The following is a 72,089-nucleotide window of genomic DNA, read 5'->3' as shown; positions in this document are numbered from 1 at the left end:
ATCTTCTTGCCATTTTAAAAGAGCTCTGGGACCACATGAGCCTGGATGAGGCATGAAAGAGCAAACAATAAAAAGGAAAACCAAGTCACTGTATGTAGGTGGTTAAATAAAATTAAATGTGATGGGATTCACCTGACCAAGAGAGGCAAGAGGGTCTTGGCCAACAAGCTGGCCAGACTTATAAGGAGAGCTTTAAACTAAGTTTAGTGGGGGAAGGGGACTGAGTTTTGAGCAACAGAGAAGAGCCAGGGGCTGCTGATGTATTAGCAAACCAACAGGGAAACACCTGTGAAATGCCTCAAAGGAATTAGGGTATGTTCCTCCAAAAAGGTGTCATGGTCAACAGCCCAGCTGAAGTGCCTCTATACCAATGCACACAGCAGGGGTAACAAGCAGGAGGAGTTGGAAGCCATTGTGCAGCTAGAAAGCTACAAACTAATAGCTATTGCTGAAACACGGTGGGATGAATCACGTGAATGGAGCGCTGCAATCAATGGCTATAAACTGTTCAAGAGGGACAGGCAAGGAAGGACAGAAAGGTGGAGGGGTTGCCCTCTACGTAAAAGAATGGTTCGATTGCACAGAGCTGTCTTTGAAAAACAGCAATGAACAGGTTGAGAGATTATGGGTGAAAATTAGAGATCAAGCCAACAAAGGAAACCTCATGATTGGTGTTTACTACAGGCCGTCTGATCAAGGGGAGGATGTCGAAGAAGCATTCTTAATTCAACTACAGGAAGCATCACACTTGCAGGTTCTGATCCTGCTGGGGGACTTCAGTCTCCCTGACATCTGCTGGAAAAGCAGCACAGCAAGCTGTAAGCAGTCCAGGAGACTCTTGGAGTGCCACAAGGATAATTTCTTAATCCAGGTGATAGACAGCCTGACCAGAGGAGAAGCATTACTGGACCTGTTGCTCACCAACGCAGAGGAACTTATTGGAGAGGTCAAGATTGGTGGCAGCCTGGGCTGCAGTGATCGTGCCCTGGTGGGATTCACAGTCTTGAGGGATATGGACCAGGTGAAGAGTAGAGTCAGGACCCTGAATTTTAGGAGAGCAAACTTTCACTTCTTTAAGGAATTAATGGATGGGACCTGCTGGGAAACTGCCCTCAGGGATAAGGGAGCAGAACATAGCTGGCAGCTCTTTAAGGGCATTATTCTTAGAGCACAAGAGCTCTCAATTCCCATGTGTAAGACATCAGGCAAGGCAGGCAGGAGACCAGCATGGCTGAGTAAGGACCTCCTGGTCAAACTAAAGTGTAAGAAGGAAATGCACAGGCAATGGAAGCAGGGACATGTATCCTGGGAAGAATATAGGGATGCTGCCCAGATGTGTAGGGATGGGATCAGGAAAGCTAAGGCACAGTTGGAGCTGAATTTGGCAAGGGATGTGAAGAATAATAAAAAGGGCTTCTACAGGCATGTTGGTCAGAAAAGGAAGATTAAACAAAATGTCCACACACACACTTGCCAAGCCAATCTCCATCATATCTGAACAGTCATGGTAATCCAGCAAAGTTCCCAGTGACTGGAAAAAGGGAAACATCACGTCCATTTTTTAGAAAAGGGTAATAAAGGGGAACTTTAGTTCCCTGGGAACTACCAAGCAGTCAGCCTCACCTCAGACCATGGAATAGATCCTCCTGAAAGTTATGTCAAAACATATGGAAGACAGGGAAGTGATTAGAGACAGCCAACAAGGCTTCACCAAGGGCAAATCGTGCCTGACTCATCTAGTGGCCTTCTATGATGGAGTGACTGCATCGGTGGACAAGGGAAGAGCTATGGATGTCATCTACCTGGACTTCTCAGGGTCCGTGGACTTATGTATGTCCAGTTTGCTTAAATATTCCGTGACCTGATCCTCTTCCACCAACGGTACATCTTCCTTGCTCCAAGATATGATATTTCATACCATATGACATCATGCTGAGCAATAAAAGCTGGGGGAAAGAAGGAAGAAGCAGGAGGCATTCAGGGTTATGGCATTTCATAGAATCATAGAACAGCCTAGGTTGGAAGGGATCTCGAAAGATCATCTCGTCAAAACTGTCATGGGAAAGGGAGCCTAGATGAGATTATCTAGCACCTCGTCCAATCACATCTTGAAAACCTCCAGAGATGGGGACTCTACCATGTCCCTGGGGAGGTTGCTCCAGTGAATGATTCGTCTCACTGTAAAAAATTTCTTTCTTATGTCAAGATGAACCCTCTCCCGGTGCAACTGGTACCTGTTGCCCCTTGTCTTCTCCATGTGGCTCCTTGTGAAGACAGAGCCTCCATCCTCTTTGTAGCCACCCTTTAAGCACTGGAATACTGTGATGAGGTCCCCCCTGAGCCTTCTCTTCTCCAGGGAGAAAAAAACTAGCTCCTTCAGCCTTTCCTCATAGGGCAGGTTCTCCAGCCCTTTGATCATCTTCGCGGCCCTCCTTTGGACCCTCTCCAGTCTGTCTGCATCTTACTTGAATTGTGGGGACCAGAACTGGACACAGTACTCCAGGTGCGGCCTGACAAGGGCCGAGCAGAGCAGGATGATCATGTCTCTATTTCTGCTAGTAAAGCCCCTGCGGATGCAGCCCGGGATGCGATTTGCCTTTGTTGCTGCAGCGGCGCACTGCTGACTCATGTTCAGCTTGTCGTCCACCGGGACCCCCAGGTCCCTTTCAGCAAGGCTGCTCCCCAGCCACACAGATCCTAGCCTGTACTGGGCTCTTTGGTTATTCTGACCCAGGTGCAGGACTTTGCACTTGTCTTTGTTAAACTTCATACTGTTCTTGCTAGCCCACTCTTCCAGCCTGTCCAGGTCTCTCTCTAAGATGGCTCTCCCTTCTGACGTGTCCACCATACCACCCAGTTTAGTGTCATCAGCAAACTTGGTGAGGGTGCTTTCAATCCCATCATCCAGATCATTCATGAAGATGTTGAACAGCATGGGGCCCAGTATTGCTCTCTGGGGGACCCCACTTGTGACAGGCTGCCAGCCTGAGTAAAAACCATTGATCACCACCCTCTGAGTGTGGCCTGTTAGCCAATTCCTACCCACCTCGCAGACCACCCATCCAGTCTGTATCTTGCCAGTTTGTCCAGGAGAAGGCTGTGGGAAACAGTGTCAAATGCTTTGCTGAAGTCCAGGTAAACAACATCCACTGCTCTCCCCATGTCAACAGAAAACATTATTTTGTTGTAGAAGGTGATCAGGTTAAGTCTGGCATGATTTGTCTTTGGTAAATCCGGGCTGGCTTTTCCCAGTCACCTGCTTCATTTGGCTTGTGATAGTTTCTAGGAGGACTTGTTCCATTACTTTCTCAGGGACCGAAGTAAGACTAATGGGCCTGTAGTTTCCCTGGGCCTTCTTTTGGGCCCTTCTTGTAGATGGGTATGACATTTGCCCTCTTCCAGTCATCAGGGATATCCCCTGATCTCCATGACTTTTCAAAGATTATAGACAGTGGCCTTGGGCAACAATGTCAGCCACTTCTCTTAACACCCTGGAATGGATTCCATCTGGGCCCATAGATTTATGTGGGTTGAGCCCTTGCAAGAGGCCGCAGACCAGCCCTTCCTTCACTACTGGTGGGTCAACACATGTGTTGCTGTAGCTACTTGATCCTGTGATCTGGGGTCCAGCTACGCCGGTAAAGACAGAGGCAAAGAAGGTATTGAGAACCTCAGTATTATTAGTGACTATTTTCCCTGCCCTGTTTAGCAATGGGCCTCTGTCTTCCCTGTGCTTCTGCTTACTGCTCACGTACCTGAAGAACTCTTTCTTGTTGTACTTGACATCTTTGGCCAATTTCAGTTCTAGCTGAGCCTTAGCCTTCCTGTCTCCATCTCTGCATGCCCTAGCAAGGTTCTTGTAGTCCTTGATGGCTATTTGGACGCCTTTCCATAGCTGGTATGCTTCTTTATTTGCTTTTAAGCACACCCAAAAGCTCTTTGTTAAGCTAGGGTGGTCTCTTGTTCTGCCTTCTTCCTTTCTCTTTGTAGGGGATGGAGATGTTCTTGTGCTTCCAGGAGGCTATTCTTGAATAACTCCCAGCACTCGCAAGCTCCTTTGCCCTCCATGGATGCTTCCCATGGAATCCCTCGCAGCTGGGCTCTGAGCATCTTGAATTTGGCTCTTCTAAAATCCAGGATCTTTGGCCTACTACTGGTCTTCAGCGTGTGCAGCAGGATCTTAAACTCCACAATGTTGTGGTCGCTGCATCCAAGGCTACCACTGGTAGTTATATTGTCAAGTAAGTCTTCTCGGTTTGTGAGCAGTAAATCTAGCAATGCACCATTCCTAGTCGGCATGTCCAACATCTGTAGCAGGAAGCAGTCCTCAATGTATTCCAGGAACCTGATGGACAACTTGTGTACTGCTGCGTTGTTTTCCCAACAAATGTCTGGGTAATTGAAGTCTCCCATGAGGGCCAGGTTCCGTTGGCCTGAGACTTCCCTGAGCAACTGAAGTAAGGTTTCATCAGCCTCATCATCCTGATTGGGAGGTCAGTAACAGATACCTACCATAAGATCCCCCTTGGTAACGATCCCTCTAATCTTGATCCAAAGACATTTGACAGAACTTTCATGGTCTCCATAGCTGACCTCCATAGACTCAAATTTCTCTTTTACGTAAAGTGCAACTCCACCTCCTGTTCTTCCCTTCCTTTCTTTACAAAAGTTTGTAGCCATCTATTGTGGTCTTCCAGTCAAGTGAGTTTTCCCACCAAGTTTCTGTGATTCCTATGACATCATAACTCTCAAGCTGGGCACAGAGCTCCAGTTCCTCCCATTTGTTGCCCAGACTATGTGCATTGCTATACGTGCACTTGAGGTGGCTGGACTTAGGGTTCTCGCCTTTGGAGAGGGTTAGGGAGCATTCCTTACTACTCTGTTAGGTGCGCTCATCCAACCTGCTGCTTATGAATATGCAGGTGTCACAGTTTTGGATGCTCCCCTCCCCCCCCCCCCAAGTTCGTTAGTTTAAAGCACGATTCACTAAGTCAGCCAATCTGCTAGCAAAGATTCTCCTGCCTCTTTTAGATAGGTGGATCCCATTTATCCCCAATAGGCTGTATTCACCAAAGAATGCCCCGTGATCATAGAAACCAAAGCCCTGGCGACGACACCAGCCACACAGACAGATATTGATCTACATGATGCATTGACTTCTGCCTGCACCTCTATCCCTGACTGGCAAGACAGAGGAGAAGATCACTTGGGCCCCCAGGGCTCTGAAGTCCTGCTTGATCTTGCCCAGCTATGCTTTACCATGTCATTGGTGCCCACGTGGAAAACAAGTAGGGGATAGTAGCCTGTGCTTTTAACCAGTTGTCGCAGTCTCTCTGGGACATCCCAGATCTTGGCTCCTGGCAAGCAGCAAACTTCCCTTGACTGTATATCAGGCCGGCAGATGGGTGCCTCAGCGCCTCTCAGCAGAGAGTCACCCACTACTAGCACTCACTGCTTCCTTTTGCGGCTTTTAGTATATCTTTTGCAGCTTTTAGTATGTGCTGCTGGTGCAGTTTCTCCCTGTGAATCTTGCTCATTGGCTTCGTCCACTGCCAAGACTTCATATTTGTTGCTGGTTGGTACATATGAGGAAGGGGAGTGAAGTGACATCCTGTTCCCACGGGTCACCAGAGACCACGGTGCCTCCTTCTCCAACATGCCATCTGTTCACTGTTAAAGCTCTTTGTCTGGTAGTCCTTGGAGGTCAGTGTCACGGGGACCTAGTATTTCTTCTTGCAAAGTCTCAAACAATACTCTCATCTATTTCTTGTTCACCCTCCCTAATACAGCATAGCCTGCTAACTTCCTCCTGCAGCTCCTCCAGCCACTTCCTGAGTGACTCCACCTGAGCACACCTTGTACAGGTGCAGCTTGCACCCTCCTCCACCTAGGAGGCAGAGGGTGCAGTCTTCATAGCCCTCCATCTGGACAGCAGCTTCCCTAATAGGAAGCCCTGTCTGGGTGGCTGCCTCCACTCATCCCAGGCTAGCCTGGCTAGGTAGCTGATTCCTGACTGCTGCAGAGCACAACCCTTGCCTAGTCTCTACCACCATGCTTCTGACAACCTCAAAGCACTGCCTAATAAGCCCTTCTAATTCCCTGGAGACCTCAAGCTGCTGGGTAGGCTTGCACAGCCACCAGCTAGCTGGGGCAACCGTCAGGGCTGCAGCCTAAGCCGGAAGGTGAGCAGAGCAGGCAGCAGCTCGATAACTGGCAGAGTGTGCAGCCCTTTCCACACACCCTGCTGAGCAAGCTGCCAACACCACTCCCTGTTCACTAGCGCTCCCTAGGGGCCGGTTATATGCAGCTTCTCGCGGTTTGAACTGGCCATGGGGACAAGCCGGCACCACCCAACTCTCACCCACCCCTCTCCTGAGACCTGTCGCCTGCAGGCTAGTTTCTTCCCCACAGACAGCCCAAGAGTGTCAGGAGCCCAGAAACCCTCTCAGACACTTCCCCTCCTGCCCCCGGGTACCTTGCAAGCCTCACACTCCTCTCAGCATGCGCGGCAGCTGCTGCTGTTGCTGATGCCTTCTGCTTCCCACCATTTGTCTTCCCAAGTAACCATTACGTGTGATAAAGTCCTGCTTTCCTGGAAATGGCTAAACATCCGCCTGCTGATAGGAAGTAGTGAATTAATTCCTTATTTTGCTTTGCTTGCGTGTGCAGCTGTCGTGGTTTAACCCCAGCCAGCAACTAAGCACCACCCAGCCGCTCGCTCACTGCCCCCACCCCAGTGGGATGGGGGAGAGAATTGGAAGGGTGAAAGTCAGAAAACTCGTGAGTTGAGATAAGAACAGTTTAATAATTGAAGTAAAATGAAATAGAATAGTAGTAGCAGTAGTAATAATAATAATATAATACAATAATAATATACAAAGCAAGTGATACACTCTACAATTGCTCGCCATCCTCCGACCAATGCCCAGCCCGTTCCCGAGCAGCGATCGCTGCCCCCCGACCAACTCCCCCCAGCTTATATACTGAGCATGACGCCATATGGTATGGCATAGCCCTTTGGCCAGGCTGGGCCAGCTGTCCTGGCTGTGCCCCCTCCCAGCTGCTTGTGCACTGGGCAGAGCATGGGAAGCTGAAAAGTCCTTGACCAGTGTGAGCACTGCTCAGCAACAACTAAAACATCAGTGTGTTATCAACATTATTCTCATCCTAAATCCAAACCACAGCACTATACCAGCTACTAGGAAGAAAAAATCAACTCTATCCCAGCTGAAACCAGGACAGCAGCTTTGTTTTACTTATTAAACTGTCTTTATCTCAACTCACAAGTTTTCTTACTTTTGCCCTTCTGATTCTCTCCCCCATCCCACTGTGGGGGGAGCGAGCAAGCAGATATTAATGACCCACTCATATCACATTGAGTACTTTGGGTAGAAGTAAAATCCCTTATGCAGCATTTCCTGAGGAGATGGGAGGGGCAGAAATGCTTTTTCCACATGTGGAATTAATAAGCAGTGTCACTACCACTTGGCACAGTCTCAACTGCCTCCTCTTTTCAAGTCATGATCTTAAAACAGCACCATTAGCTAGCTGTAAGGAAGATGACTGATGTTGCAGAGGTTAATGATTCCCCAAGTTTTCTGTGAAGTTGCCTCTGCAGAAAGCTGAATTTGATATTAAGTCCCAACTTTTTATGTTGGACAGGGGTACCTTAGCATTGCCCAACACACTATCTTTCTATTACAAATGGAAGGCATCCAGAGTTTTAGGACAGACCATATATATGGCTTAGCTTGGAGCTAGGTTCATATATGGTGGGCTCAAACTATTACTCATGGTTTCCTTTCTAACCAGACTTTCCTTAGGGTGACTCCCTGGCCCACTAGTTACAACTCCTCAGAATTAAAAACTGCAAGCTTTAGCCCACAATTAATAAACTCTCCCTCAAAGCTAGCACTAGCTGCTTTTGTGTGGTTTTGAGGCTGCTTTATACCCTGATGGCACTGCGAAGCCCCACACATTTTCTGGGACCTGACTGAATCAGCAGTGGCGCTTTGCCCAACCCCGTGGACTGGGGTCAGAGGGTCAGACGAGGGAGGGCAGGAATTCAGAGGTTAGCCGGAAAAGAGTCTGTCATTCACCCAGTCCTCTCCTCTGGTTGATTTCTGGCTCTCTGGAGGAAGGCACTGGGTCTCCCTGGCCTTGCAGGGCACTCTGCAGGAGATGGTGCTGGCAGCACCTTTCCCTTTCTGTGCCTTCACCCCATGAGCACCAGTGACTTGCTTGCAGATGTGGCAGCAGTACAGACCAAGACCCCAGCAGCCACGGGAAGTGTCCGCACTGTGAAAAGGCCAGAGGAAATGAAAGAACCAGCAGACAGGGCTAGTGTGTAGGTCTAGTTTTCTGGCTCTTGTGGCTCCTTCTCAAGTATTTTTCTTCCTGATAAGGGACTCAGTTCTGCCCCTCCTCCCCACCTCCCTTTTCCCCATTGGAATAAATCTCTGGGAGAGTTTCCACTTGCCAAGCTTCAGGAAGAGAAGGAGCCAGTCTAATATAGCTTGAGCTTCTGAAGACCAGTTTTCTATTTATGTCTCTTCAGTTGTTCCATGGCTTACGGCCCCTCATACTTCTCAGTAAATTATATTTATATGGTACTTATATGATGCAGCAAGTTTGTAAAAAGCCACAGCTGCATAAACAGAGTCTGTTAGGATCAACTGACTGAATTCAACCAAGCTCTTCAGCCTACTTTTAAATCAGATTATACTTATTTATACAGACTATTGTTCATGTGGCATAAAGCAAAACTTACCTTAGTGTGTTTTACATTTAATATACAGATAAATATATGGACATTCCTGGGTAAAACTACACACATATAGCTTTATACCTACATAGATACTGAATAGCCTGAATGGAGCATTCAGAAAAACATCAGCTGAAAGCCACACTGAAAAATGCACATAGTAATAGGGTACATGTGCAGGCCAGGGTACGAAGACATTTGCACATGGAAATATCTGACTTGCACACACAGAGACAAACACGTTTGCAAATGAAGGTGATCAGTCCTGCACAAGCTTTCTATAGCTCTCATAGGGCTTCCCTTTTATATTAACTGAGCGTAACCTATAAATATCAGGATCTAACTTTTATATTATAGAATCATAGAATCATTTAGGTTGGAAAAGACCTTTAAGATCATCAAGTCCAACCATTAACCTAGCACCGCCAAGTCCACCACTAAACCATGTCCCTAAGCACCACATCTACCCGTCTTTTAAATACCTCCAGGGATGGGGACTCAGCCACCTCCCTGGGCAGCCTGTTCCAATGCTTGACAGCCCTTTCAGTGAAGAAGTTTTTCCTAATATGCAATCTAAAGCTCCCCTGGTGCAACTTGAGGCCATTTCCTCTCATCCTATCCCTTGCTACTTGGGAGAAGAGACCGACCCCCACCTCGCTACAGCCTCCTTTCAGGTAGTTGTAGAGAGCGATAAGGTCTCCCCTCAGCCTCCTTTTCTCCAGGCTAAACAACCCCAGCTCCCTCAGCCGCTCCTCATAAGACTTTTGTGCTCTAGACCCTTCACCAGCTTCGTTGCCCTTCTTTGGACACGCTCCAGCACCTCCATGTCCTTCTTGTAGTGAGGGGCCCAAAACCGAACACAGGATTCGTGGTGCGGCCTCACCAGTGCCCAGTACAGGGGCACTGTCACCTCCCTGGTCCTGCTGGCCACGCTATTCCTGATGCAAGCCAGGATGCTGTTGGCCTTCTTGGCCACCTGGGCACACTGCTGGCTCATATTCAGCCGGCTGTCGACCAGCACCCCCAGGCCCTTTTCCGCCAGGCAGCTCTCCAGCCACTCCTCCCCAAGCCTATAGCGTTGCATGGGGGTGTTGTGACCCAAGTGCAGGACCCGGCACTGAGCCTTGTTGAACCTCGTACAGTTGGCCTCGGCCCATCGATCCAGCCTGTCCAGATCCCTCTGCAGAGCCTTCCTACCCTCCAGCAGATCAACACTCCCTCCCAACTTGGTGTCATCTGCAAACTTACTGAGGGTGCACTCGATCCCCTCGTCCAGGTCAGTGATAAAGATATTAAACAGAACTGGCCCCAGTACTGAGCCCCGGGGAACACCACTCGTGACCGGCCGCCAACTGGATTTAACTCCGTTCACCACAATTCTTTGGGCCCAGCCAGCCAGCCAGCCAGCCAGTTTTTTACCCAGCAAAGCGTACGCCCGTCCAAGCCATGAGCAGCCAGTTTCTCCAGGAGAATGCTGTGGGAAACGGTGTCAAAGGCTTTACTAAAGTCCAGGTAGACAACATCCACAGCCTTTCCCTTATCCACTAAGCGGGTCACCTTGTCATAGAAGGAGATGGCACTGGAACAGGCTGCCCAGGGAGGTGGCTGAGTCCCCAACCCTGGAGGTATTTAAAAGACGGGTAGACGTGGTTCTTAGGGACATGGTTTAGTGGTGGACTTGGCAACGCTAGGTTAACGGTTGGACTCGATGATCTTGAAGGTCTTTTCCAACCTAGACGATTCTATGATTCTATGATTCTATGAGATCAGGTTAGTCAAGCAGGACCTGCCTTTCATAAACCCATGCTGACTGGGCCCTGGTTGTCCCGTACGTGCTGCGTGATGGCACTCAGGATGATCTGCTCCATGACCTTCCCCGGCACCGAGGTCAGGCTGACAGGCCTGTAGTTCCCCGGATCCTCCTTCCGGCCCTTCTTGTAGATGGGCGTCACATTTGGTAACCTCCAGTCGACTGGGACCTCCCCGGTTAGCCAGGACTGCTGACAAAGGATTGAAAGTGGCTCGGTGAGCACTTCCGCCAGCTCCCTCAGTACCCTTGGGGGGATCCCATCCGGCCCCATAGACTTGTGTGTGTGTCTAAGTGGTGTAGCAGGTCGCTAACCATTTCCCCTTGGATTAGGGGGGCTTCATTCTGCTCCCCATCCCTGTCTTCCAGCTCAGGGGGCAGATGAGGTACTGCGAGAACAACTGGTCTGACTATTAAAGACTGAGGCAAAGAAGGCATTAAGTACCTCGGCCTTTTCCTCAGTCTTTGTCACTACGTTTCCCCCTGCATCCAATAAAGGATGGAGATTCTCCTTAGCCCTCCTTTTGTTGCTAATGTATTTGTAGAAACACTTTTTGTTGTCTTTCACGGCAGTAGCCAGATTAAGTTCTAGTTGGGCTTTGGCCCTTCTACTCTTCTCCCTGCATAACCTCACGACATCCTTGTAGTCCTCCTGAGTTGCCTGCCCCTTCTTCCAAAGGTCGTAAGCTCTCCTTTTTTTCCTGAGTCCCAGCCAAAGCTCTCTGTTCAGCCAGGACGGTCTTTTCCCCCGCCTGCTCGACTTGCGGCACATGGGGACGGCCTGCTCCTGCGCCTTTGAGACTTCCTCCTTGAATAACGTCCAGCCTTCCTGGACTCCTTTGCCCTTTACAGTAATACTGCTTTACAGTAATACTTTACTCCTTTACAGTAATATCTGTAAGAGTTGCCACAATACCTTCCCGCAGGATCACTCTTTTGAAGTAGCACAGTCAGTTTGGCACTCTTTAAGGTTCCCAAAGTGATGCTGGAATAACCAGAGTAGCAAATATGTGGGTTGTTCTGCCTATAGGGGACTATGAAAGCAGATGGCAATAAAAGCTGGTACTACAAGCAATGAAATCAGTGTACATGTATAACAGTAGAAACAAAGAAGGAAAAAGTCAATGGAATCCTTTTACATGCCAATGACTCAAGGTTAGCAGGTTTTGCCTCTGCCCTCCCTTAAGATAAGTGTTCTCCTTCCAAGCACATTTCTGACTTGAAGGAAGACTACTGTCTTAAACAGTGGACAGATGAAAGATATCTGAGTAAATTCCATAATTATCAGAATCCCAAAGATACTTTTGCTCCTATTAAGTTTTACTTTTAAAAACAGGGCTATTTGATTAGCAAGAGGACTTCTGATTTCCTATCATACATCAAATACATATATATAAGATTTTCATCTGACTTGGGTCACCTCATTCCTGAAAGCACAAGGAAAATTATTCCACTGAATTGGAGAAGCACCCCATGAATCTAAAATTATTGTAGTTGAAGCATCAGGTTAAGCATCATGACACAGTGTATTTGTTGTGCAAACACCAAAGATTCTTAAATTTTTACCTTTTCTATTTTTTTAGGAGATGTGACTATTTGTTTTCAGATACTCTCAGCAGTTCTGATATTTTGGGGGAGGGAAGAAAGTTCTGTGTTTCGAGCAAGAAGGATAGCTCACTAAACTTCCTAAATATCAAAGCTGATAATATCTTTCCTTCCTTAATAATTTTCGTGTAAAGGGAGGATGAAATACAGTTTAACACTTTTAAATACCACCTTTAAAGAAATAGGGGTATGTGGTTTGTGCCCTAACCTGACTCTTGCAAGTTAGTCTCCATAGACCCCATAAGACACAAATGGTTCCTTGCAAGTAGAAAAGAGAAACAGAAATAGATTTATAAAATCTTCTGAATACTCTGCACTCTCTCACATTTTCTCCAGACCTAAAAATGCCGTGAAGTCTAGGCAAACTGCCAGAAGTTTCACACCCAGTGCTGAACTAGCATAAAGTCAAAGGTTGCTAGCTGTATTTGGATGCCAAAACATTACTACAGCTCCACTAACTACCGGCCTTCTACACATCCTTCTGCAAAGCTAGATATTTTGCAATTTTTGCCTCTTCTATAAGCTTTCATTGCTTGCCTCTCCAAGTTTTTCTTTAGCACTAATCTCCCTGACTGGTAAGAAAGCATCTCGCATACTAAAAGTTTCCTCTTCAAGAGTAGCTGTTGATGAAGGTCCCCTCTTCTGCAATGGGAAGCACATGCATCAAGTGTTTCATGTCCTGGATATATCTGCAATATTAGTTAAGTACAGTGCAAGCCTGTTCTTAAGACCAGATTTGCCAGTCACCCACACTGTAACCCCTGAAGCTCCCACTAAGAAGCTGCCTCAGCTCCACAGATGTTCAGAATGGAACAGCCTGCACTTTCTTAGAGCCCCAGAATATGTCCAAACTTTCATTTAAAAATTGAGCATGTTACATTTGAGTGCAATATTGCCCCGTCAGTGACATCCCGAACCTGACGCTTGTTAACATTGTACGCTCAGTGATCTCAGTGACTAAGGGCAGCAATTTGAAAAGTCACGGAGCTTCACAAACTGAGATCCACCCTAGATCCCCTGGTCTTTACCTCACAACTTACATCTAGCCACAGAGGGTACCACACCAGTACAGCAGAAGGTTGAACTCATAACTTGCAAGTATATTTTTGGAACACAGAATTTTATTTACTGCATATTTGGATATAAACCAATATATAACTATTAAATCACAAACTCCACTGTAAGCTTAGAAACATTCCCACTGAACTCAGTGGGACTACCCAAGCGATAAGAAATGCTTTGGGATCAGTCACTTGAGGCTCCCAAATCTGGTTAAATTCCCTTGCCATTATAAACAGAATCACAAAATCATGGAATGGCTGAGGTTGGCAGGGACCTCTGGAGGGCATCTTGTCCAACCCCCCCCCCCACACACACTCAAGCAGGGCCACCTAGAGCTGGTTGCCCAGGACCATGTCCAGATGGCTTTTGAATATCTCCAAGGAGGGAGACTCCACAACCTCTCTGGGCAACCTGTTCCAGTGCTCGGTCACCCTCACAGTGAAAAAAATGTTTCCTGATGGTCAGACAGAACCTCCTGTGTTTGCTGGCAGGCAGCAGCACTCAATCAAGTGTTTGGCTGCTTTCCCACGATAAAGAGAGCAGAGTCGGCTGCACTGATTTGTTGTCACCTTTCAGGCACCAGAAGGCATGCTTCTGAATGGCCTGGGCAACGTTAAGACCCTAAAATTGTTGTTAGCTGGTATTCATTTTAATAAACTTAATTTGTAGCCTCTGAGCCTGAAATGGTGTAAAATTGCTTTGCAATAGTAGGGCTGTGGTGCAACCCCGCTGCCTGGGTGTGGGTCAGCTGGTTCCCTATAATTCTCAGCTTTAGGGCTTCAAAAAGAGTTGTTTTGGCCTTGATATCCTAGTATAAAGTGAAGGTTTTAGCATTGGTGGATGCCTTGCAAAACCAATTTCTTTATAGTCTCTTGTAAATCACCACGTAAGATCTTCAGGAATTTACTACAAATGAAAACACACAAAACTACCTTACCATACTTAAAAATTATTTTCATCCAGGAGGTGGATGCAGAGGGATTATTAAGACCCTCTTTTGGGACCTTATGATTCAGAGGGTGTGGATAACTTGCATCCTTCTAATATATAAATAAGTGTATATAATATATAAATATGCATATAATTATATATACATATATACATATATAGGCAGTTGTGATGGAGTCTTCATGAACATTGTGGTCCAGTCTTGTTAAGTACAGCAAAAGGTATCCTTATTCTCTTTACTTAAGTCACAGAAGAAGGGATACTCTAATGAGAGTTTTAGGAGTGTTTAAATACTTTTTTATGAGTACTTGTGCTATTTTTCCTCATTTTAGTTTTTTGTCTTCCCCTTGGTGAATCCATGCTGACTACTCCTGATCACCTTCTTGTCCTTAATGTGCCTTGGCATGGTACCCAGGATTAGCTGCTCCATCACCTTCCCAGGGATCGAGGTAAGGCTGACCGACCTGTAGTTCCCTGGGTCCTCCTCCTTGCCTTTCTTGAAGATAGGAGGGATGTTTTCTTTCCTCCAGTCTTCAGGCACCTCTCCCAATCACCATGATCATTCCTAGGTTATCGAGAGTGTCCTTGCAACGACATCTTCCAGCTCCCTCAGCACTCATGGGTGCATCCCATCAGGGCCCATGGACTTATTATGTCCAGTTTGCTTAAGTATTCCCTGACCTGATCCTCTTCCACCAAGGGTATGTCTTCCTTGCTCCAGCCTTTCCCCCTGGGCTCTGGGACCTGGGATTCCTGAAGGCCGGTCTTGCTAGTAAAGACTGAGGTAAAGAAGGCATTCAGTACCTCAGCCTTTTCCATGTCCTGTGTCACCAGGTCCCCTGCCCCATTCAGCAGCGGGTCCACGTTTTCCCTAGTCTTCCTTTTGTCTCCTATGCACTTATAGAAGCCCTTCTTGTTGCCCTTGACATCACTTGCCAGATTTAACTCCAGGTGGTCTTTGGCTAAGACCTTTGGCTAAGACCATCCTAAGTTGGATGGATGCTTGTTGTTGTTGTCCTGGATGCTTGGACAATGTTTCTGCATTCCTCCCAGCTTACCTGTCCCTGTTTCCACCTTCTATATGCTTCCTTTTTGTGTTTGAGTTTGGCCAGCAGCTCCTTGTTCATCCATGCACACCTCCTGGCTTTTTTTGCCTGAGTTCCTGCTCATTGTGGATGGACTGCTCTTGAGCTTGGAGGAGGTGGTCCTTGAGTATTAACCAGCCTTCTTGGGCCCCCCCTTCCCTCCAGGGCCTTATCCCACGGGACTCTTCCAAGCAGATCTTTGAAGAGGCCAAAGTCTGCTCTCCTGAAGTCCAGGGCTGTGAGCTTGCTTTTCACCCTCCTCCCTGCCCTCAGGATCCTGAACTCCACCATCTCATGGTCACTGCAGCCAAGGTTGCCTTTGACCTTCACATCCCCAACTCTTGTGGGTGAAATCCAGGCTGTAAATGAAGTCCCCATTGAAATGAAATCCCCATTTCTTTGTGGGTGTTCAAACAGCTGACAGAAGCAACCAACCAATATAACAGAACAGATGCCTTCTTGCACCAAGGCAGAGTTAACTAAGGTATTAAGAAAAAACAACAGCAACCTATAGGCAGGTATTTAATCTCTGTTCTCCTGTTCATTTCTCAGCAACACAATAAAAGGAACACATGCTACAGTTAATGATTTACATATTTATAACCCAATCCTCTTGACCTTTGTTAGCCAAAACACCTGAGTAAACCAATCTGTATGCTTAAATTTCTTGTAACACCTGGGAATGCGGCATGCACTTTAAAAAACAATTTGGGCAGGGAGGATAATTGTTTTGGTTTTTAAGGTAACACAAAGGAGGAAAACAGAAATAATAAGACAGAATTTAAAAATAAGATAACAAGTGGTAAACGCTAAAACCAGAATATAAAAAGCTATTTTGCTTATGCAGTTGCACACTTGTTTTTCAACGCTAAGAAGTGGTTTGTTCATTCTCATCCACGCGACCATCTCTTGCTTTCCTCATTTCTCCTCCCAGCAAAAAGCTGACTGGGTGAAAAAACGTTTATCAGTAAGTTTGAGGATTATAGCTAAATCATTGTGCTGATTTCAAGTTAATGGTCATAAAAATCTCATATTACCTTTGCAGCAGTTCTTTGGATGGAACACAGTATTTTGACTGTTTATAATTCTTAGAACAGAAAACACATCCTAAAGGAATATTTTAAAAATAGGTGTACACTTTTTGATGACTACCTCTTTTGGCTTCATTCATCCGGTGAAATGAATTAAATCTGAAAGCCAGGGTAAGTCTAATAGGCAACGCGTGGCCCGCTTGAATAAGGGCGGGATTTCTTTTGAGTATGTCTCACAGCCTGCAGCTAGTGTTTGGTCTTGAGTTAAGACAGTCAGTGATGCTTGTAAATTTTATAGTCACGTGTGGTATAATGATAATTTAGAAGCATATTTTTGTCAGACTAGCAAGGGAAGGTCATATGAACATGGCAAGAAGCAGAGTTAGCGGATTCCTTTAGCCCTACCTAAAATCTCTAGTTGTCAGATTAAAGCTTTTAACTTAGTAAACCAATCTATTCTTCTGTATTTGAGTGAAATATGTTTGATTATGCACACCCTGCTGATAAAACCAAAGTGTTTACTCAGAATAAATGCATGTTTTGTGTGCTAGAGCACAGTGTTTGCTTGGAAACAAATTGGAGCTTTAGCAGGGAAAAATGACCGTTGACCAGATCTCTAGCAATATGGAAGGTTGCTTTTGTATGGATGTGTTAGGCACACATGGAATGCTGGAAGGCAATGACTGATGATATTGCATTCGTATGATATGCAGAGGACATCTGAAAAATTAATTGTTAGAGAGGTTTTGGATGGGAATGGAAGACTGTTTGTTATTCTACCCTGAAAAGTTTAAGATATAAACACTGGACTCGAGAGCTTGTTCGACAGTTACTGGGAAGAAAAAAGGATATCACCGTGAGTTCCTAAGTAAGGACACAATGTTGATTAACCCCCCCCCCCCCCCAAGCTTTATTTTCATTATGATAATTTGTTATTGAAGACAAATAGCAATTAGTAAAAAACCAACTGTAACCAAGATTTTAAATAACCTAACAAAGATTATTTTTTATCTTCATAAATTGATTTTTGCTCTTCTTAGTTGTGGAGTCATGATTTCATTTGTTCTTCATGCTCAAGACCCACAAAGGAAAAAGGATCGAAATTTCTGAAGTGAAATAATGCAAAAGTTAAATTAATTTAAAAACAGACTTTGCAGCTTCTCTATATATGTGACAAAAGCATATAAATAAAATAAAGAGCACACCTAGTGTTCTTCTTCACTTACTGGTTCCTTTAAGAAAAGTGAATGACAAATCTCATATCAGATACAGCTGATTCTATTGCATGTAACTTTGCTGATACACCTAATCCATTATATGAATATACCTCCAGGATGAGAGAGTGATATCAGGAGAATGACATTAGACAGAAAATAAAACTAAGAATTCTTTGACTGCTTGTAATACCTGAATAAACATTTATAACTCAACTTTCTGTTAGACAAAATCAAAAGAGAAGAAAGGAAAAATCCTCTTTAAGTTTATATATGTATTACTTATATATTTCCATAAATAAAAAGTAAGCAGTCTAATCTAAAACACTACAAAGACCTTTTCTTTGACCTTAACTGACTGGCAGAGACTCAGCTGTAGTACAGGTGACCCTTTGTTTGTCAAGCAGATAAAATAAAAGTTTGAGTTAAAAGGCTCTCAACTAACCCGAGTTTCAGTGCTATGCTCCAGTCTGTCCCTGAAATGCTGTAACTACTGCTTTGTTAGTGCAGTGCATGCCTGAAGTCATTATTTTTCAGTCACCTCCTGACTATTTAGGGAGAAAACCTGGCCTAAGGGTGTCAATGGGAATTTTGCCACTGACTTCATTTACAGCCTGGATTTCACCCACACCTTGCTGAATCATTGTTTTCTTTTTTACTGAGTTTTCCAAAATATACGATATTAGATAGCCTTCATATTCTATCTTTACCACTATTGCTTTTTCCAAATCAAACATCTCCATTGTGTTCTCGGTCTTGTTTTCCTCCCGTAGCTACTTTAAAATTCTCCCCTATCTGCTTGAAAATACCTGTATCGTACGGGGCCAGGTTTGTCAGATTTTTTGTTAGCCATTCACCGTAATACAACAGACTAACTCTTCATGCTGAAAGAACGTGTGAACTCCTGGAGCACAAGGTATGTCAAAGTTGCCAACAGAAGTCTCTGAAGGGAGCTTCTGAGGGCAGCCATGGACATACATTTAATTTTGCAGATTGGCAAAAGCACATCATCTTTCCAAGTCTGTGATTAAGTATCAGTCTGCAGTTGGGGGTCTGGGGCTCTTCGAGCTGTTGCATCTCTGAGAAGATCCTGTCTATCTCCCTTTACATCGTCTCTGATGCTGTGCAGTGTGCTCACTTTCTCCTGTAACTCCTCCACTTGGCAATACAGCTCCTCCAAGCCAGCACACCTCCTGCAGGACAGAGGGCCATCTCTCCTGGCATCAGAGAGAGGCCCCAGGCACTCCCTCCAGCCTGGGACTTGGAGAGCTGCTTCCACCATCCAAAGCTCCGTCTGCATTAGAGCAGCTGCCCCTGTGTACTGGTTTTGGCTGGGATAGAGTTACTTTTAGCTTGTATGGTGCTATGTTTTGGATTTGTGACCAAAACAGTGTTGATAACACAGGGATGTTTTAGTTATTGCTGAGCAGTGCTTACACAGTAATTCTAGGCCTTTTCTGCTTCTCACACCGCCCTGCCAGCAAATAGGCTGCACAAGAAGTTGGGAGGGGACACAGCTGGGACAGCTGGCCCCAACTGACCAAAGGGATATTCCATACCGTATGATGTCACGCTCAGCAATAAAAGCTGGGGGAAAGAAGGAAGAAGTGGGGACATTTGGAGTGATGGTGCTTGTCTTCCCAAGTAACTGTTACGTGTGATGAAGCCCTGCTTTCCTGGAAATGGCTAAACACCTGCCTGCTGACGGGAAATAGTGAATGAATTCCTTATTTTATTTTGCTTTGCTTGCACACACAGCTTTTGCTTTCCCTATTAAACTGTCTTTATCTCAGTCCATGAGTTGTTCTCACTTTTGCCTTTCTGATTCTCTTCCCCATCCCACTGGAGGGGGGGGAGGGGGGAGTGAGCAACCAGCTGTGTGGTGCTTAGCTGCCTACCAGGGTTAAACCACAACACCCTGCTAGAGCAGAAGCTTCAAAACCTGCTAGGGAAACTGCCCTGTGTGTGTTACCACCATATCTGAGACTGTTATGAATTCAGCTGAGGCCCTCTTCTTTGTGCCCTTCTATGCAAATTGCTGCATCTGTTGACTGCCTCTATTAGCTGTATGACCTGCTGTGTTCTGGGCCTGGCTCTTACATAGGCCTCTCCCTAGCACTAGCTAAAAGGGTGCTTCATCCTCTCTAATCAGGGGGCAATTGCAGCAAAGGTTCCAGGCATCCTGGGTCAAGGGCAGCTGACCATGCTCGTTAGATGCTGCTAGAGCTTTCTCAGGTCTGCACCCTTGTGGCTCCCCTTACCTTGTTCTTGGCAGCAGCAGGCACCCTCAGGTTTCTCAGAGGGTTCCCAGGTGTTTCCTGATGATCCTCAATCTCATCCCCAGAAGATCCAGAAGCTCCCAAAGCAGAACCCAGAGACTGCTGCATCTGTTGGCTGCCTCTGTTAGCTGTGCTCTATTAGCCCAGGCATCAGGTGGGTGGAGGGTCCATGCTGGTATCTGCAAGTGTGGAGTGCCTGTGTGATGAGTGTGTGAGTGCATGCATGCTTGCTAGTGAGCATCAAGCTGGATTAGCCAGCGAGTAGGGGACCTGTGAAGTGGGTAAGAGGGCCTGGGATCCGGGTAGTGGTACCAGGCAGACAGAGGGGGTCGTGCTGCTACTCGGGGGATCCGCAAATGTGTGTGTGCCTTTGCTAGTGAACTTCTATCTCTAACAGCCAAAGAGGAGGAAGGGGACTTGGCTACCTACGTGCTGCTGTTTTACGTGAGTCCTGTATGTAGGTGCTGCTGAAGGCAGCACCTTGTCTGTGTAGCCAGCTGTGTCAGTGTTCTCTGCGTGTGTGTGCGTGTGTGTCTCTGGGATACATGCTCAGCTTTGCTACTGGTTGAATCTGCAAACAGGAAAGCAGCAGCCTTGTCCCTCAGTCCAGGCCAGAGACCCCAGGTCTCCAGGCGTACTGCACTGGGCTCCAGTGGCTGGGCAGGAGGAAGTCCTGGGCCGAAGCTGCTGGAGGTGATGGCTGCTCTTAACATCCCTTAACAGGCTTTGCAGTAGCAACAGAACCTCAGAGTTTACAGAGTAGTTCTCTAATCCCCAAAGCTATTCCTGCTCCTTGGTATTGCCCATCCTTATGCTTCGGACATACAACTTCAGGTCCATCCTCTGAGTGATTGACAGATCAGCACACCTAGCTCCAAGCACTCACACAGCTGTTTTGCAATTCACTTAAGGGCAAAGCTCTGTACCTGTCTGCAGAGAGAAACACAGGGAGTAACATTTTTCAGCATGTTTATTTGATCAGAGTGCTGATTACAAACATGTGGTGTGTCCTAAGGACATCTGTCAGCTGGGGAGAGAAGAGGAAGCTCCTTCTTTTGGCTTTTGCTCTCAGAGCTTCTTGAGACAGTGACTTAGGAAAGGAGGGGGAACACACAACAAAAACCAAAACACCCAACAGTTGGCATTCACAGGGCTATTTAAAAAAACCCAAACAAACAAAAAAACCCCAAACAAAACCAGAAAAACAATCGAAAAAACCCTGCAGATCTGAATGGGATCAGAGAGCAGGATGTAGCTTGTTTTCCTAAAAGAAGTTCTTCCTTCTAGTCAGGGAACACATTGTGCTCATGGTAGCTCTGTGTTTCATCTGGATCTCAGGGACACTGGCCAGATCAGAATAACGTGTGCCACACAAGCCTCCTATGTTGTTTCTCTAATCATTAGGAATTAGAGAAGCAGACTGATGAAGTTTCATACCCTAGAAAATGCATTAATTCACACTTTAATCAGCACGTTAAACATTTTGGCCTGGTTGACAGAGTCCCTTGGGAGGCAGTCCTGAAGGGCAAAGGAGTCCAGAAAGGCTGGACATTCTTCAAGAAGGAAATCCTACAGGCGCAGGAGCAGGCCGTCCCCATGTGCTGAAAGACGAGCCGGCGGGGGAGAAGACCGTCCTGGCTGAACAGAGAGCTTTGGCTGGAACTCAGGAAAAAAAGGAGAGCTTACGACCTTTGGAAGAAGGGGCAGGCAACTCAGGAGGACTACAAGGATGTCGTGAGGTTATGCAGGGAGAAGAGTAGAAGGGCCAAAGCCCAACTAGAACTTAATCTGGCTACTGCCGTGAAAGACAACAAAAAGTGTTTCTACAAATACATTAGCAACAAAAGGAGGGCTAAGGAGAATCTCCATCCTTTATTGGATGCAGGGGGAAACGTAGTGACAAAGACTGAGGAAAAGGCCGAGGTACTTAATGCCTTCTTTGCCTCAGTCTTTAATAGTCAGACCAGTTGTTCTCGCAGTACCTCATCTGCCCCCTGAGCTGGAAGACAGGGATGGGGAGCAGAATGAAGCCCCCCTAATCCAAGGGGAAATGGTTAGCGACCTGCTACACCACTTAGACACACACACAAGTCTATGGGGCCGGATGGGATCCCCCCAAGGGTACTGAGGGAGCTGGCGGAAGTGCTCACCGAGCCACTTTCAATCCTTTGTCAGCAGTCCTGGCTAACCGGGGAGGTCCCAGTCGACTGGAGGTTACCAAATGTGACGCCCATCTACAAGAAGGGCCGGAAGGAGGATCCGGGGAACTACAGGCCTGTCAGCCTGACCTCGGTGCCGGGGAAGGTCATGGAGCAGATCATCCTGAGTGCCATCACGCAGCACGTACGGGACAACCAGGGCCCAGTCAGCATGGGTTTATGAAAGGCAGGTCCTGCTTGACTAACCTGATCTCATAGAATCATAGAATCATAGAATCGTCTAGGTTGGAAAAGACCTTCAAGATCATCGAGTCCAACCGTTAACCTAGCGTTGCCAAGTCCACCACTAAACCATGTCCCTAAGAACCACGTCTACCCGTCTTTTAAATACCTCCAGGGTTGGGGACTCAGCCACCTCCCTGGGCAGCCTGTTCCAGTGCCATCTCCTTCTATGACAAGGTGACCCGCTTAGTGGATAAGGGAAAGGCTGTGGATGTTGTCTACCTGGACTTTAGTAAAGCCTTTGACACCGTTTCCCACAGCATTCTCCTGGAGAAACTGGCTGCTCATGGCTTGGACGGGCGTACGCTTTGCTGGGTAAAAAACTGGCTGGCTGGCTGGCTGGCCGGGCCCAAAGAATTGTGGTGAACGGAGTTAAATCCAGTTGGCGGCCGGTCACGAGTGGTGTTCCCCGGGGCTCAGTACTGGGGCCAGTTCTGTTTAATATCTTTATCACTGACCTGGACGAGGGGATCGAGTGCACCCTCAGTAAGTTTGCAGATGACACCAAGTTGGGAGGGAGTGTTGATCTGCTGGAGGGTAGGAAGGCTCTGCAGAGGGATCTGGACAGGCTGGATCGATGGGCCGAGGCCAACTGTACGAGGTTCAACAAGGCTCAGTGCCGGGTCCTGCACTTGGGTCACAACACCCCCATGCAACGCTATAGGCTTGGGGAGGAGTGGCTGGAGAGCTGCCCGGCGGAAAAGGGCCTGGGGGTGCTGGTCGACAGCCGGCTGAATATGAGCCAGCAGTGTGCCCAGGTGGCCAAGAAGGCCAACAGCATCCTGGCTTGCATCAGGAATAGCGTGGCCAGCAGGACCAGGGAGGTGACAGTGCCCCTGTACTGGGCACTGGTGAGGCCGCACCACGAATCCTGTGTTCGGTTTTGGGCCCCTCACTACAAGAAGGGCATGGAGGTGCTGGAGCGTGTCCAAAGAAGGGCAACGAAGCTGGTGAAGGGTCTAGAGCACAAAAGTCTTATGAGGAGCGGCTGAGGGAGCTGGGGTTGTTTAGCCTGGAGAAAAGGAGGCTGAGGGGAGACCTTATCGCTCTCTACAACTACCTGAAAGGAGGCTGTAGCGAGGTGGGGGTCGGTCTCTTCTCCCAAGTAGCAAGGGATAGGATGAGAGGAAATGGCCTCAAGTTGCACCAGGGGAGCTTTAGATTGGATATTAGGAAAAACTTCTTCACTGAAAGGGCAGTCAGGCGCTGGCACAGGCTGCCCAGGGAAGTGGTTGAGTCCCCATCCCTGGAGGTATTTAAAAGACGGGTAGATGTGGTGCTTAGGGACATGGTTTAGTGGTGGACTTGGCGGTGCTAGGTTAATGGTTGGACTTGATGATCTTAAAGGTCTTTTCCAACCTAAACGATTCTGTGATTCTATGATTTTTCACCACCTTTGGGCATAGGTTAGCTAGCTAGCCCTGCCTAAACTTGGAAGAGCACAGGGCTCTGAAAGAATATCAATCTAAAACTAAGAGGAGGGAGGGGAGTGAAAAATAACTGAAATATGAGCCAGTGAACAGCATATACATTTTTATCTTTGTGGTTCAGGAAAATATTTTTTTATACTGGGAATTAAAGTGCAAATGGAGTTGATTTTGACATTGTGTGTTCCTCTGAACCTACAATGAGGCAGGAAGGAGGCATGCTTCTGGATGTCAAGAAATTAGGCTTTAAAAAAATATATTTACTCATTTATCTGTACAGAAGTTCTGTAGTGAACTGGGAAGTAAAAGCAAAGAGGAAACAGGCCTGGAAAAGAAAGTAAGTGCTCTTTTATTTGCTTGAAAAAAAATAACCCTAAGCATTTCTTGTGTAGCATGCAAGAATGAGCGATTAGCTTAGAAGAGTTTGGCTATCCCTGCTTCAGTGCTCAGCCATCCCTGAAGAAATACAATATAAAGTACCCACAAGAGTCAAAGAGTTGAGATCTAATTACTCAATAAAGATTCATATAAGCTACACGGGTCAGAACTAACCTTGGAGGACTGCACAATTAGTCCGTGGTCGTTTTGCTTCCTCTACTAACCAGAGAGGCTGAAGTTACTGACCATGCCTGAGACAGACTCTCTGGCATTCAAGGATAGCAAAGGCTTTCATGAGCTAAACTGGAAGGAGCAGAATATAGCGTAATTGAAAAGTACTGAGTTTCACATTGGTCTACTTGTCTTCACAAACAGTCACTGTAGGCAGGTTACCTTTTTAACCTTGGAAGGGCTATATTCTTGCAACCTAAGTTTCTCTTAAGCATGAGAGGGGTGTGAAAGATAACTATGAGGATTAGCTAGTGAATAGCACATCTTATATCTTTGCGGTTTAGGAAGAGACTTTTGTAATGGAAACAAAAAGTTACACATAGAGTGGATTTCAATTCTGCTGTGTTCCTCTGTGTGTCAACGCAGGAAGAAGATGAATAGCACTCAAATATCAAGAGACTTATTTAAGTGTCATTCGGGCTTAAATTTAAAAATTAAAAAAAAGGAACTGATTTGTTTACACAGAGATTCTGTAGTAAGTTGGAAAGAAAATAACTCTAGACTTAATTATGCACAAGAACATTAACAAACTGTGTTTACCCAGCAAGGGAACCTCTCCCAGCAACAATTCCTGTTAGAGGCTTCAGGGCTCCCAATCCTCGGCATGGAGAGAGAGAGAGAGAGAGCGCACGCTGCTCACCTGCTTGTTTCACATAGATGGAAACCCCCACAACATTTCCCAAACTTCTGTGAACATAGTCCTCATAAGCAACAGCTACACAGACAGGGATGTAATTTCCGTTCCCAAAGAAGTCCCTGTTGTCAACCTTTTTGTTATATATGCACTCTTTGCTACAGAGCCTCCCCATGTAAAACATCTCTTTAATAAGCAGCTTCTCTTCTTGCAAAGTTTCTAATAATGACTCTCCAGAACAAACAAACAAAAAAATCTGCAATTTGCTGAAGTCATGTAAATATTGCACTTCACCCCATTCCTGGCATTACTTTACCTCCATGCATCTTTCTGTTGCAGCTACTTCACTGAAACCTTAGATAACTCACCAAATCATATTTAGACCGAGTTCCTCCTGCTGTGGCCAACCCAAATGATTTAGTAGCTTACACACACTCCCTCTCCCTCTCCTCCTCTCCCTCCCGCTGGCTCTGTTTCTCTCTCTCCCCCCGTTTCTGTGTCTCTCTGCGCCTCTCTGCACCTCTCCCCCTCCCTCTCTCCCTCCCTCTGTCTGCCCTCTCTCTCTCTGTGTCTCTCTGTGTCTTTCTCTCTGTCCCTCTCTGCATCTGTTTTGGTCTCTCTGTCTCTCCATATTCCCCCCCCCCCCCCCCGTCTCATGCTGTCGCTGTTTGTTGTGCACTCTCTCTCTCCCTCCCCCCCCCATCTGCCTCTCTCTGCCCCCCTCTCTCTGTTGCTCTGTCTCTCTGTCCCTCTCTGTGTCTGCCTCCATCTATGTGTCTCTGTCATGGTCTCTGTCTCTCTCTGTGTTGCTCTGTCTTTGGTGTCTGTATCTGTCTTTCTCTGCCTCTCTCAATCTCTGTCTGTCTGTCTCGCTCTCGCTCTCTCTCAGTTTCTGTCTTTCTGCCTCTCTCTCTGTCTATGTCTCCCTTTCTTTCTTTCTTTCTCTGTGTGTGTGTGCGTTTTCCCATCTCTCTTCCCTATCTGTCCTTCCCTCCCCAAGGGTCTGAGTTGTAACCCAAGTAATTGTTAAAGTACCTGTCTTCAATTTTATAAAGACACTGCTCAATAACACCTTCCCGGATGAAAGCATCTGAAACACTAAACACCTGTTTAAAGCTCAACAAAAACTAATTATCAGCTTGCAGCATATTGCTACTTGATCAGTTAGTTTTGCTTTGAAGCTCATGTACTTTCATATGTTGGAGGGTTTAATACATTGGCTGTTCAGCCATAATAATTGCAAATGCTATTTTGCTGTTACTGGTTTCTATGTTTTAAGCCAGTAGAGGTTATGTGAACATATTTGTGTAAATGAAAAGGTGAGTATTTTTCATTATATCACTTGATATTTAATGATTAAATATTGCTCTAGGTAGGTATTAGCTTCATACTTGTGCCTTACAGAGCACAACATGCATGGCTAGTGCTTAGGAAGTAACAAAGGCGGCAGCTGTGGCATATGTTCTAAGGACTGTGGACCAAATTGATCATTTCTCTTGAGGATTCTTGTATTAGTGTCCCTTATGTTGGATATGCTACCCCCTTATGTTTCTGATATGGTGGGCCTAAGTACCTGATAAGTACCTTATTCTGAAACACCGGAATTCCTGTATTATTCTATGCAATGTATAATACCATGTCTACCATTGCTAAACAGTGTTTGGGCCAACTTGGGTAGATGGTCGCTATACTTTCTGCTAATATTTCCTCTGCCTCACTTGCTAGGCACATGTGTGACTAGCTGGAGTACTAGCAAAGTCTTTATAGCGATGGGCCTCAATGCAGCTAATTGCTGCTGTGCTTCTTGGCTGTCTCTCTGAGCTTTCCAGTGCCCCTGACCTGACTGAACCTGTGCTCTATAAGAAGCTGTTGGGTTTGTCCTTTAAATTTTAGCTAGCAAGCAAAAGAATGATAAATATGCTCTGTGTTAAATTAGTTAAGTGAAACCACTAATTTCCTGTGAGAAGGGGGAGGAAGACAAGAGGCGACGAGCACAAACTGAAATACAAAAAATTCCATTTAAACAGAAGAAAAAAACTTTTTACTGTAAGGTGGTCAAACACTGGAACGGGTTGCTCAGAGAGGTTGTGACAAATATCTCACCCTTGGAGATATTCAAAACCCGACTGGACACAGTCCTGAGCAACCTGCTCTAGGTGACCCTGCTCTGAGCAACAGGGGGTTGGACTAGACAATCTCCAGGGGCGCCTGCCAGCCTCAGTCACTCTGTGGTTTTGTGATACTCTCACAACTTGAGCCCTGTCATATTAAGATGCTCAAACCCAACATCTGGTTTGACAAGATTTTTCAGGAATTGGTTCACAGTGAATCAGAAAGAAACATGTTGACCTTTGGGGTATACTAGAACCCAGGAAAAACACAGAGGCTTCTGTATGTGTGCAGTGGCATTGCTCCTAATGTTTCTTTCCCTTCCAGTTTGGGCCACGTGTTCCTTTGATCCCTCTTCGTAACACCATCCAGGTCCACCTCGTGCAGACATTCTCCATTTACTGCTGATGCTTCTCCCTGTTCTTTTGTCTTTAGTCCAGCTTTATCTTTTCCTTTCTCTTTTTCTTCTCCTTCCCTGCCCCCCCCCCCCAATTGTTCCAAAGCACCTCCTGCCTTCCCACTGTCTCTCAAAGGGTAATTGTTGCAGCCTAAAGTCATAGGTTCATTAAAATTTGTTACACTGCTTAAGCATTGTTTTGAAAATTTGACAGAGCCTCCCAGAAAACATGTCCTCAGAAAGTAAATATTTTTTTCTGGACTTGTCAATAAGAGAGAAATATGTGCTTCATCTAAAAAGGATACTGTTAAAACTTAAATTGCTGCTCAAGTAATGAGCAGTCACTTAAGAGACTAAGAGACTTGCTACACATAATCTACTTTTGTCCTTATGTACTTGTTACACTAAATGACTAGGATAACCTCAGTGAAGACAACGTTACTGATTTATATATCTTTAATTAGATGTCGATGTTCATGAATAATGTGGAAATTAGTCGAGTGATGACTTTAGTTATCAGGAGAAAAAGGCTGAAAACTTCTGAAATCTGTGCACAAATCCAGTTTTATTTCAGTTACCTGAAAAGACTTCAGTAGCTATACAGAATACTCTGGAAACTGAACATTAGCTGTATTAAGTACAACTAGTCTTATTAAAAAAAACAAATCTTTGCCCAATCAATTTTGAAAATCATTGTACACGAAACACTTTGTTGTTCTTATTCAAAGCAAGATCTGACAAATGAAATTGTAAAAAATAAAAAGTAAAAAATGCACAAAACTATCAAAATGGCCTAGAGCATTAAAACCTAAAAGACTTGATAAAAAAAGCGCTGCTGTTATAGTATCTAATGTACTATCCGTACATACAGGTGACTGGAAGCTTAAAAGTTTATATAATTATTAATTACATTCAGAGCATACATACATGTAGGCCTATTAAATAGTGTCAGATGGTGTTTAAGAAACCGATCTTTTATATTCTCAGTATGGTATCAAAAGTGGAATTAAAAGGAGACTAGAATCAGCAAACAAGCTACTTAATTCTGACTTGACAGTAGCCTAAGAAAAGGTGTCTAACCTCTGAAGTAGTTTATGGCACTAGTTGGCTTAGTGTCCCATAATCAGCATTCATTCAGGATAACTGCAGGTTGCCTGGAAGCTGTCCTACTCTAGTTCCACATACAAGGTATAGAAATATATAGCTGGTTGTTGGCCTTAGCTATATAAGTCTTCTGTCCCTGGTTAAACATTCAGTAGGTCTTAAGCAAACACATGCTGGTGCTTCTCAGTTGTTCTCTTGTGGCACTGCTGTTGCCTAAAAAGAGAAGAGATTTCTTTTTGAAGGGGAGAGACTGTGACCATCTACTTCATGTTCTTAACGTGGGCCTTATTACTAGAGTAGCTCAGCACCTTAGAATACTTAATGTATTTCTTCTCAGTACTCCTTCCAAGATAAGAAGATATTACCCATGTTTTATAGAGGATACCGTAGCTTAGAAGAGTTTGGCTATCCCTGCTTCAGTGCTCATCCATCCCTGAAGAAATACAATATAAAGTACCCACAAGAGTCAAAGAGTTGAAATCTAATTATTGAATAAAGATTCATATAAGCTACACAGGTCAGAACTAATCTTGGAGGACTGCACAATTAGTCCGTGGTCGTTTTGCTTCCTTTACTAACCAGAGAGGCTGAAGTTACTGACCATGCCTGAAACAGACTCTCTGATTCTCAAGTCTGTGATTAAGTATCAGCCACCATCAAAGAATTCAACACGTAATTCAAAACATAACCATGGAGATGTCTTTGGTTTCATAGTCGGTACTGGTATAGTCCCTGGGTTATCTATTAACCTACTGATATCTACCCATTTTACATCATTGTGTTAGGTCCCATGGATCTTATGGTATTCCTTACAAAGACAAAAGATAAGCAATTCAAGTTTAGGTGGCTTATAGAAGGAAGTACTGGGAAGATACCTTTTCAAGGGGCAGATGAGATGATTACTAGAGAAATGATGGGATATTGAAACAAAAACTATGGATCTGGAATAGTAACCTTAAGGGGAAGAAAGTGAGCAGGTTTTATTGTCCATTCAATGTTTTATTTCCTTGTGCCTGAGAGACAGTGAAGCAATGCAACAACAACAAATTCATAAAAATATGGTATTGACCCTGTTGTTTCTTTGTTTCAAAGAAAATTTGTGTCTCAGTCACCTGCTGGATATCCTCATTCATCCTAATACATTGTTTTTTATGATAGGATTTGCATTACTGTTTTCATCTAGCAAAACAGCAGGACTTGACAAAGAACGCAGCAGTCACTGGTTGCAATACTACCTCTAATACCTGGTGTTTCTGTACTTCCTCCCAGGTGTTTGTGTTCCACATGGATGACAGCTGAATTTTGTTCAAAAAGAATGACTGAAGCTGGAATAGGTACAAGGCCAAATTGCCTCTTGAGCTCTCTTCTTCCTCTTCCTGTGCCTCATGTGGCTGGCAGAACTTTGTCGTTGTGGAACAGAGATTATTGGAAAGAAACTCCTCTTAAGCAGACAGGCTTTTGTTCTGTTTTGACACGAGGCTTCCAGCCCGAAGTCATGAAGCAATCTGCACTGAGAAAGCTCTGTGCTTTTGTGGTACAGTTCTTTTTTGAAGATTTGTTGTCTGAGCCAACTTGTAGTAAAGAGAATGATTTTCTGAAGGAATGTGTTCTGGGCAAACAATCTTCATTATCAGTCTCATACTAGCATATTCTCTGAGACTTCCATCAGATCAGGCTTTAGATTTAGAGGCACATAAAATCATTCCTAGTTTCTTTATGTGGACTAGTTATGTAACAAATCAAAGAGAAATTGTATTCTTGTACCTCTTTCCTATTAATCCTTATTCTCTTTCTACACAAGTAGGTGAAAAAAAATTTTTAAAAAACGGTGTGCACATATAAACTTGCTGCAGAAGTCCTTGTCATCATATTTTGCCTTGTCCCTTTTCTTTCTCAAAAGGGAACACATGATTCTATGGCTTATCTTCTGGCACAACCACAATTTCATCATATGAAATCCAAGATTGCTCTGTGCTCTAAACTAGTCGGCATGTTACTCATCTTTTTGTGGACATGCAAGAGTCCAAATAATTTTGTGGGTTTTCCTGATCCTTTTCCACTTCTCCTCTCCTTTCCACTTCCAGAAGACTGTGTCCATAATGTCTTTGTGCAAGTCTACAAATTGAGGAACTTTTTAGGATTAAGATTTCTGACACGCTCATATCACTCTAACATGTTTGTGAAGCATTTTGTGTAGCTGTTCTAAGTGCATTTCTCTCCTATTTTCTTAGTGACAATGGTAGACAATTCCTCCTGTCTGTTAGTTAGAAGTTGTCATCACCTTTCACCCAAGCTCTGAATATTTCTCTGTGTGACCATGGGCAAGTACATGGCAGAAAGACAACTGAGGAGTGCTTTCTCCTTTATGCTATCTTTTCTCTCAGAGATAGCCTGCTGTACTTCATTCTGACAGAAACTGGAACTCCACTTTGAAAGATAGGTTGCAAAGAGAAATCACCTACCCTAATAAAATTCCTGATAGCAAGAACTTCTGATGTACTGTGACAGAAGACAAAACCCAGTTTTTTTTTTTCTCAGTGAACTTTCATATCTGTATTCTTATAGTTCATACTTAAACTGTGTAAACAATCACTTTCCTGGGCAAGTCCTTGGTAGGTAAGCTACATACTGTTTTAATTATTAAGCCTTTATAACTTGTTTATATATTTACTGCAGAATTAGTTAATTAAGACTCCAGTATAGCCAGAAGCCACTAGGGATTTACCCGAGTGTTTTATTTGCAGAAAAAATGAAGACAAATGGAAAGCACTGAATGAGCTTTAGTTAGGTAGATCATCTTCTTACCAATGAAAGATATACAAGTATACTTTACACTAATATCTTTGTATTTTAACTTACAGTTCTCTGACTTCCTAGGTCCTTTTGAGATCTGGTAAGCAGAAGAAAGCTTGAATTTCCAGTGAGCTTTCCAGAAACACTCATTGAAACCATAACATTTTTGTAGCATGAAGTCATGTCAGACAGTTGGATGGCCCAGACTAGCTACCACTTTTCCCCTTACTGGAATTCCATTTACAGGAATTCATGAAAGAGACCCAATGATTAACATTTAACTCTCTTCTGTAAGCCAGATCCAATTTCCCACAAAAGGTACAAACATTGCCAGTTGATTACCAATCAAGAGGAAGAAAATAGTCCAAGTCAAAATATCTAGTTTCACTTGTTATCTTACACACTTAATAGTCAATAAACATTAAAATGAAAAGGAAACAAGCAAATATTGAATTCTCATGTGAATTTTGTTCAACATTTTTCCATATTCATTTTCCCTTTAAAAATGTAATTATGAATGCAAGTTTACTTTCTCAAAGACCTTTCAAACTTGTGAAGGTTAAACTTTATTTCAGCTGTTTGGTAAAGGTGTAATCATTTAACGCGACACACTTCAAAGAAATAATTTTCATTACTCCTTAGAAGTCCTGAGCACTGACTTTCTGACCTCAGTTAAAAGTGAGAGTGTTCTGTATCTAAGGAAAGCAAAACAGTCTTTGAACCTCTATGACTGACCAACAAAAATCTGTCTTTTCTCCCCTTGTAAGTGGTTATGTTTCCCAACACATGGAAGAGTGCTAAAGGGGAACCCTATCAAGCCCTGCCAGATGTCCTAGCTTGGTCCCCAAAGCTGGGTTTAAGATTTCTTTTCTATCCAAATACAATTTTTTGTCATTGCTCAAGAATGCAGACAACAGCCAATCTGCCTGCTCTCTCTCAAAGCAAGTGTTTATGTTTCAAAGTTTTGATTTCAAAAAGTCCGAGTACTTATCTTGCTTTACTTCCAGTAAGTTGCAAGGTTTAAGTGTGACTTGAAACGTGATGCTTTTTGGTAGAACAATTTAGGCAGGAAATGTTACATTTGACTTAAATGTATCTGACAGAAATGAAAAAAAAAAAAAAATTTTTGTATAAAGGTGCTGGTCTTTTAAAACCTGTCCATTACATAGCCACAATATTGCTTAAAATGCTTTAATCGAAACAATTTTTGTAGAGAAAATTATATATTTTATTAGACCAACTATATATAGTTGTAAAGAGCAGACTAGTTTTTTAAAGAGTTTTATATCATGTCCTAAGTATTTTAAATTTCAGCAGATAAAACTGCACATATTAAAGAACATGTCTGTCTTTCATTAGGTAAATGTAATGGCATTGCCAGAATTAGGCCCTGACTGGGGGAAAAAACAGATCAAAACAAACCAAAATGCAATTCATTGAGAAGAGCACTTGTACTGGGTCTGGCTGGGATGAAGTTATGAAGTTAATTTTCTTCATAGCAGCCTGTATGGTGCTGTGCTTTGCATTTGTGGCTAAAGCAGTGTTAATAACACACCAGTGTTTTGGCTATTGCTGAGCAGTGCTTGCACAGCATCAAGGTTTTCTCTCTTCCCCCCCCCAAAAGTCAGTAGGCTGGGGTTGTGCAAGAGGTTGGGAGGGGACACAGCCAGGACAGCTGTCTCCAACTGACCAAAGGGATATTCCATGCCATATGACATCGCACTCAGGAATAAAAAACAGGGGAAAGGAGGAGGAAGGGGGGGACATTCGTGGTTATGGTGTTTGTCTTCCCAAGGAAGTGGCTAGACATCTGCCTGCTGATGGGAGGTAGGGAATGAACACCTCTTTTTGCTTTGTTTCTGTGCGCAGCTTTTGCTTTTCTTATTAAGTTGTCATTATCTTGATCCACGAGTCTTTTCACTTTCCTTCTATTTTTTCTCCCCATCCCCCAGGAGAGGGGAGTCAACCCACCACAGTAATGCAGAAAGTATACCTAAGCTTTAGATTCTTTACATAAAATCTGGTCAGTTTATCCTTTACTATTCGTATCTACTTCACCGCAGTCAAGTTTTCATTCTCTGTCTCTTTCTGAGGTTTTTTTTAGACCTTCCCCAGGTCTCTCCCTTTCACAAAATCAATTGAAGTCTAGCCTCAGTCAGAGAAGAGACTTGAATGTGCCTTTCTTACCTGAGCCTTCCAATCCTGAAGACATTGAATTAGCGGGGACAGTCACCACCACCTCATCCTAGCACTACACACTGTGAAAAAAGGCTGGTGTATGTACCTACCCCTGGAGAGGACTGAGAGTTGTGAATGTTAATCGGAGATTAATTCCTTTCTATTGCCAAGAGCAAGCCATGTTTGTCCTGGATGATCTTTTTCTTCATTTCCTATTGAGTAGCTTTTGCAGCTCTCTGCTCAGAATGCTGCTGTTTGTGAATCTCACTCTTGGAGATCCCTACACATTATACAGGGAGTCCTGGTACCTAAAGTGATACATGGATTTCACTGACCAACTGGAAGCCTGACCAGTGTTTAAGTCTGAGGCATTTCACACTGGTGTTGTAACACATTTCTTAGATCTATGCCTACATTATGTATGACCAAGACTGTCAGTGGTTTTTTTAACTTTGCGACATACGTTTATCAGTCAATTGAAAGAGCAAATTTGATACTAAGGAAAGCTTAAGCACAGAGTATACTTTCAACAAAAACTGAGCACTGGAAAGCTGCTGTAAACAATAGCTCCCTCTTGTGTATTACAGAAACAATGGAAGGCAGCTAAAGAAAGGACATTGTGTCTGAAATTGTGAACATGCAAATTTGGCAGAAATTGTGAAAAAATTGAACCCTGCAATGGTTCACTGCTCTGGGGATATCTTGAGCTTTGTTGTGGCAGTGTAGAAGCATATTTATGTAATGTAAACATGTTTTGTAACATTTCAAATCATGTTGATTTCACTAATTTGCCTTAAAAAAAGGAAAAACACATGGAAAATGACATTAAAAAACCCACATTCTAATTAATTTGAACTTCTTACTTGCAAATATATTTTAAAAAATAAATGTTGAAAATCAAAATACTATGATTTTATGAGTACAGACTCACAAATTCTTGTTGTCAATAAGACAGACTTGTGATTCAGCAACAGTGTACATGGCATATTTGAGAAGGTAACAGAGACCAGAATTTTCCCCATAATCTCTTTTCTTCTGATTCCTTAATGATCTACTCCTTGTACTGCAGCAGCTCTGCACCTCTTCCTCTGTGAGGCTGTACACGTGGAAATAAAGTAAATGCTTAATTTTGGGTGAAGCTAAATTTGGGGTTTATCCCAAACATTTAAATGTTGCATTGTTTTCTTGTGGTGTTTTGTTTGGATGTGTTTTGGTTTTTATTTATTCAACTATTATGAGCATAGACAGTAGCGCACTGACTTTTTAGAAACAAACAAACTAATTTCTTGTTCATTGCAGTTTTGAAAACATGACAACAGAGGTTAGAAAATGCAATGAACTTTAAAAGAAAGGATACATTCAAGTGCTTTTAAGGTCTGGTGATTTTTTTTCCTCCACAGCATGACTTAGCACAAATCACATAATGCTGAAACTGTGTCAGTAGTAAGTATACTTTATTGCCCTTTGAGTGTTTTACAGGTGCCAAAGTTGTTCAGGGCCAGTTCTTCAAGTATGAAGGACAGTGAAAATGGAGATGACTTTGTATTATCACCTGAACTGCTTATTTCAGTCATTTTTATCTATAAAAAATTGACCATTGTACTGGTAAGTAAATAAGAATTGATATTAGCTGGATATCAAGAGCTGGTTTCTATGTAAAATCTATCAAAGCCCCAAGTAAAGATTTTTAAAGCTGAGGTAATTAAAATGTTGAAGCTATACTATGTTAGATGAGTCTGAGCAGCAAGATAACATGCTTTTTGATAAAGCACGCTGTGGAATGTACTTTAAGTGAAAATTAAATGATGAAAAGATGTGTAGACATGTCACTTAGGGACATGGTTTAGTGGTGGACTTGGCAGCGTTAGGTTTACGGTTGGACTCGATGATTGGGTCTTTTCCAACCTAAATGATTCTGTGATGGTGAAGTGGAATTTTTAACTGTAATATGCAATTAGATTTCTAGAAAGGTATGATGACCACACAGACTAAGGAATTTTAAGAAAACACCTATCAAAATCATTAGTAGGGAGGACTGCATGTTGAAACAGCTTTTTCTGTTTTACTACTCAAACAAAAGGAAATGTTATTCCAATCATAAGATCTCATTTTTATCTGCCTGTAATTACATCCATATCTACAGCCTCTAATAATGGTAAAAAAATTGTCTCTGCTAACCACCTCAAGAGAAACTTGTCTCAGCTATATGCAAAGAAGAAATACATACACCTGATTTTCCTTTACTTTGCAGCTTTCTTCAGTCTTTTTGTGCCTGCTTCCACGTGCGTTCCTGTTACATGTATCGCCATGGTTCATTAGCCCATGCAAGAAATGTTTGCTGTTTGACAGATTTTTAATCTTTCACAGACAGAAAGTGACACCATATATTTACAAACTCGATGTCAAACTAATCTAACAGTAAAATGAATCTTTGGTTTTTTCTAGCTTTTGACTGAGAACTATCTAACTTTCTACATAAAGGTAAAAAAAAACCACACACACACACACACACACACACACACAAAATTATCTAGCTATGCATGTATGATTGAGATAGGCTGGAACTCAGAATTCCTCCTGCAAATATTCTGTCATAAGAGAGAAAAAGAGACAAAGATATGTTGTCAAGGAAGAACTGTGCTGAATACTGTCTAAAACTGAGTCTCCACCTGTTTAGATAGATTGTCCAGTAGGAAGCAAAATCTCTTCATATGACTCTCTAAAAGATTATTGAACTTATTTTGGGTTTAACATTCTAATACTCTTAGAATAGAATAGAATAATTCCAGTTGGAAGGGACCTACAACGATCATCTAGTCCAACTGCCTGACCACTTCAGGGCTGACCAGAAGTTACAGCATGTTGAGGGCACTGTCCAAATGCCTCTTAAACACTGGCAGGCATGGGGCATCGACCACCTCTCTAGGAAGCCTGTTCCAGGGTTTGACCACCCTCTCGGTAAGGAAATGCTTCCTAATGTCCAGTCTGACCCTCCCCTGGCACAGCTTTGAACCATTCCCAGGCGTCCTGTCACTGGATACCAGGGAGAAGAGATCAGCACCTCCCTCTCCACTTCCCCTCCTCAGGAAGCTCTAGAGAGCAATGAGAGTGCCCCCCAGCCTCCTTTTCTCCAAACTAGCCAAACCCAGTGTCCTCAGATGCTTCTCATAGGACATGCCTTCCAGCCCTTTCACCAGTTTTGTTGCCCTTCTCTGGACGCATTCAAGGACCTTCACATCCTTTTTAAATTGTGGGGCCCAGAACTGCACACAGTACTCAAGGTGAGGCTGCACCAACACTGAATACAGCGGGATAGTCACCTCTTTTGACCGGCTGGTTATGCTGTGATTTGCACAGGCAAGTGCAATCCCTCTGTCCTGTCCCTACACAAGGCTTGGTGTCAGAGGCCTGGCAGGGAATGTGTTATCTCATAGTTACACATAGAGTCCTTTCTCCAAACTGGCTATAGAATGTCATCTTAACTTTGTGCTTGTATCCAGTCCTTTGATCAAAGGTGTTACAGCTGTCAAAGGATGGGCTGTACAAATGCAGGCTAACAGCAGACTCCATGTGGCTTATGTTCTCCACACGGTGCAGGCCAATGGAGTCTACACAAGTGAGGACATGAAACAAAAGGTTGTATTAATAGACAGATTTAATGACTTCTCAAATGCCTGGAAAAGTGCCATCTAAGCTGAGACTCACAAACAAGCCAGTTAGGCACACCTGCCCTTTTAGGGGCAATGTATAACTCAGCACAGGGAATTTGACTGCTCTTCTCTAGCACAGATTCCTAAATACACTGGCACTTCAGAATACCTTATCACCTTCAACACTTCGTGTAAGTCAATAGATTATCTACTATGGGATAAAGGCCAATAGAAATCCAAAGCAGCTTAAGGAAAGCCATGCTATCAGTAATTTACTAGCTGTCATTCCCAAATGAGTGAAAGGCTACTTTCCTAGGAGATGCTGTTGTTCTAGAAGCAGGAAGATTTGTGTTTCTAAAAATCAGCAAAGCATTTTACAGGGAAAGAGGTTTTGTATTGTTAATTATCCTTATTGGGCTGAGGTCAATCACATTAAGAGTTAGCTACTTGTATTTGGGGCTTGAGTGGAGATATAGTTGTCTTCTACTGTAGACATCCATTGCTTCATTAATCTTTCCAATTTGTTACTTTGAGGTAGGACAGTCTTTTCATTTGTGTGGTCTTTTGACTAATATGACAAATTACTAATGACTGTCATACTTCCAATCTTAAATGAATAGTAAGCATAGTTGAACAGGTAATAAAACAAGGTACTGTCTTGTGTGGCTACTAATGAATTAATGGCATTTTCTGGGATGATGGAGTAGAAATCAAGGTAGTACATAAAAATATAAGATACGAAGAATCAAATCCACAAAAACATCCATTTCCATTCTATATTGAAGCAGAGTTTGAGTTACTCAAGACAGACCTTGAATTGAAGTTTATGATTTCTGCTGTAAAAACAACTCAGGCCTATGTACTTGAATTAGTGTTATATAATATTCAAGACCTGTATTGTGCAATGTAGGCATGGTACTCTGAGAATCATAAGTACACTCTTAACTCTGATACATTTGAAGTGAAAGCCCTAAGTGTCATTAACATAGTTTATCTAAATAAAGGATGTGGGGGGAAAAGTCCTAAATGTACACTTGTGTAATGGGAGATTCAAATAGACTAAATTTAGTAGGTTTTAACCTTAAAAGTACAACAGCAACCAAGAAGCACACAATAGAAACACAAAGGTCATTATTAAAGTAGTAAGGCAATCAAATAACACGTTATTAGTGTTTTCCTTCGACTTATTTTATCTGTTTATCCAGTATGAAACATGGCAGAGATTCAAACTGTCCCAGAGATTTAGATACCAAATTTGTTTTAAACAACCAAGAAAGCTTTGGATCAGATATACACAGAATGTAATTGTTTGCATTAGAAAGAACCTCATAGGGAGGAAAAACTAAACAAGTCTGAGAATGCATGTCCCAGGTGAGGGAATGTCCCTTCCATCAGCAGACATGTCAAGCTCTTTCTTGCATTTCCTGTCCTATGAATTTTGTACTTTCACTTAATGTGTCATACCTTCAAAGGGCTGTAGAGTACTATTTAAGTTTCCTCCATGCCCCTCACCCTGGCCTAATCCATAACCCAATATGATGCTGTGGATGTGACCCCCTTGAACTGAGGGAGTTACAGAGTTCACCCCCACCAATCCTATAATAGCTCAAATGACCAAAACAGAGGAATCTTTTCTATGAATGGGGTCTGCATGGTATGCTGCGCATGGATTGGAGGGCTGTTTGATGCTAAACCACTCAGGAATCACAGCACCTCAAGGGACTTAAGATTATCTTTACTATTCTCTTTCTTTAGAGTGTTAGCTCTAATAAATAGCATTTTAAATGATATCTCAGAGTCCGAGTGCCTTTCTTACTGGGATCATAATCAACCAGCACCTCCTGGTGCAAAACAAGCAATTTCAGATAGTTACAGTGCTGAAGGCTGCTTGGTGTAGAGGAGCTGGCTAGCATTTTTAAGTACCAAGCAATTGTTTTAATGTCTTAAGAGTGAGTTAAAAGGAAGTGTTTTGTTTTACTGAATCTAAATACAGATTTGTACAGAATCTAAAGAGCCAAGTTCTAATGGCTTCACACACAATTGTTGAAGTACAATAGTGTTAAAGGTAAGAGCCTACTTAGAGAGTACATGAACTCTTCTATTAGAAGTCAGACTCATGGATGGGTAGCTATCAAACAAGGTATTAGAAGAGCTTACCATTAATATAGGTGCACTGATTTTCCCTCAAAACTCGTTCCAGTTTCTTAGTCATTTCACCATTCCCTTTTTTCTCAGGCCATTCAAACAGAGTCTCCTTTAGGTTTCCCTGGAGGATCTTCATAAAGCAGTGTGAGTCACTGTGATCGTGGATGCTGCTATATAAGTAAAAAGAATAACCAAACTCAGTTTGATATACATATTTAATTTAAATACAGCAAACAGGACAGATGGCACAGCATATTGTATCTGGAAATAGCCCTAGAATGAAATGCTATCGCACATTTGTCATGCACAGACATCTTGGAAACAAACATTCACAGTAGCTAAGGTATGTCTACTTAAAACTGCTGCGTTAGAAATGTATGGGATAAGCTTACATACAGCAGGACTAAAAAAAAGTCAGTTATCTGTCAGCTTGATGTTGCCAGAGACAAATACAATGGAAAATCAGAGGAAGGAGAACAGAAAAAACTCTTCAGAACACAAAACTGTTGTGGACAAATAGATACTTTTCACAGTGACCCTAGGCAGAGGCCAGTATAGACTTGCAAATATACCTAATATATTTGCAGATCCCACCATGTTCCCTCCCTAAACATGGTAGAAATGAGCTACTTCGGCTTCATTTCCATGGCCTTTTTACTGCTGGGATGCATAGGAGTTTGCTGAAGAAAGAAAATGCTGTACTTCTCACTCTGATAGTACTAAGTACAACTAACAACAGTAAGCTGTTAATTTCATTCGTTTGGCAAAACATGAACAACAGCAGGAGCTGTCTGCTTGCTCAGAAGTATGTTTTAATTGCTACCTTAGAGACATATGGACTAGACATGCAATTTAGTTTTAGTTTGGGTGTTTGGGTTTGGTTTGTTTTTTTTTTTTTTTTTAATAGAGGCCTAACTGTTACAAAAATCAGTGGGATAAGGACAAATGGAAAGCTCTCCACTCATTGTGGGTGGGGGGAAATTTGGCCCTCCCTGAAGTATAGTGCTAATGAGTTTCAATCAAAAACTTGGTACTTGTACATTACTTTTTTTTCAACAAACAAATGTTAGTTTCCTACAAACTGAGATGCCAAGAAAGCAGAGCTTGCTTCAGGCATAGAACAGTTCAAATGCCATGTTGTCATGCTCCTTCCACAAGCCATAAGAACAACTTGATCCTCATAAGAAGCAAAAACAAGTTGTGATCTCAGTCTAGTTCCTAGTAAATGCCCATCCAACTCAAACAGTTTGACATAAATTACAGTCTTTGCAGAAAAAGCCCACAAGTAGACATGGTGGGCTTGGTTCTTACATCTCTCTGGGTATAGCTTCACAGCATCCTTGAGAAAATACTGTAAACGTTCAATATGCATGCTCAATTAAAAAACCACCAAGCAAAAAACCAACTCTTTGCATTTTCTATTTATGTGCAAGGATAATCATTCAAAACCTACAAGTTCTGTTATTCCATATTTTGTTTTAGCCAACATTTCATCAAAGACCCTCCAAGGGACAGATCCTGCCCTCACTTTTACAGGACCACGAAATCCAGTGTAGGGTCTGCGTATACAATTCAAGAGGCCACAGGAGCATTGCGGCCTGTTTTGAGGGAGAAGGTAGAATGTCTGAACCTAAAGAAAGCCAAATGCCACTAAAAAGGGGCTCCCCAATCACACCCCACAGTTCTAACCAAACCCCACTTTTCTCATCTTGTCACAGAGACTGGATTTAAACAACATGAGATAATAAAGACTATTTAAACTGTACCAAGTTTGCTTCTGCAACAAAGTGAGGCATATCTCTCAGAACAAACAGGGTCTATTCAATGCCCATAGGGCCTACTCTGGGATTGAAAACTGACAGAAGGGAAACTTAGATTTGGTAGAAGACCAGAGCATTTTTTTAAAATGCTCTAGAAGAGTCTATGAGGTACAAACTTGCAAAAAAATACTATAGCAAGTATTCAGGACTGCTATACCACAGGAATAACTAGGGAGTTCTATACTGCTTAGTTTCCTCATTTTCTAATAGCTCATGTAGGGCTGATTATTTTTATACAAACCTGCCATGCCCTTCACCTCAGCATAAGATCATCAAGTTGAACTTTCCATTTCCACTGTCCACAAGATTTCTTGTATACCTGAAATACAAAGTGTTTGCTTTTTAAGAATACTCAGTACTGCTATGCCTATGAAAGACAAAAGTATACAAACATGGTTATGAAGGAAGCTTGCAACATATAAAAATCTTTGTCTTAAAAACCAAGTTTTACTTGGAAAAAATTGAAATTTAATTTTTAAGCTGTTTTTGTAAATGTACTTTTTCTGTGAAGAAAAAATGGACACAATTAATATTTGATAGTCATATAGCTTTTCAATTACATAGATGATTGGAGTTTGAGAACTGTGAGTCTGAGACTAGAGTGGAAGACAGGATCAAATCAAAATAGTTATTGAATGAAGTCATTTCAGCAGCTGGCTTATAATTAGAAACAGAAGACTGCAATGAAAAAAAAAAAAAAAGATACATGGTTACATTCTTCTACAGCTCCTTTTTATATATTCTTGGCTTTCCTTTCTGTTGGACAGCCCTCCTTTGTATTAGGCAGAAAAAGAAAAATAAGATGTCAGGCTTACCATGCATGGTACTCTTACATTTTTCTTGAAAATGCTACATCTTGTACTACAGCATTCTTGCATGGATAAAATACCTATGGTGTAATTATTGCCAGCATCCACTTCTAAACAAAGTTTAACATAGTAGAATTTGTTTAGAAGATTTTTTTCTTGTACTAACTTAAAGGTAGCACAGAATAAGCTTGTTTCTAAAGGGGTTTTATCCATATGTGTATTCTAGACTGATTTGCTCTCAGGGCTTGAAAACACCCTGTATCACAACATTTGAAGTTTGTTTGTTTGTACTCCCCCACAAGCCTGTCCCAAATTGTCACTTGTGTCATTCTATTGAGAAGCTCCCTGTAGAAAGGACTGGGTTTTTGCTTTATACATTACTTTCCATAGTGAGGCTCTTCTGATCCAGGGCTGGTGCTTCTAGCTGTTATGGTGCAAGTAACCAACTGGGACTTTTCGATTCCTTTTTAGCTTTAGTCATGGGCTATTCACAGGAACGCCAAGTAAAGCAAAAGTTTATGCCTATGACAAGAAGCCTCACTCTCACCTAAAGGTTGCAAGCAAGGGCACACAGAAGGTACGCTGATGTCAACTGGACTTTTTTTAAATTAGTTTCCTCATAAGAGCATTTAATCTCATTTTAATCAACATAGGACACTCATAAATTACTTTCAAAGTGTTACATTTATATCTATATGCTGCCTCTTACTCCATCTACAATCTGTATATGTATTAGGTAGACATATTTTTCCTATGATGTCAAAACATAAGCAATCAATGTTGGCATTTGACTGAACTTTTCAGGTGCTGTTATTTCTGTAGAGCAGGTCTGGCTGGCCAAAAGAAAGGCTGTCATGAATACTTCTAATGTTGCCACACTTTGTTTTTCTAATTCTTAGTTTCCTGTGTTCTGTTACAATTTTGTGATTTGTTCCGAATGGAGAAGAGTCAATGTAAGAAAGGAGATTTTAAAAAAGTCAAGCCAGAATGATGCTTTCATGATAGAGAAGTTAAAAAGGTGGTTTGTTTTGGTTTTTTTTAAGGAAGTGCTGAAATACATTGTCTTTATACTTAAATTTACAATGGGGAAGCCACCAATAGCAGGAATTAACTAGCTGTTAGCAAAGTAGGAACAACTTAAAACCTTAATGGATCTTTTCTACTGAGAAGCAACAAGAAGCCTCAGCCTGCACTAGCCCAACAGAGGAAGGGACTCGAGCAAAGGAGAGACAACACACTGCTCACAACCAGCCAGAACAGCATGGTGTACACACACAAGTTACTTTATAGGAATCAAACATCTACCAAAGCCCAAAACTCATTTTGGTGTGTTCCTCCAGTTCAGAACCAACAGCATGAATGATGCTTTCATGATAGAGAGGTTAAAAAGAAAAGTTCAATTCATGCAAAAGCACGCTGAGAAATACTTAAGCGTGGTGGGTTGACCCCAGCCAGCAACTAAACATCCACCAGCTGCTCACTTACTCCCCACCACAGCAGGATGGGGGAGAGAATTGGAAGAGCAAAACCAAAAAAGTTTGAGGATTGAGATAAAGACAGTTTAATAAGTGAAGGAAAGAGAGGGAAAAAAAAATACAAGTGATACAAAGGCAATTACTCACCACACCTCCCACAAGCAGACCAATGCCCAGCCACTCTCCAAACAATCACTACCTTCGAAAGACTACACCCCCCCCAGCTTTTATTGCTGAGCGTGATGTCATATGATATAGAATAACCCTTCGGTCAATTCAGGTCAGCTGTCCTAGCTGTGTCCCCTCCCAGCCTCTTGCCCACCCCCAGTCTACTCGCTGGGGGGCAGAGTGAAAAACAGACAGCACTGTTCAGTAATAGCTAAATCGTTGGTGTATTGTCAACAGAGTTTTGGTCACAAATCCAAAACACAGCACCATATGGGCTGCTATGAAGAAAATTAACTCCATCCCAGCCAAAACCAGTACACTACAGGAAGTGCCAAGCCTGCGCCAGGGGGTGCCGTTTCCCCCAGGTTCCCTGCGCGGTGCAGGGCAGGCAGTGGATCAAGGTCGCAGGCCCCGGCCTCATCCTGCACTGCCAGCTCTGCCATGAGATGATTGCTGCTGCCAGAGAGGTACCACTGAGACACTGCAGGCAATTCTGTGGCCATAGAGAAGCACATACTCTCTTCTGCGAGTTTATTTTTCTTGGGTTTTTTTGAGAGGTTTTTTTTATTTTTATTGCTTTAGCACGTTTCTGTCTACTCTGCGGGTTATCACTGATCCCGGGAAAAACTCTGAAGCCCCGCGGATTGGAGCGGCACCAAACCGAGGCGGGGGCCGGCTCGCCCAGCCGCAGGACGGGAGTCCAGGTGAAGCCGCCGCCGGGCCCGGATCCTGCAGCGCAGCTGGGGCACAGACACCCGCCCGGCTATGCCCGCGAGCACTGCCACTGGCCGCCGCCCCGCCCTCTCCCTGCCACGCCCCTACGCCGCGAGGCTCCTGCCGGGGGAGCTCGGTCCAAGCCTCGACGGGGGAGCGGGGCTGCCACGGCCGGACGGCTTCCCCCCGTGGTTCTGCTCCGACAGCCCCTTAGCCTACCCCGTTTGCGCGGTGAGAGGCACGGCGCGCACGGCGGAGCCCCATGAGGATTATACCTGTACTGGTCAAATTTGGCGTACTGCAGCCACTCCTCGGTGTTGTTCTCGTACGACTCCATGAGCGCTTGCACTTCCTCCACACTGACTTTGTCTTCAGCGAATATCCAATGCAAGATGCGGACCAGCTCCGCCAGACTCCGCGCTTTCTACATCCCCGTCTACACCAGCTGCTTCATAGCCAAACTTTCCCAGCTAAGCCCCGCCGACTGCCTTTATGCGCCGGGAGGCACGGCAGGAGCCTACCACCGCCCCGGCGGATGGAGGGGCCGGACGGCGGCGGGCGGGCCTGCGGCCCGCCGTGCCTGTCCCCGGGAATGGGGCTGCCCCAAAGCCGGCTACACTGGTACGTTTTCCAAAATCTGGTTTTCCGTACTCTGTGGACATAATTAGTCCATGAAGAGAACCGGAGCAGTGAAAGACAGGTCTCACTTTATCCCCTCAGGCAGGAAGACGTTGCTTATTGATCCTGAAAACTTCTATAGGAGATGAATGTTTGATTGAATAGGAATCATTAGGAAAAAAACATGCAGCTCTCCAGTTTACATTTTTGCTAATGTCCTATTGACAGAAATGGCACGAGGATCTGAGTACACACTGTAATTAACGTATTCTAGCCTCATTCACTGAAGGTATCCATTGCTGAAAAATAAAAAAAATGAGAGCATTGTAATACACACAGCATGGGAATTGTTTTCACATTCTCAGTTCTGTTTCTTATAAAGGAGTTCACAGCATTTTACCAATTTCATTTTATTTCTGAAAATTATATATTTCTATCCCTGTAGAAATGAACTATTGCACATATAGAATCACACAATCATAGAACGGTTTGGGTTGGAAGGGACTTTTAAAGGTCATCGAGTACAACCCCCCTGCAATGAGCAGGGACATCTTCAACTAGATCAGGTTGCTCAGAGCCCCATCCAACCTGATCTTGAACACTTCCAGGGATGGGGCATCTACAACCTCTCTGGGCAACCTGTGCCAGTGTCTCACCACCCTCATCGTAAAAAAAATTTCTTCCTTATATCTAGTCTGAATCTACCCTCTTTTAGTTTAAAACCATTACCCCTTGTCCTATCACAACAAGCCCTACTAAAAAGTCTGTCTCCATCTTTCTTATAAGCCCCCTTTAAGTTTTGAAAGGCTGCAATACGGTCTCCCCAGAGCTTTCTCTTCTCCAGGCTAAACCCCAACTCTCTCAGCCTTTCCTCATAGGAGAGGTGTTCCAGCCCTCTGATCATTTTTGCAGCCTCCTCTGGCCCCGCTCCAACAGGTCCATGTCCTTCCTGCGCTGAGGACCCCAGAGCTGGACGCAGTACTCCAGGTGGGGTCTCACCAGAGCAGAGCAGAGCAGAGGGGCAGAATCCCCTCCCTCGACCTGCTGGCCACGCTGCTTTGGATGCAGCCCAGGATACGGTTGGCTTTCTGGGCTGCGAGAGCACATTGCTAGCTCATGTCCAGCTTTTCATCCACCAGTACCCCCAAGTCCTTCTCCGCAGGGCTGCTCTCAATCCCTTCATCCCCCAGCCTGTACTGATATTGGGGATTGCCCCGACCCAGGTGCAAGACCTTGCACTTGGCCTTGTTGAACTTCATGAGGTTCGCAAGGGCCCACCTCTCAAGCCTGTCCAGGTCCCTCTGAATGGCCTCTCATCCCTCAGGCATGTCAGCCACACCACTCAAATATAGAATCATAGAATGCTTTGGCATGGAAGGGGCCTTTAAAGGTCATCTAGTCCACCCCCCCGCAATTGGCAGGGACATCTTCAACTAGATCAGGTTGCTCAGAGCCCCATCTAGCCTGTCCTTGAATGTTTCCAAATACAGTGGAGAGTGGCTTGGCAAGTACATCAGCCAACTCCCTCAGGACCCTGGGATGCATCTTGTCGGGTCCCATGGACTTATGTATGTTCTGGTTCCTCAGGTGGTCTCAAACTTGGTCTTCTCCTATGGTGGGAGGGACTTCATTCCCCCAGTCCCTGCCTTGAGGTTCAGGGACTCGAGAGATTTGTGAAGAGCAATTGCCAGTGAAAACTGAGGCCAAAAAAGTTGTTGAGTACCTCAGCCTTCTCCATGTCGGTTGTCACCAGATCCCCTATCTCATTTATTGGGGTGGGGGGTACATTTTCTTTTGTCTTCCTTTTCTGACCAACATGCCTGTAGAAGCCCTTTTTATTATTCTTCACATCCCTTGCCAAATTCAGCTCCAACTGTGCCTTAGCTTTCCTGATCCCATCCCTACACATCTGGGCAGCATCCCTATATTCTTCCCAGGATACATGTCCCTGCTTCCATTGCCCGTGCATTTCCTTCTTACACTTTAGTTTGACCAGGAGGTCCTTACTCAGCCATGCTGGTCTCCTGCCTGCCTTGCCTGATGTCTTACACATGGGAATTGAGAGCTCTTGTGCTCTAAGAATAATGCCCTTAAAGAGCTGCCAGCTATGTTCTGCTCCCTTATCCCTGAGGGCAGTTTCCCAGCGGGTCCCATCCATTAATTCCTTAAAGAAGTGAAAGTTTGCTCTCCTAAAATTCAGGGTCCTGACTCTACTCTTCACCTGGTCCATATCCCTCAAGACTGTGAATCCCACCAGGGCACGATCACTGCAGCCCAGGCTGCCACCAATCTTGACCTCTCCAATAAGTTCCTCTGCGTTGGTGAGCAACAGGTCCAGTAATGCTTCTCCTCTGGTCAGGCTTTTTATCGCCTGGATTAGAAAGGTATCCTCAGTGCACTCCAAGAGTCTCCTAGACTGCAGCTTTCTGTGCCACTTTTCCAGCAGATGTCATAGTGGTTGAAGTCCCTTAGCAGGATCAGCACCTGCGAGTGTGATGCTTCCTGTAGTTGAATTAAGAATGCTTCTTCGACATCCTCCCCTTGATCAGACGGCCTGTAGTAAACACCAATCATGAGGTTTCCTTTGTTGGCTTGATCTCTAATTTTCACCCATAATCTCTCAACCTGTTCATTGCTGTTTTTCAAAGACAGCTCTGTGCAATCGAACCATTCTTTTACGTAGAGGGCAACCCCTCCACCTTTCTGTCCTTCCTTGCCTGTCCCTCTTGAACAGTTTATAGCCATTGATTGCAGCGCTCCATTCACGTGATTCATCCCACCAAGTTTCAGTGATAGCGATCAGATCATAGCTTCCCAGCTTTACAGTGGCTTCCAGCTCCTCCTGTTTGATTATGATGTTTTCTATTCTCTCGGATCAATTTTTATTTTTCCAGAACAGACTGGTTTTCTGTTCTTTCAGCTCAAATAGGCAATAGCTGTTGATGATTCCTGCTTTCCCAGGCTGTTTTCCACCTTTTCAGACTATTTTTCACCTTTCCAGATGATAAGTTTGTTGTAGCAGTTCCTTGGTTTTGTGCTTATCAAGGGTATCTCGGGATGTCTCAGGTTCTCAGGTACCCAGCTGCACTTCAAGGATGCTCTGGGTTCCCAGGCCAGGTTCTGAGAGTAGCAGTTCCCAGGCTGGCAGACATTTTCCTCTGTCAGTATTTTAGCAGACATATTCTGTCAGTATTTTTCCCATTATAACCAGGTTGCCTTTATGGCTGCTCTGATAGTTACACAGACTGCCACAGACAAGGCACTGCCTTCAACAGCACTTACATACAGGACATAAAACATAAACATTGTCGCAAAAGCGATGTGGGACATTCATCAATCGAGGGGGAAAGGAACACAAGGGCAGAATTACAAAGGGTTTATTTCATGATCATGAGACCCCCCTCTCCATAAGGGAAGGAAGGTATCCATAGGGGTTTTTCAAGAATTTATATACAGCTTGAAATAAAATGCTAAGCATAATCATCCAATAGCACACAGACACACTTTAGTCCTCTCCAATCACGTTCAGTTCCTTCGAAGCATTCTCAGGCATCCAGTGTTGTTCTGCCCGTGCAGTCTGGTTGTTAAAACACGACCTTCAGAGGTCCAGGTGTTCCCTTCTGCTTGCCAAACACAGGTTAATGTGCATCCTGCACAGGTTAGGGCATCCTGCTCATGTCTGTTCTCAGGATTGTTATCTGGCAATCTAGGCTCAGCAGTTAACACTTTTGTTACAACATAGACAGCCAAGTCCCCTTCCTGTGGCAATTAAACACGGACTCCGCATATGAGTTTAGGCAAAGACAAGCGAAGACAAGTGAAGACAAGCGAAGACAAGCGAAGACGACGACGACGACACTTTATTTTTACAATCTATCCCTTTTCTAGTGTTCACGAGCAAGCAAAACCCATCTCATTGGCTACTGTCTTGCGTCCACGCGTCTCTTCAGCGTTACTTATTGGTTCTTCAAGCTGGTGCACGCGAATTCCTCTTTCAGGGATGTATCCAATCTCATCCTTATTTTGCTGCCTCTAAGTTTCACAAACTTGTTTGTAACAAGCCTCAAGGGCACAGCTGCATTCCTGCGAACCTGTTTGTAACAAGCCTCAAGGGCACAGCTGCATCTCGTCAAAGTAAAACACAATCTCATTTATTCCCACAATTCCCCCTTTTTGTTTTTCTACCACAAAAGCTTGTTTAATCATATTCTATAGCATTTTCTATACCCAAGATACTAGACAAGAAACTATCATTATTATAGCGCAAAATATTAGTAACAAGAAAAAACCCATTTTGATTAGAGACATTATCCACCCGCCAATTCCCCAACTTGTTAGTAAGTGATTCAGCTTATCAAATCCATCACTGACTTGTAATTTGCTAACTTCAAATCTTTGATTGCTTTATGGATTAATTCGGAGTTATCTGATAAGTCATTCCCCATCAGTCTTCTCGGAGTTCAGTGTCTTCTGCTGTTCGTTCTTGTTATCCGATGCAAGAGCCGGTCTTGCGCACCTTGCAGGTACCCACTTAGGTCCTACATCTGTTGAGACACAAGCATACCCTCGACCCCAAGTTAGTAGATCAAAAGGACCTTCCCAATTACCTGTTTGTAGCGATTTTGTAAAAACTCGGGCCTTCCGTGGTGTGGCTGTTAAATCTTTTGATTGAAGAGACAGAAAATGAGAGATAATAACAGGAATATTATTTTCAGACATATTCAGGTAATTTAACACATACACAGCTTTACTTAGTCTGTCTGCTGGAGTGGCTCCTGGCATTCCCCCTTTTTGTTTTTGCAACATGGATTTTAGAGTGCGATGTGCGCGTTCTACTATGGCTTGGCCTTGTGGTGAATGAGGAATTCCAGTGCTATGTTGAATTCCCCATCGATTAAGAAATTGTGTAGATTTACTACTAACATATCCGGGACCATTATCTGTCTTTATGCGGTGAGGGACGCCAAGGGCAGCAAAGGCTGATAGCCAGTGTCTAATAACATCTTTACTTTTTTCCCCACTGTGCGCAGTAGCCCATACAGCTCCAGAAAAAGTGTCTATAGAAACACGGACATACTTCAAGCGACCAAAGTCCATTATATGGATGACGTCGGATTGCCAAAGCTGAAGTGCCTGTAGGCCCCGTGGGTTAACCCCTGTTGCCTGAATAGATGCAAACTGTTGACAGTCTGGGCAGGCACGCAAAATTTCCTTTGCCTCTCCCCACGAGAGATCAAATTGTCGTTTTAATGCCCTTGCGTTTTGGTGAAAAAAGGCATGAGAGAGCCTTGCTTGTTGTGTTTTTTCTGGTATAGGTTGTGACCAAACCGGTGCTGTTAAATGATCAGCCCTAGCATTTCCTTCTGTTATGAACCCGGGTAACTGAGTATGACTTCGTACGTGCATCACAAAATATGGATGCTGCCTATTATTAATTAACAGCCACAACTGTTTAAACAGGCTAAACAGGTGTTCATTCAGGACATGTTTAAGCCATGCTTTTTCTAATCTGCGAACTACATTGCAAACATATAAAGAGTCAGAAACGAGGTTTATAGCCTGGTAAAACAAATAGTCCTTGTAGGGTGGCACTGGAGCGACCTAATAGCAGAGCACTTAGTCCATTTCCGATTGGTCCCTTGGCTTGTAGCGGTACTTTATGCGCTGCTCGGTCCGTAATTAGAATTGTGGTGTCTGTGGAAACATCCAGTCCGGCACTGCCGACGGTGCTGGCTCGGAGACAATCGGAAAGGCTTGTAACGGCGTATTTGCTGTCTGAGCGTGCTCTGCTTTCGCGCTCCCTCGCGAGTTTCCTGATAACAATAGTTTGCCATCTACGTCATATTTCGATCGGCACTGGTTCACGAAATGCCTTCCTTTTTTACATTTTGGACACAATCCAGATGCACTTGGTGCGCTCAGTTTTCCTCTCTTTCTCAGTTGTGGGCAATCTCTTTTAAAATGTCCGGTTTTACTGCAGGAGAAACATGGTTTCTGTACTTTCATTGCGGTGGCAAAAGCTGTAGCTAATGTTTCCATATTATGGGACATTGACCCCACCTTTTGGGTAGCTTCTATCATGTCCATTAAGGAGGGATTTTTTAGAGGCAAAAGCACTTTTTTACAGTCCGTATTCACATTTTCAAAGGCTAATTTTAAGAGTAGGACCTCTCTTGCTTCTGCATTTTCGACTTGTTTTTCCAAAGCCTCTTTAAGACGATCTAAGAATGAGATATATCCCTCTCCTCTCCCTTGCTTTATTAATGTAAATGATTTTGTCGCTCTTCCGGCATCCGGCACTTTTAGTAATGCCTGTAAAGCAAGGTCTCTGCCTTGTGCTAATATCTCTGGTCGTAATCGTGCCTGTAACGTTGGGTGATTTAACGGCGGATCCCCCATAAGCTGTGGGAGTCCTGCCCCTTGTAAAGGGTCGCCTTGTTGTCGCTGCATATTGATAATTGTAGCGTTTTGGCAGGCGGTACGCCAGGTGCTTTCAAAGATCACCTTTTGCGTTGGGGTCAATATAAGATTAGTAAGCGTGCATATATCAAATGGTACTATTATTTCATTTGTAAATGTTCCCCGTAGCAGGGATTGTGTAAAAGGAGAACCCAGTCCACGCGCGGCAACTGTTTGTCGTAGATCTTTTAAAACTTTATAGCCAAAAGGTTCATGCTCATCGGGGACATTTGCGTTGCTGCGTATGACGGGACACGCTATCGCTGAACAAAAAGCTGTATCTCCCACTTGCAATGCTTGGTGTCTAATCTTTTGCCACCTCGCAGCAGTGGCTGACGCCCCCCATTCCTCGGGCGGCAATTGATTATGGGTTTGTGGAGTATCGGCATTAGAAGCAGTAGAGAAAGGCGGTAAGAGTGCCGACGCAGCAGGGGCCGGGGGCGGGCGGGGAAGTGGAGTACTGGTTGCAGGGATCGGGAGGTCTAGCAGAGGTGTTGAAGCCATAGGAGCAGGTGAAGGAGAAAGCGGCGCAGAGGGTAGTGGCGGCGCGGAGGGGGTGGAGGGTTGTGCAGCCTGAGCACCCGCGAGCAAGGGCATGTCGGAGGACGAACCCGATGGCGGTGTTTCTGGCGTGCCCTGCGGGGTTAGCTCCGGAGCGATAGCAGAAGCTGCAGCCTTTCGGTCTGACTGTAATTGTTCTAAAGAGTCTTTCAGTAAACGCCATGTCGTCAAAACACTTGTGGCATTACCGTCCCCCCTGGTGGCCGCTTCCCATAACACTTTTCCTGCCTCCTCCCAAGTCTCCACCTGGAACGCGGTCACTGCGTTCGCTTGTTGCCCGTTTTTTCGCAGCCAAGTTAACAACAGCCGAACCTTTCCTTCATCATAATTTATGCCCCTTTTTGCAAGGATTCGCAAAAATATACGCAAAATAGATTTTTCTTCCGAGGACATTTGCGCCCCCGTTTTCCCGTCCCCAGCTGCTCACCTCTTTTTCCCGAGGCGATTGATTGTCGACAAGCAGCTCTCTGGTCCGCTGCAGTAGAGTTCAGCTCTCTGGTCCGCTGCAATAAAGTTCAGCTGGGCTTGCCACTGGCCGCTCTCTCGTCCGCGGTTCTTAGGACCGAATCACATCGTAGGACCGAATCACATCGGGGTCACCATTTGTGGCAATTAAACACGGACTCCGCATATGAGTTTAGGCGAAGACAAGCGAAGACAAGCGAAGACAAGCGAAGACGACGACGATGACACTTTATTTTTACAATCTATCCCTTTTATAATATGATCTAGTGTTCGCGAGCAAGCAAAACCCATCTCATTGGCTACTGTCTTGCGTCCACGCGTCTCTTCAGCGTTACTTATTGGTTCTTCAAGTTGGTGCACGCGAATTCCTCTTTCAGGGATGTATCCAATCTCATCCTTATTTTGCTGCCTCTAAGTTTCACAAACTTGTTTGTAACAAGCCTCAAGGGCACAGCTGCATTCCTGCGAACCTGTTTGTAACAAGCCTCAAGGGCACAGCTGCATCTCGTCAAAGTAAAACACAATCTCATTTATTCCCACACCTTCCCAATCTTCAACTGTCAGAGACAGAAAGTCACTAGTGAAGGCACACATACAACACTCTCTAGGCTTACAAGCATACGCACATTCACAGATCCCTCAAGTACTGGCACAGCTCCTCCGTCTGCCCAGTACCCCTGCCCGGATCCCAGTCCCTCGTACCTGCTTCAAAGGTCCCCTACTCGATGGCTAGTCCAGCTTGATGGTCACTAGCAAGCATGCACGCACTCACACACCCATCCCTCATGCACTCCATATTCGCAAGTCCCCCTGGGCGTACCAGCACAGACCCCCCACCCACCTGATACCCCAGCCCAGACCCGAGGCTCCCCTACTTGCCAGCTAGTCCAGCTTGAAGTTTGCTAGTGAATACACATGCACACCCCACAAACGCTAGGTTTGGGAACGATACAGATACTCGGCCCCTCCCCAGCAGCCAGCACCAGGCACACAGGCTGTGATCGGCAGTCCTGTACCAGCCTCACTTGCCTCACTCACGCCAGTCACTCCCAGTAGCTGGTTTTTGGGACACACACCGTTCCCACCCCAGTGGCTGGCAGATGAGACCCTCACCTGCTCCAGTAGCTAGCACTGAGACCCCCTACTCCCTCCAGTAGCTGACACCACAGGCCGGAGGTGCCTACACCCCTAGTCTGACTCCAGTAGTTGGCACCAAATACACTCATGCCAGTCCCCCCAGTAGCTGGCACTTAGTCCTTGCAGCGCACATACACACGGGATAGATTAAGCAGAGAGACAGTTAAGAAAAGATTTAATAAGAAGATAGGACAGAGTGTGGTGATCAGGCACAGGGCTCAGCCAGACAAGTGTACTGATCAGTGCCGTTTTATACCCTACCCGCCTGTTTTATACCCTTTTCTGTCTCCCCTCATGGGTTTGTACAGCTCTATGGATCCCATATGGTTTAAAATCTTATATCAGTTGCAAAGTCCAGGTTGATCTTCCTGGAAGTGCTGCCTGTAGTTTCTTGATAGCCCATCAATTAATGTGAGTGTCAGGCTTGTTTCTTGTCATTGTCTCCATGTTTATTTTGTCAGGTCTGTGTCTCTGTATGTTTTGTTTATTGTTTCCCTTCCACATACATTTACAGGGACATTTGTGGTTCTGGTGTTTGTCTTCCTAAGTAACCCTTACGTGTGGTAAGGCCCTGCTTTCCAAGAGGTGGTCCGCCTGCCAATGAGAAGTAGTGAATGAATCCCTTATTTTGCTTTGCTTGCACGCACAGCTTTGCTTCACTTATTAAACTGGTTTTATCTTGACCCATGAGCTTTTAAAGGTCATCGAGTACAACCCCCCTGCAATGAGCAGGGACATCTTCAACTAGATCAGGTTGCTCAGAGCCCCATCCAACCTGATCTTGAACACTTCCAGGAATGGGGCATCTACAACCTCTCTGGGCAACCTGTGCCAGTGTCTCACCACCCTCATCGTAAAAAAAATTTCTTCCTTATATCTAGTCTGAATCTACCCTCTTTTAGTTTAAAACCATTACCCCTTGTCCTATCACAACAAGCCCTACTAAAAAGTCTGTCTCCATCTTTCTTATAAGCCCCCTTTAAGTTTTGAAAGGCTGCAATACGGTCTCCCCAGAGCTTTCTCTTCTCCAGGCTAAACCCCAACTCTCTCAGCCTTTCCTCATAGGAGAGGTGTTCCAGCCCTCTGATCATTTTTGTGGCCCTCCTCTGGCCCCGCTCCAACAGGTCCATGTCCTTCCTGCGCTGAGGACCCCAGAGCTGGACGCAGTACTCCAGGTGGGGTCTCACCAGAGCAGAGCAGAGCAGAGGGGCAGAATCCCCTCCCTCGCCCTGCTGGCCACGCTGCTTTGGATGCAGCCCAGGATACGGTTGGCTTTCTGGGCTGCGAGAGCACATTGCTAGCTCATGTCCAGCTTTTCATCCACCAGTACCCCCAAGTCCTTCTCCGCAGGGCTGCTCTCAATCCCTTCATCCCCCAGCCTGTACTGATATTGGGGATTGCCCCGACCCAGGTGCAGGACCTTGCACTTGGCCTTGTTGAACTTCATGAGGTTCGCAAGGGCCCACTCCTCAAGCCTGTCAAGGTCCCTCTGGATGGCATCCCTTCCCTCTAGTGTATCAACTGCACCACTCGGCTTGGTGTCGTCCACAAACTTGCTGAGGGAGCACTCAATCCCACTGTCCATGTCCCTGACAAACGTGTTAAATAATACTGGTCCCGATACAGACCCCTGAGGGACACCACTCGTCTTTGAGTGTGACCATCCAGCCAATTCCTTATCTACTGAGTGGTCCACCCATCAAATCCATGTCTCTCCATGTGCTGGTTTTGGCTGGGATAGAGTTAATTTTCTTCATAGTAGCTAGCATGGGGCTATGTTTTGGATTTGTGCTGAAAACAGTGTTGATTGATAACACAGGGATGTTTTAGTTATTGCTGAGCAGTGCTTACACAGAGTCGAGGCCTTTTCTGCTTCTCACACCACCCCACCAGCAAGTAGGCTGGGGGTGCACAAGAAGCTGGGAGGGGACACAGCCAGGACAGCTGACCCCAACTGACCAAAGGGCTATTCCATACCGTATGGCGTCATGCTCAGCAATAAAAAGCTGGGGGAAGAAGAAGGAAGGGGGGGACGTTCGGAGTGATGGCATTTGTCTTCCCAAGGAACCCTTATGTGTGATGGAGCCCTGATTTCCTGGAGATGGCTGAACACCTGCCTGCCGATGGGAAGGAGTGAATGAATTCCTTTGTTTGCTTTTGCTTTCCCTATTAAACTGTCTTTATCTCAACCCATGAGTTTTCTCATTTTTACTCTTTGGATTCTCTCCCCCATCCCACTGGGGATGGAGTGAGCGAGCGGCTGTGTGGTGCTTAGTTGCCAGCTGGGGTTAAACCACAACACTCCATTTTAGAGACAAGGATGTTGTGCGGGAAAGTATCAAATGCTTTGTACAAGTCCAGGTAGATGACGTCGGTCACTGTTCCCTTACCCACCAACGCTGTAACCCCATCGTAGAAGGCCACCAAGTTTGTCAGGCACGATTTGCCCTTCGTGAAGCCATGTTGGCTGTCACCAATCACCTCTCTGTTTTCCATGTGCCTCAGCATAGTTTCCAAGAGGATCTTGCCAGGCACAGAGGTGAGACTGACTGGCCTGTAGTTCCCCGGGTCTTCCTTTTTTCCCTTTTTAAAAATGGGGGTTATGTTTCCTCTTTTCCAGTCACTGGGAACTTCATTAGTCTGCCACAACTTTTCAAATATGATAGATAGCGGCTTAGCAACTTTATCTGCCAGTTCCCTCAGGACCCTCGGGTGCATCTTATCAGGTCCCATGGACTTGTGCACATTCAGGTTCCTTAGATGGTCTTGAACCTGATCTTCTACAGTGGGCAGTACTTCATTCTCCTAGTCCCTGCCTTTGGATTCTGTGAATTGGGCGGCGTGGCTAGAGCACTTGCTGGTGAAGACCGAGGCAAAAAAGTTGTGAAGATCTTTGAACTCTTGGAAGAATACCATTTGCACAGAAAAGACCTTTTGGGTTAGAATCAGGAGGAAACATAAGTAAATGTTTGTTGCAAATGTAACTCTGCTATTTGGCAATATATAGCAATGTCACCATTTAAAGTAGCAGTTCCTAAACTTTGATCTAGAAGACCAAGCTAAATAACCAGTGAATCCCATGGAGCACTACATACAAATGGGCTGACTCATTCTGGGACTGTGGAACAGAACTGCAGCCTCCCCTCAATCATATAACATGATAAATCAGATACATCCCTCAGTATGTGACAGATTTTGTGTCATAATCTGCTGCTTGCACAATGATTCACAAAAAAGATCTGAGAACAAATAGTATCATAGATCATGTAGTGAAACATAATCAGACTACAAAATACAAGAATCAAGTATATGAGTATACCCCATAAGTCATGCCATACATTGAATAGGTAACAACTGCTAAACAGCATGTGTACTGCTGAATGAAGCAAATAAACTGCATTGAAGAGCTGTGAGACATTCAACCGCACAGCCTAGAAAGGACTAGTGAAAGAAATTAATTGTATCTGTATGTAGTTTTCTATTTGGAACCCTTCTCTTCTCTGAGGTTTCCTGTTTCAGAGCCAGAGAGCTCTTAATGCATTTTAATTCCCAAGAGTTGCCAGTATTATTAGCTCTGTTACCAAGCTGGATCTGAGGGAAAGACATTATCTACTTTAACTCCACTTTTTTTTTTTTTTTCTTCAACTGGAACATCTAGCTCTAGCCTTTTATTTTTATTTTTTAATGCTAAATCCCTCCATGTCCCCCTACTATTCAAATATCAGGAGTGATATTTTAACAATAGTTTCACTCAGTCTGAGATATATATATATAAAAAAAAAAATTCATGTGGAATTATTCCATGACAAGATGCAGAACAAGGACACTGAGACTACCGCACTTTTCCCTAAATCTAATTAATGTTCATCATCTACTTCTAATAAGAAAAGGCATAGGTGAGTTGAGATGTATAAATAGTACTTCCTCATCATCTGTAAACTGCATACTTAACAAAAAAACATTGCATTATCTTGCTGTTGCTAGGCATTTAGAGTGAATATGCGTGTGATAATTACATGGAAGGAAAGCTGAAAAAACATTTTAAAAAGTTGTGAGATTGCTTCTAAAGTTAAAAGAGGGTGGATTTCCTCCCCTGCAAAAGTTTAATTCTTCTCAGTGTGGCTACAAGGGATCAAATCTCACCTGAAATTGAGACTGCATGTCTACTAACAAACATCCCAAGGACTGTTCTCTGGCACAGAGGCCAAATGGTAGTGAACAGTTTGCATCCATATTATTCATCTTTTAACCACCAGAACAGGCTGGTCACATCCAAAATGTCAACCAGAAAAGGTACCTTGCTAACTCATGAGTCATGCACAGGCCAAAATCTGTGCCAACAACTGTTCTACCATTTAACAGTACAGATGACTGAGCTATGGTGCTCCAAAAAAGTTCCTGGCACTACTTATTTAGTAACACACATGTAGTCTGACTGGTTTAATGTTAAGCTTCTAACTTGCTTATTTCAGTCTCTAGTCAGCATTGTGATACATTCAACCTTTCTTAGCCATCTATTTTAGGAGCCTCTAAATGAGGTTTTTTCTCTCTAGATAAGCATGGAGTCAAAGTTTTTAAATAACTAAAATATGGTGAAATGTACCTGATATCTCATGTGATTATGGCTATTGAAACACGTGCAAAGCAGCAAGAAAATTACACAAAATCTTCTCATATGTAGTATAGTCTTGGGAGCATATTAAGTATGATGTTAGCAAAGCTGAAGTGTGGTATCAGAAAACAAGAACAAACACATTTAACATGCGGTCTTATCAAATGTTTTTGTTCTCTTGATGTAATACAAAATAAGGCTGAAAACATGATTTTCTGCAGATGGTGCTTTATACAAGCTGGTAATAGAGTCATAATCATCATGCAAACCCCAGAGTTAAAGGTGTTTTTTCCCCTTTTCTGCCTCATCTCAAAATATGAAGATGCTAATGCAAAGTATGAAGATGATAATGCCTTGAGTAACTGTTGTACAACATCCCTGAAGAATAATGAAGACTTCAGGATAGTCGAGAACAGCATAAGACAAAAGCTTGTGCAACTAAAAGCAGAATTTGATCTGCATAATGACCACAAACAACAGTAATGGATGAACAGAAGCTGCTTTAGAGTCCAGGAGGAGTTTGCAGAATTGCTGGGTGAGATTTTTTCCTCCATTTTACTGTGAGATCAGTACATTCAAGATTATGTTGTGGGGATAATTAACACAGACACCCTTTCCTTAGCAGTACCTTAGCAGTAATTCTTCAGGAATTAAAAGTAAAGATGGCATTTGCTCAATATCCCCATAGGTGACATGACTATGTATCAGTTATCATTTCACTCCTAACAGAGGCAACTTCAGTTTCACTTGGCTCCTCTACATTTTTCATGTTCTTTTAAGACTAGTTCAAGTTACAAATTAGAATTAAATAAAACAAACATTGCAAGTCAGTTCCTCAGATAAGATCATTTACCAGTTGATACTCAGATTTTGGATAACATTCCAATGGCTCTGGTAACCTTCTGATACTGAGCAACTCTCGTGGATACTATCAGTGCCAAAAACTTTGGTTGTGCAACATGCAGAAATAAATAGGGGATAAAAGGATCTGTTTGACAAAGCCTTCCTCTTGAGTGATCACTGCAAGTAGGGAGAAGAGGCAATCCTAATCATGGAAATGATCTGGGATACCACAGTGGCTTTGGTACTGTCACCATTTCTGTTTAACACATTTGAGAAACTAAAAGAAAATTGGGTGCAATAGCAGTAGCATCATTAAGCTGGCTAGAGTGACCTGGGATTTACAAGTGGGGCAGAGGAAACCTCGAGTGGCCTGTGTAACAGTATTGTAAAATCAGCATGTGCCTGTATTATGGATCATGCTGTTCCTTGTAGCTGCGTTTCATGCCTCAGATTTGGAGGACTGAAACTCATGTGCTGGGCCACAGAGCATAAAAGCATGAGCCATTCTTGGGTAAAGAGAGACCTGGATTCCAATCCCTGCCCAACAGTGGCACTTGTGTGTTTCACGTGAGTCAGTAATTAGATAAAATACAGAAATAGGCTGTCAGAGACTGAAAACCAGAATTCCTAACTAACTGTCCTTCTCATTAAATGGCAGAGATCTGCTCACTCTTGTACATGCTGTCCTGGGTCAAAAATCCTTGAGTATTCTTTTTCCTGAACATTAATGCTAGTCTCTAAACCATTATATAAATAATGCCTGCCAGTTTAGAGGGTTTGAACTTGGTAGTTAACTTGGAAATAGGATAACTGAATTTTGCATAGCACTTTTTTTTTTTAATATCAGGATGCTGTGAAGTACTAACCCTTTCATAAAACTGATGTAATCATTTTTTCAATACTTATCTTTATAATCAAAGGTTCTATCTTATAAAAATACCCAACATCAAGTCTGATGTGTTCTATTTTCATAAAACACCATTAATTACAGCCACTGTCCTTTAGATGACTTTTTTAAAAATGACTGTAATCAAGAATTCCACAATTTTACCTCACATAGTTGTTAAACTAACAAAGGTACAGATTAGTTATCCTTTTATTTAGCCTGTTTTTATTTAGCCTTTTAAAATGCTGACAATTAAGCTTACATTTGTCTCTGAGCTCTCAGTCTTTCAAGTATTGTTACAAGTCTTGAGCAAAACCAGACTGAAAATTTGGTGCAGTTTGTAAATAGCTTTTTTCTTTCCTTTAGAAATATTCAAATATATGGTATGGTTATCATGACAAATATCATACCCTCCCCAATAATCACCCTGCTCCAGCAGCCCAGGCAGTCGCTCGTAAAACTTCCAGACTCATTAGTTCCATCTATCATCACCAAAACACTTGGGTTCAGTGATTTCTAATGGTTTCCTTTGTGAACAGAGAATTGAATCTGACCTGCTTCATTTGTACAACTGTCAATTGCTTCTCACTGATCGTTTTCTCCTCCAGGTCAGTTATGTCTGATTCTCTTTAAGCTTTGACAAATGCGAGGACTTCTGGCACAGATGCATGGTGCATCACACTTTCGGATAGCTCGGGAGCATCTTAATTGCCTTCCTCTTGTCATACATCCTCAGTCTTCCTTTCTGTGACAGCAATGTCCTCAGTAATTTCAGGACTGTCACCACGGCTCCACGAGTGAAACTGGTTCTGGAGAACCACAACCCATTTATCTCCATGAGCTTGCAACGTTAAGCCTTGCTGAGAAACCTGTACGGTGCAATTCCCAGAAGCAGTGTCTTCTTGGCCTTGCAATACTTAAAGGGGGCCTATAAGAAAGGTGGGGACAGACTTTTTAGTAGGGCCTGTTGCGACAGGACAAGGGGTAATGGTTTTAAACTAAAGAGGGGAGATTCAGACTAGATATAAGGAAGAAATTCTTTATGCTGAGGGTGGTGAGACACTGGCACAGGTTGCCCAGAGAGGTGGTAGATGCCCCATCCCTGGAAACATTCAAGGTCAGGTTGGATGGGGCTCTGAGCAACCTGATCTAGTGGAAGATGTCTGTGGTCATTGCAGGGGGGGTGGACTAGATGACCTTTAAAGGTCCCTTCCAACCCAAACCATTCTATGATTCTATGATTCTATGAAGTTAATGTGAATGACAAATACTCTCAGTTCTTCCAACTGCTGCATATAGATTATCTGGTTCTGCCAATTTAAAAAAAAAAAAAGGCTCTACCAATTTATTTTGGAAAAATTAATCGACTAAATGTCAAGTACTTCAGTTAATTACCTCTCAATCATTAAAAAAATGTTTATTTACTGATTTTTCCACTTTCCCAATTCTGTTCATTCAATTACATAAAATCAAGTGAATTAGTTAAATTATAATTGTTGATACCACAGCCTTACACAAAATATTACTGCAGCAACTTTGGGTGGAACACAATACTCTTCTAAATCAAATCTAAACTTCTCAGGACTTCTTTTTTGTACAGATCTTACAAGCTTTCCCAAAAGGTCAATGCATACTTTCATATCCTTTTTCCTCCCACTGTGGCAATTAATGTCACTTAAGCTATATGTAGTTAACACTACTTTTGCTCAAGACATTTCTTGTTTATAGAGGACATGACATAGTCATGTTCCACCTAAGCTGCTGATGTTTCAAATTTATCAGAATTATCCTTTCTTAAAGTTCACTACCTACATTTTTAAGCATTTTAGGCTCATCTATGATTTTAGATGTTACAGTACGACTGTCAAAAATTTAACACATCTGTGGAGTTTTGTATTTTGCCAATTCTACAAGCAACAGTCTGCTAACCATTTATCTGCTCACTTGACATATTCTTGACATGTTTGTAGGCTAATCTGTTATTTAAGAATATGCACAAGGAAAAATTTCTACCATTTAAAACAGGGATGATCACACTCTGATTCCAGACTGCATCAGTTGTCCTCAAAGGGCTATCATAGATAGACAAGGGCTGACTATCTCCCTGATGCTAGAAGGCAGAAAATGACAGGAAAACTACAAACAAGTAGGTGTCACTAAATAGAGAAGGTACAGAAGCTACACTGGGGAATTAGTGGAATTGGAACTGCTAGTCATTAAAAAGAAAGGAACAGAATAAAGGCAGCCACTTAGTGCACTCAAGAAACAGACAAAGCAAGAGCTGGATCAGGTGAGTAGTCACTGTATACCGGCAAACTTGGGGCCAAGAAATAATAAAATAGTTGGGGTTGGAGAAAAATTAAGAACAAAAATAGTGTCTCCACTTTCCTTTCACTCTACAGAACACTAGAATTAATTACAAATGAACAGATCTTGTCTAGCTGAGGCTTCAGCTAGGGTACTATATCCTGTTTGGGATACTGTACCTCAAAAAAAAGATATGAAGGTGATGGAGAGCATCCAGATGCTCAAAAGCAGCAAAAACAAGAGTACATTCTCTTCACTTCCTCGGTGAAGATGGTAAGTCATACCTATATATAGGTAGCAGCAAGGGAGTAGGAAAAAAATCTTTAAAAAAGCAATATAGTAATATTAATTATTAGAAGATACTGCCTATAGAGACTGTGAGAATCTTCATCATTACTGATGTTTTTCTACTCAAAAACCTCTCAGGAACAGTTAAGTACACTTAGTCTTGTCTTTGGGTAGAGAAAAGCTTCTTTTAGTTCTATTTCCTATGATTCTGCTTTCTTATGGCTGTTTTCTGTGCACATTAGGCAGTCCTTGCTTTCTCAGTCAGGTGTGTATGTGTGCACACACATATGCTTCCACTAAACACCCAAATCCCACACCAGATTGTTTTTAGGGTAACATTATGCCTTAGGGCTCATTGCAAATCAGGTTCTCAATACCTTCTTTGCCTCTGTCTTTACCGGCGTAGCTGGACCCCAGATCACAGGATCAAGTAGCTACAGCAACACATGTGTTGACCCACCAGTAGTGAAGGAAGGGCTGGTCTGCGGCCTCTTGCAAGGGCTCAACCCACATAAATCTATGGGCCCAGATGGAATCCATTCCAGGGTGTTAAGAGAAGTGGCTGACATTGTTGCCCAAGGCCACTGTCTATAATCTTTGAAAAGTCATGGAGATCAGGGGATATCCCTGATGACTGGAAGAGGGCAAATGTCATACCCATCTACAAGAAGGGCCCAAAAGAAGGCCCAGGGAAACTACAGGCCCATTAGTCTTACTTCGGTCCCTGAGAAAGTAATGGAACAAGTCCTCCTAGAAACTATCACAAGCCAAATGAAGCAGGTGACTGGGAAAAGCCAGCCCGGATTTACCAAAGACAAATCATGCCAGACTTAACCTGATCACCTTCTACAACAAAATAATGTTTTCTGTTGACATGGGGAGAGCAGTGGATGTTGTTTACCTGGACTTCAGCAAAGCATTTGACACTGTTTCCCACAGCCTTCTCCTGGACAAACTGGCAAGATACAGACTGGATGGGTGGTCTGCGAGGTGGGTAGGAATTGGCTAACAGGCCACACTCAGAGGGTGGTGATCAATGGTTTTTACTCAGGCTGGCAGCCTGTCACAAGTGGGGTCCCCCAGAGAGCAATACTGTGAAAGGGTTAAAAAACACAAGAGCAAGAAAGATGTTGTAAATACCTTAGTCACTTAATTAGATCAGAAGACACCCTGGTATGATTTAAGCATGTTGTGAATACCTTATTAGACAAGAGGACGGTCTGATGTGATTTAGGGAGTAGCTAGAAGAACAGTTATAAGATAAGGGGGGCTCCAGGATAATCTCGTTACAGACAACTCGGCCTTGAGAGAAGAGATGCACGGAACCATGAAGATTGGAAGACACAGAAGAATGGCAACAATAGCCCTGAAAGACAACGTTTACGTGATCCTAGGACTGAGTTTGCGCAGAAGCAAGGGTCAATCAGCGAACACAGTGAAGGAGACTACGAGCCTTCATCTGAAGACCCCCAAAGACCACTACGGGAGATGACTGCGCATGCGGATCGGATATTTACATATGTTAAGTCCCTGGAAATCTCATGTTTATGTAAACGAATTCCCAGAAATCCTATGAATATGTATGATTGTATAGTATATATTCTCTAAAAATTCATTAACTCGTTGGAGCACTTATGGTGGAGAATCCCCAGTGCTGCCCAGCGCTGCAATAAAGAATACCTGCTTAATAGTAACTTCGTTGCTAATGAGTTTTATTTCAGGGACTCTCTGAATATTCCGTTTCTCCCTTGGGGAGATTCGGACTGTGAGGAGAAGCATCCGTGAATTTTTGTATCAATAGGATACAGATCCTATTGTATCAATTTTTGTATCAATAGGATACAGGATCAATAGGATGCAGAGTGAAGTCCCAGTTGTTGAAGAGGTGGCAGTCACTGACCTGCTCCTCCACCTGGATGCGCACAAGTCCATGGGGCCAGATGGGATCCACCCGAGGATACTGAGGGAGCTGGCAGAGGAGCTGGCCAAGCCACTCTCCATCATTTATCAGCAGTCCTGGTCAACCGGGGAGGTCCCAGATGACTGGAGGTTAGCAAATGTGACACCCCTCTACAAGAAGGGTCGGAAGGAGGATCCGGGGAACTACAGGCCTGTCAGCCTGACCTCGGTGCCAGGGAAGGTCATGGAGCAGATCATCTTGAGTGCCATTATGCAGCAAGTGCGGGACAACCGGGGGATCAGGCCCAGCCAGCATGGGTTTATGAAAGGGAGGTCCTGTTTCACTAACCTGGTCTCCTTCTATGACAAGGTGACCCTCTTAGTGGATGAGGGGAAGGCTGTGGATGTTGTCTACTTGGACTTTAGTAAGGCCTTTGACACTGTCTCCCACAGCATTCTCCTGGAGAAGCTGGCTGCACACGACTTGGATGGGTGCACTCTGCGCTGGGTTAAAAACTGGCTGGCCGGCCGAGCCCAGAGAGTGGTGGTGAATGGAGTCAAATCCAGTTGGCGGCCGGTCACAAGTGGTGTTCCCCAGGGCTCAGTACTGGGGCCGGTCCTATTCAACATCTTCATTGATGATCTGGATGAGGGGATCGAGTGCACCCTCAGTAAGTTTGCAGATGACACCAAGTTGGGTGGAAGTGTCGATCTGCTGGAGGGTAGGAAGGCCCTACAGAGGGATCTGGACAGGCTGGATTGTTGGGCTGGGGCCAACTGCATGAGATTCAACAAGGCTCAGTGCCAGGTCCTGCACTTGGGTCACAACAACCCCATGCAACGTTACAGGCTGGGGGAGGAGTGGCAGGAGAGCTGCCTGGCAGAAAAGGACCTGGGGGTGTTGGTTGACAGCCGGCTGAATATGAGCCAGCAGTGTGCCCAGGTGGCCAAGAAGGCCAATGGCATCCTGGCTTGTATCAGGAATAGCGAGGCCAGCAGGACCAGGGAGGTGATAGTGCCCCTGTATTTGGCATTGGTGAGGCCGCACCTCGAGTACTGTGTTCGGTTTTGGGCCCCTCACTACAAGAAGGACATCGAGGTGCTGGAGCATGTCCAGAGAAGGGCAACAAAGCTGGTGAAGGGCCTGGAGCACAAGTCTTATGAGGAGCGGCTGAGGGAGCTGGGGTTGTTTAGCCTGGAGAAGAGGAGGCTGAGGGGAGACCTTATTGCTCTCTACAACTACCTGAAAGGAGGTTGTAGCGAGGTGGGGCTCAGTCTCTTCTCCCTAGTAACAAGCGATAGGACAAGAGGAAATGGGCTCAAGCTGCACCAGGGGAGGTTTAGATTGGATATTAGGAAAAACTTCTTCACTGAAAGGGTGGTCAAGCATTGGAACAGGCTGCCCAGGGAAGTGGTTGAGTCTCCATCCCTGGAGGTTTTTAAAGAACGGAGAGATGTGGTGCTCGAGGACATGGTATAGTGATGGACTTGGCAGTGCTAGGTTAACGGTTGGACTCGATGATCTTAAGGGTCTTTTCCAACCTTAACAATTCTATGATTCTATGAATACTGAATATAATAGACAGGGCAATAATGCTCCTAAGCAGCTCCCTACATGGGCAGAATTAATGCACGGCATTGTTAACTACAGCCGTGAAATGGGCTGGGACGATGCACCAGCTGAAAAACAAATCCTGAAGCCCCGGGGAGGAGATCACAAAGTAAGACCCGTTAAACAGGGAACAGAAACCAGATTTAAGGGAAACAAATTTAAAAACTCACAAACAGAATCTGGAGAACGAAGGAATGAATTATGTAAGAATGCATTAGCCTTAGGCATTCCCAGAGCCGCAATTCAAGGTCAGCCTACTGGCATTATCTTGAGTCTGATTGAAGCATTCCAGAGATGAGATAACGGTGAAAGAAAGAAGTATATTTCAACTCCTCCGGCACCAGACAACCCCTTCCTCTCCCTTAGGGAGGAATTGCAGGACATGAAGTCAAAAAACGAGTAGTGTCCGGAAGGCAATTGGGCCTGCCTGTCCTGAAAAGCGGAGGCTTATCAGTGGATAAGTGATGATGGCCCATTTTAATTCCAGTTGGTCCTCAACGATAATTGGTGAAGTTTTTAATAGATACGGGAGCACAAATTTCAATACTAACACAAGAAGTTGCCGAGAAGCTGGGAGTGCGACCCAGATGGCAAAGAGTTAAGATTACCGGTGTGAACGGAGGGAGTGTTGAGTGTCAAACTGCCAAGGTCAATTTATGGCTCCCAGGCAAAAAAACGCATGGCGACTACTCGCTTTGCAGTTAAAGATCATCATGAAAATATTTTAGGTTTCGATGCTTTAAACGGACGAACCTGGCGTCTGCCAAATGGCAGCGTGTGGTTTTTCAGCTCAAATATTAATCCCAGCCCCGGCAGACATCGGGAGGCTCCAGTGCGGGCACTTCGCGCAGCCCTGGCACTCCGTGAGTCAAAAATCACTGATGTACCACAATATCCAATTTCTGCTGTGGCATGAAATGGAACTTCTGAAGTCATAGCCGATTTGGAGAACAACAAATTATCTCCAGAACCCACTCCCCATGTAACTCACCTGTCTGGCCCGTTCAGAAACCAGATGGGAGGTGGTGTTTAACAGTCGATTATCGGCGCCTGAATGCCAATACAGCCCCTCTAACAGCTGCTGTACCAAACATCACGAACTTAACAGCTACTCTGCAAGCAGCTGCGCACCCATGGATGGCAGCACTAGATGTAAAAGATATGTTCTCTATGGCTCCCTTGAAGGAGGAGGATAAAGCGAAGTTTGCTTCCACTTGGGAGGGAATACAATACACCTTTAACAGGCTCCCACAGGCGTATAAACATTCACCCGCATTGCTCATGCCACACTGGCTGAACTTTTACAGACGGTCTCACTCCCCCAAGAAGTGAAACCGTACCAATACATAGATGATATCCTGATTGGAGGAACTTCCCCTGAGAAGGTGGGGGAAGCAGCAGCAGCAGTATGGCAAGCACTAAATAAAGCAGAAATTGAGGATTCCACCCAGAAAATGTCAGGGACCAAGTAAAGAAAGAAGTAAAATTTTTTTTTAGCCGGCAGTACAGTGATTCCTCCAGATACCTTAAGAAAAATCAAAGAGCTGCAAGTGCCCCAATCAAGGAAGGAGTTACAGCAACCAATGGGATCTTTAGGATATTAGAGCATGTACCTGGATTTTTTTATCATTGCCTGTCCATTATACTCACTCTTACAGAAAGGCAAACCCTGGGAGTGGAAGTCAGAACACAAAGAGGCGGTCAAAACTCTAACTGAAGAATTAAAAACATATCAGTCACTGGGACCAGTACACCCCCGTGACCCTGTTATAGCCGAATGGGGTTTCACTGAACATGCTACTTACTGTAACCTGTTCCAAACTGGCCCTGATGGGCCAGTAAGACCTCTACTGTTTAGCTCAACTGCATTCAAAGAAACAGAACAGCAATACTCTGAATGGGAAAAGGGACTGTTATCTTTAATCCGAGCAACTAAACAAGTTGAGAAAATACATCAGGGACAACCTGTGCAAACTAGAGGACCATTTAATTTACTAGAAGCAATCCTAAAAGGGACTGCTCCCCCAGAAGGAGTTGCACAAAAACCCACTATCAGAAAATGGTACGCCTACCTAACAGGAATTGCAAAAAATATGCAGTTAACTGAAGGACACAGTAAGGTTTCCAAATTGCAGCTGCCCATAAACACAGACCCTTTAGCGTTACACCAACCTTTTAAACCTTCACCCATTCTGGATGCACCGCCCCTCACTGAGGGTACACCAACTGAAAATATTTGGTTTATGGATGCTTCAGCAAAAAGGGTAAACAGTAAATGGCAATATAAGGCCGTTGCATTAGATATTGCCACCAGCAAGCAATAGAGGAAGTTGAAGGCAGTGCACAAGTAGGAGAAATAAGAGCAGTTGTTTTGGCAGCACAAAACGGAGGAAAAATCATATATGTAGACTCTTACGCTGTGTGGGCTGGTGCCACACAGTGGCTCTGTCAGTGGGAAATCTTGAACTGGAAAGTAAATAGATCCCCAGTTTGGAGAAAAAAAGATTGGCAATTATTACTAGCTATAGCCAGGAAAACACTCTTCAAGATGGGATGGGTAAAAGCTCACGCTAAGGATAATCAACCAGCCACAAAGTGGAATCAAAAGGTAGATGAGCTAACTAAAATTAGGAAAATCACCTTAAATCCTGAGTGGTATCGATTGGGAGAATGGTTATGTCAAAACCTAGGCCACACAGGTAAAGAAGCACTTTACTTTGCTGCACAGAGTAAAGGCTGGCCTATAAACAGAAAAATTTGTGAAACTATTCTAACAGAATGCCTCCAGTGTAGGTTGAAATTACAAGCAGATCATCCTGCTAAAGCACCACCTTTACATATCAATGAAGGGAAAACTTTATGGTCAAACTGCTACAAAAATTCACGGATGCTTCTCCTCACAGTCCGAATCTCCCCAAGGGAGAAACGGAGTATTCAGAGAGTCCTTGAAATGAAACTCAATAGCAACAAAGTTACTATTAAGCAGGTATCCTTTATTGCAGCGCTGGGCAGCACTGGGGATTCTCCACCATGAGTGCTCCACCGATTTGGTAGACTTTCAGAGATTATATACTATAAAATCCTACATATTCACAGGATTTCTGAGAAATCATTTACATAAACATGAGATTTCCTGGAACTTATTAACATATGCAAATGTCCGATCCGCATGCGCAGTCGTCTCCCGTGGTGGTCTTCAGGTGGTCTTTGGGGGTCTTCAGATGAAGGCTCGTAGTCTCCTTCACTGTGTTCGCTGATTGACCTTTGCTTCTGCGCAAACTCAGTCCTAGGATCACCTAAACGGTGTCCTTCAAGGCTGTTGTCATTCTTTTGTGACCTCCTATCTTCCCTGCATTTGTTCTCCCAAGGCCCAGTTGTCTGAGATGGGATTATCCCGGAGCCCCCTTATCTTACAGCCATTCTAACTACTCCCTAAATCACAAAGGCCTTTCTTTTGTTTAGTTAAGTGACTAAGATATTTATAATATCCTCCTTGCCCCTAGGCTTTAATTCTTTCAGGAGGCATTTTGATGCAGTGGCTTTGTCTATCTTGGCTTTAATCCTTTCATACATGGCAAATTGATTATATCGGACCATTCAAATCCTCTGCGGGATATCGATACATCCTCACAGGAGTGGAAGTAGTCTCTGGCTTGCTTATGGCAACTAAATGTCGGAAAGCCAATGGGCGAAATACTGTGCAAGGGCTATCATTTTGGTTCTCAAATTTACCTACTCCTGATGTTATCCAAAGTGATAATGGCTCACACTTTTCGTGTAAGGAAGTGCAGGACTGGGTAAAACAAGAGGGAATTAAATGGGTATTCCACACTCCATATTACCCTCAATCAAATGGGATGGTAGAAAGAGCTAATGGCTTATTGAAAAGGAATCTCAAACCACAGGAGGCTCAATGGGATATGAGACTTCCCAAAGTACTCCATCAATTAAATAATCGATATGGGCCTACTGGAAGCCCTGTAAGCCAAGCATTCTTTGTAAAAACTGAGCTTAGCACTCTGTCTTCTGGGAAAGGAGAATATCCTATAACATTACAGCCAGGACAGCCTGTGATGGTCAATCTACCATCCATCGGTATTGTGCCGAAGACTTTAACTAAACCTCGTGGCCCACTTGCCTGGGAAACTACCGATAGCAGTGGTGCAAAACATAGAATTAGTGCATGATGGATTTTTCCTTCTTTTTAATGGGGTAACCTGTTCGGACTCTCCCTGCCGAAACAAATCTCTATTTTTCTCTTACAGCACCCAGCAGGATGACAAACGAAAACGCTGTGTTCGTGTTACTATTCCAAACCCTAACAATGCTGCTCCTCTTAGCCTGTGGTCAAGGAACACTAGAGTGGCCATGGTCTCAAGCTCATGCTAAGTATACCGGGAGTATGGGAATACACTCTAGTAAGGGAGATTTACATCTTTCCACCATGGTCATGCACGGAAATGAGGTATACTTGGAAAACGAATGGAGCCGGGATGAAGTTGATAAAGTTCCCCGACTTAGGGGAACGGCAGGAAAAAAAATTAAAATAGGATGCCGGGTGACCAATGGGTCTACACATGAGAAGGTATCTAAGATTTCTGTGTAAAATATTACATCAAACCCAATAGTAAAAGATATGAAACTTTGCACCTCTGAAAAATTGGACTGTTGGTACAATCTTACCTTAGTACAACCTGTTTTCGTAGTCTGCCTCTGGGCTCACCGTAGCATGGGACTATCCTTTAAATTTAAAATAGACATTATTGAGCCTAATACAACATCATCTGCCCCGATTGTAAAGGATAAGAAAACCCTATCCCCACAAATTTCTGAAATTGGACCATATGTGATCAAAAATACAGGCCAACAATGAGTGTTATTTAATCCATCATGGTCTCTTAAACGAGTAGAATTATTGATGCAAATTAATATCTCTACAATCAAACCAGCCTGTTCACCATTCCTAGGTATGTCCTATGCAGGATGGTTAGCATGGTTACACGGGTAAACTCTCACCTCTCCAAGATGAACAAGGAGAGATGTGACCGGTATCATAGGAACAGGATTGGAAGTCTTAAATAGTATAGATGCTGAAGTACTTGTAAATAAACTGAGCACCACAACAAGTGATTTAAACAAATTAGAACACCCATTGTGGTCTTCTCTGTTAGCATTGGGAACTAACCAATGGCTCTTATCTGATATATTACCTCAATGGGAAAAAATTAATAAAAGGGACCACCAATTGATTGCGGATGCACTTGGTGTAGCCCAAAATAATGTTTCGCTAGCTCTTAGCTGTATTCACGCTCAACCGTGGATGCAATCTACGGTAGCAGCAATTATAAGAGAAGGTGAAGAGGACACCTTACCCACTGAAATTCGAAAGGTAATTTGGGATAATACAACTAAATTTGAGAAGGAATTCCAGTCCTGGTGGTATTTAGTCAATTTCACTTATGACCCCATCAACAACAAGGCCACAGCTTTTGTCTTATTGTAACAATACACAATGCTTCGGTATATACCATATACCCAATCATTGCGTTAGGATTAAGTCACAATGGAACCATACTCTATCCATTAGAACATAGAATGTGGGCCCAACAAAATGGAAACAAATGGCAAACTGTTGATGTTAATGCATGTATTGCACGGGAACAACAAGGACTTATTTGTGAGAGTAACGCCATCAAAGCCCAAGACATTTGTCTTGACACTGAACAAAATGTTTGTCATTTTGAAATACATCCCGATGAATCCCCTGAAACTGTACTTGTATATATTGGAAAAGGATGTGTTTGTACGAGAACCCTGTGTGATTTTATATTCATAGATACCATTACTGTAGATACAAGTAATCACTCAAATATTTGTGTTTGTAACTTTACTAAAATTATGGGATGTGACTTTAATTATTCAGCTCCTGTTACGTCTTTATCAATTGTTACAATCTAATTATACATTGAGTCAAGATTTATTGCCTACTCCCATCGGAATGAATCTTACATGCACGCCAGGATCTCCCCTTGAGTAGGGATGCCTCTCAAGGATACTCCTCAAGGTTGAGAGATTCCTTGCCGCAACAGATCCTCGGTAAGTGACTAATAGCATGCTAAACTTTGAAATCATCT

The 72,089-nt window shown here is 43.9% G+C and overlaps 1 protein-coding gene across 1 annotated transcript; it reads right to left on the bottom strand.

The window, feature by feature from the left end:
* Positions 1 to 28,699: 28,699 nt before the first annotated feature.
* LOC309601713 (cysteine dioxygenase type 1-like) lies at positions 28,700 to 46,624 on the bottom strand (the record flags this gene model as incomplete). Its single annotated transcript, XM_082334877.1, is given in 7 exon segments — positions 28,700 to 28,729; positions 36,926 to 37,095; positions 39,295 to 39,452; positions 41,344 to 41,360; positions 41,364 to 41,421; positions 44,544 to 44,692; positions 46,610 to 46,624. Coding segments are annotated over 7 exon segments (597 nt in total).
* Positions 46,625 to 72,089: the final 25,465 nt, after the last annotated feature.

Source organism: Platalea leucorodia (genome assembly GCF_965183815.1).
Source record: "Platalea leucorodia genome assembly, chromosome: W".
Taxonomy (NCBI): domain Eukaryota; kingdom Metazoa; phylum Chordata; class Aves; order Pelecaniformes; family Threskiornithidae; genus Platalea; species Platalea leucorodia.
The sequence above is the reverse complement of the archived record's forward strand: the minus strand, read 5'-3'. Positions and strand labels throughout refer to the sequence as shown.